General features: G+C 49.0%; 2 protein-coding genes, 1 long non-coding RNA gene and 1 pseudogene across 5 annotated transcripts in view; 2 read left to right on the top strand and 2 right to left on the bottom strand.

Annotated features, from left to right (window-relative positions):
- Positions 1-1920: 1920 nt before the first annotated feature.
- Positions 1921-28442, bottom strand: LOC136323046 (uncharacterized). Its single transcript, XR_010728907.1, has 3 exons — positions 28122-28442; positions 18882-18974; positions 1921-2101 (listed from the first exon to the last, which is right to left on the bottom strand). It is a non-coding gene; the product is annotated as an uncharacterized lncRNA (long non-coding RNA).
- A 220-nt stretch (positions 28443-28662) lies between these two features.
- Positions 28663-58861, top strand: ITGA5 (integrin subunit alpha 5). The gene is made up of 30 exons (XM_066258509.1): positions 28663-28957; positions 41818-41948; positions 43715-43827; positions 43974-44094; positions 44295-44356; positions 44443-44488; positions 44759-44884; positions 45116-45160; positions 45301-45344; positions 47727-47783; positions 47967-48019; positions 48308-48516; positions 48802-48993; positions 49218-49263; positions 49440-49541; positions 49736-49791; positions 49922-50076; positions 50389-50526; positions 50656-50723; positions 51095-51245; positions 51340-51432; positions 51573-51652; positions 51761-51841; positions 52143-52248; positions 52620-52772; positions 53982-54068; positions 54164-54277; positions 54877-54978; positions 56243-56365; positions 57371-58861. Exons 1-30 carry the CDS (start codon positions 28725-28727, stop codon positions 57452-57454), a joined length of 3171 nt encoding a protein of 1056 aa, XP_066114606.1. The 5' UTR covers positions 28663-28724; the 3' UTR covers positions 57455-58861.
- Positions 34073-35119, bottom strand: LOC136323047 (protein XRP2 pseudogene; annotated as a pseudogene).
- A 3232-nt stretch (positions 58862-62093) lies between the features above and the next one.
- ZNF385A (zinc finger protein 385A) overlaps positions 62094-70162 on the top strand; it is a 26507-nt gene continuing 18438 nt past the window's right edge. The window contains exons 1-2 of one of the 3 annotated variants that reach the window (XM_066258510.1): positions 62094-62158; positions 68692-68828. In XM_066258510.1, coding sequence (XP_066114607.1) covers positions 62149-62158; positions 68692-68828 — 147 coding nt within the window. In that variant the 5' untranslated portion in view covers positions 62094-62148. Of the gene's footprint in view, positions 62159-67493; positions 67614-68691; positions 68829-70162 lie in introns of those variants that run through there. The other 2 variants (XM_066258511.1, XM_066258513.1) reach the window with 2 other exon arrangements.

The following is a 70162-nucleotide window of genomic DNA, read 5'->3' on the forward strand; positions in this document are numbered from 1 at the left end:
TCAATTTTTGTTGTAACACCTTAGCTGTTCACTGATTGCTTTCTCATATGTGCCTTGACCCGGGGGCTATAGCAGACTGAATGACCCCTTGCTTAAGCCAGCAAGCTTGGGCTCAAGCTGGAGAGCCTTGCTCAAACCAGATGAGCTCGCGCTCAAGCCAGCGATCTCGGGGTCTCAAAACTGGGTCCTCCGCATCCCAGTCCAACACTATCCACTGCGTCACCGCCTGCTCAGGCCACCCTGAGGAATCTTAAATATCCTTGGGGAAGAAAAAATGGTCAGGATATTGTGACTGATTAACATCTTGGTTTTTCTCATCCAGGTATATTATGCTGAATTTCAAATGCAATGTAATTTCACCTCTCATGTTCCACCAGATGTTTAAATACGCTCTAATCTCCAAGGGCAGGGAGATGGTTAATGCAATAGCTTGAAGTAAGATAAGTACTGTATAAGATGAATCCTACTTTCAAGCAATTTATAATGTATGTTAATTATCTATCTATTGATGCATAACAAATTATCCCCAAAATTTAGTGACTTAAAACAACAATATTTTTTTTCTATCACACAGTTTCTATGGGTCAGGGAAGCAGCTTAGCTAGGTGTCTCTGGCTTGATGTCATGAGGTTGTAGTCAAGATGCCATTTAGGCCTGACCAGGCGGTGGCGCAGTGGATAGAGCGTCGAACTGGGATGCAGAGGACCCAGGTTCGAGACCCCGAGATCGCCAGCTTGAGTGTGGGCTCATCTGGTTTGAGCAAAAGCCCACCAGCTTGAACCCAAGGTCGCTGGCTCCAGCAAGGGGTTACTCTTTGAGAAAGCAATAAATGAACAACTAAGGAGTTGAAACGCGCAATGAAAAACTAATGATTGGCCTGACCTGTGGTGACGCAGTGAATAAAGTGTCGACCTGGAAACACTGAGGTCGCCGGTTCGAAATCCTGGGTTTGCCTGGTCAAGGCACATACGGGAGTTGACGCTTCCAGCTCCTCCCCCCTTCTCTCTCTGTCTCTCTCTCCTTTCTCTCCCCCTCTCTCTCTCCTTCTCTCTCTCTTCTCTAAAAATGGAAAGAAAAAAAAAAGATGCCATCTGGGACTGCAGTTATCTGGAAAACTGACTAGGGTTGGCCACCTTGTACTGCATGATGACTCTCATAAATGAACTCAAATTCTGGCAAGTTGGTTATGGCTTTTGGTGGCAGGCCTCAGTTCCTCCCCACCTGAGCCTCTCCGTAAGATTGCTGGAGTGTCCCTATGACATGGCAGCTGCCTTCCCTCAGAGCAAGTGATCCGAAAGAGAAACCAAAGTGGAAATAATATCTTTTCTGACTTAACCTGGTAAGTTATACATGTCACTTCCACAATATTGTGTTGATCACACAGGCTGGTCATGATTCAATGGAAGAAGGGAACACAGAAAGGGCATAAATACCAGGAGATGAGAATCATGGGGCCATCTTGGAGACTATCGTATTTCCCCATGTATAAGACACAATTTTTTTCGAAAAATTTGGGGTCTAAAAACTGGGTGTGTCTTATACAGTGGTTATAGATTTCTTTATTTGCATTTCCCACTTGAGGAGTTGTATGAATTTATGATGACTAAAACTTGAATTCAATAATTTTATCTAATACATTTTTTTCAAATTTCGGGCCCCAAAATTAAGGTGCATCTTATACATGGGCGTGTCTTGTACATGGGGAAATAGGGTAGCTATCACATAATCCACTTGGGATTTCAGAGTTATCATAGAAGAGGTAGGATGTTTATAAACCTGCAAGAAATTTGAATATGTTCGTGGTAGAACAAATGTTATCGTTTTCACTAGACTTCAACAGGTTCTATTTTCATTGAAATTTGCTTGTTTTATATTTGAGTTCCTTGAAACATTCTTCAGAGTAGACTAACAGATTTCATGAATTACATGATGATCTTCATCTTTATTCAAAGAATGTAGCCCATGTCACTATAACAGAGACCTACAAATAGAGTGGTTCAAATAAAGTGACAGTGCAGAAGTAGATGGGATAGTCCTTGACTGGTACAGAAGGCTTGCATCTCTTGGTCCAAAGTGGCTTGCTTAGTTTGTTACCATGTCCCTGAAAGCAGAAGGAAGAAAGAAGAAGTAGAGGCAATCAACTTTCCTTTTTTTTTTTTTTTTTTTGTATTTTTCTGAAGCTGGAAACGGGGAGAGACAGACAGACTCCCGCATGTGCCCGACCGGGATCCACCTGGCACGCCCACCAGGGGGCGATGCTCTGCCCATCCCGGGCATCGCTCTGTCATGACCAGAGCCACTCTAGCGCCTAGGGTAGAGGCCAAGGAGCCATCCCCAGCGGCCGGGCCATCTTTTGCTCCAATGGAGCTTCGGCTGCAGGAGGGGAAGAGAGAGACAGAGAGAAAGGAGAGGGGGAGAGGTGGAGAAGCAGGTGGGCGCCTCTCCTGCGTGTCCTGGCCAGGAATCAATCCCGGGACTTCCGCACGCCAGGCCGACACTCTACCGCTGAGCCAACCAGCCAGGGCCTCAATTTTTCTTTTTAAGACTATGACCCAGAAATTTCATCCACTGCTTCACTCCTAAGCCATTAACCTGAACTTAGTTGTCTGGCCACTCTCTACTTCAAGATCTAGCTGTCAGCCATGTAACTTGTGGGTGGCAGGGTGGAAGGGTCATATTACTAAAAGGAAGAAGAGGAGACTGGATGCTGGGAGACTGTGATCTCTGCCACACCTACAAAAAATAGTTCTGTGGGAACTGGTCAGGTGACAAAGGTTAATAAGTAATTGGACCACATCTCCACATATATTTTAAGAATTAGCCCTGACCCTGGCCGGATAACTTGGGTTGGTTAGAGCATTGTTCAGAAGCACAGAGATTGCCGGTTCTATCCCCAGTTAGGACACATACAGGAACAGATATAATGTTCCCTCTCTCTCTCTTTTCCTCTCTCCCTAAAAATAAATAAATTAAAAATAAATACATGCAAAAGAAGAAGAAGAAGAAGAAAAGATTTAATCCTGGCCAGATAGTTCAGTTAATTTGAGCATTGTCCCAATACACAAATACACACAAAAAAAAATTGACCAGGGTTCAATCCCTGGTCAGGGCACATATAGGAACATCAATATTTCTGTCTGTCTGTCTGTCTCTCCCTTCCTCTGTCTCTAAAATCAATAAATAAAGTTTCTTTTTTTAATTAATTTTACTGGGGTGACATTAATAAATCAGGGTACATATGTTCAGAGAAAACATCTCTAGGTTATTTTGACATTTGATTATGCTGTATTCCCATCACCCAAAGTCCAATTGTCTTCTGTCACCTTCTAACTGGTTTTCTTTGTGCCCCTCCCCTCCCCAAACCTCTCCCTCTCCTCCCCCCCCCCACCCCGTAACCTTCGCACTCTTGTCCATGTCTCTGAGTCTCATTTTTATGTCCCACCTATGTATGGAATCATATAGTTCTTAGTTTTTTCTGATTTACTTATTTCACTCAGTATAATGTTATCAAGGTCCATTCATGTTGTTGTAAATGATCCGATGTTATTATTTCTTATGGCTGAGTAGTATTCCATAGTATATATGTACTAAAGCTTTTTTATCCACTCGTCCACTGACGGACACTTGGGCTGTTTCCAGATCTTCGCTATTGTGAATAGTGCTGCTGAGTGTACATTAAAAGCACAATAACAAGAAGTGCTATCTTGCTAGAAAACTATCTTGTTATATAAAAAACTAAAATGTCTTGTCACACATTCAGATATCACTGTGCCATGTATACCATTGCTTTTTTTTTTTGAAAGGCTCAGTTTAGGCCTGACCTGTGGTGGGGCAGTGGATAAAATGTCTACCTGGAATGCTGAGGTTGCCGGTTCAAAACTCTGCACTTTCCTGGTCAAGGCACATATGGGAGTTGATGCTTTCTGCTCCTCCCCCTGTCCTCTCTATCTCTTCCTCCCCTCTCTCTCCTCGCTCTTTCTAATAAAAATGAATAAATAAATAAATAAATAAATAAATAAATAAAAATAAATAATGGTTAGCAAGTAACAGAAGGATTACAATTTATAAAAAAAATTAAAAGGCTCAATTTATTTAAATAATATTTACTGATGTAGGCAAAGGAAAAACAGAAGTTAACAAGATCCTTACCTCACAGAACTTAGTTTAGTGGGGAGGTACATTAAACAAGGAGATACAATTAAACAATGAGTGGGGTAAATGTTATGACCAGTGAAATCTGGGGTACTGGGTTGGGAGGAGATTAAGGAAGAGTTCTAAAGTCTGTGCTGAGGCCCTGGCTGGTTGGCTCGGTGGTGGAGCGTCGGCCTGGCGTGCAGAAGTCCTGGGTTCGATTCCCAGCCGGGGCACACAGGAGAGGCGCTCGTCTGCTTCTCCACCCCTCTCCCTCTCCTTCCTCTCTGTCTCTCTCTTCCCCTCCCACAGCCGCAGCCGAGGCTCCATTGGAGCAGAGATGGCTCGGGCGCTGGGGATGGCTCCTTGGCCTTTGCCCCGGGCGCTGGGGTGGCTCTGGTCCCGGCAGAGCGACGCCCCGGAGGGGCAGAGCATCGCCCCCCGGTGGGTTGCCGGGTGGATCCCGGTCGGGCACATGCGGGAGTCTGTCTGACTGTCTCTCCCCGTTTCCAGCTTCAGAAAAATTAAAAAATTATAAAAATAAATAAATAAATAAAAATAAAGTGTGTGCTGAGAAGCGACCTAAAAAGTAAATACATTACATTCAGAGCAGAGGCAGATTTAATGGCTGGTGCACCGGGCACGCACTCTGGGCCCTGACTTCTGAAGGGCCCCACAAAACCCCAACTTTACACTTTTTTCTAATGACACCAAGTTTGGTTTCATATGTGCAATTTTAACATTAATAGTACATGATATTTTTTATTTATTTAAAAATATAGTTGACATGTATTTTTATTTTCCCTGTCTCTTTTTTTTAAGGGGCTCAATAGTTTCTTCTGTGCCCAGGGCCTCATCTGACCTTAAATCTGCCTCTGTTTCAGAGAACACATCAGACTATTTGAATAGATTTCAGATTATCAGACAGACTGAAGGAGGCTTTAGTATTTGCAGTCAAGCACCATGGTAGGTAATGGTACATAGAGTATACTAGTTTAATTCTCCCAACAAATCTATGAGGAATGTACTATTTCCATTTTACAGATTAAAATACTGAGACACAGACAGGTTATGTAACTTGCCAAAGTCATGTATTTATCAAATGAAAGAGGCAGCATTTAAACCCAGGTTTTCTTTCCAGTATATATACCAGGGGTCCCCAAACTTTTTACACAGGGGCCAGTTCACTGTCCCTCAGACCATTGGAGGGCCGGACTATAAAAAAATACTTTGAACAAATCTCTATGCACACTGCACATATCTTATTTTAAAGAAAAAAAACAAAACAGGAACAAATACAATATTTAAAATAAAGAACAAGTAAATTTAAATCAACAAACTGACCAGTATTCCAATGGAAACTACGCTCCTCTCACTGACCACCAATGAAAGAGGTGCCCCTTCTGGAAGTGCGGCAGGGGGCCAGATAAATGGCCTCAGGGGGCTGCATGCGGCCCATGGGCCATAATTTGGGGACCCCTGATATATACCCTTTCTATGCAAATAAAAACACACATTAATAGCCTGACCAGGCAGTGGTGCAGTGAATAGAGCGTCCACCTGGGACTCTGAGGACGCAGGTTCAAAACCCCAGGTCACCAGCTTGAGCACGAGCTCATCCAGCTAGAGTGTGGGCTCACCACCTTGAGCACAGGGTCGCTGGCTTGAGTGTGGGATCATAGACATAACCCCATGGTCACTAGCATAGGCCAAGGTCGCTGGCTTGAGCAAGAAGTCACTGCCTCAGCTGTAGCCTACCCCCCCCCCCCCGTAAAGGCACATATGAGAAAGCAATCGATGAACAACTAAGGTGCCACAACAAAGAACTGATGCTTTTCATCTCTCTCCCTTCCTGTCTCTCTGTCCCTGTCTTTCTCTCTCTTTCTCTCTCGCTAAAAATAAATAGATAAATAAATAAATACACATTTACAAAAAGCAAATGTTAGCATTAAATCTGTAATGATTTTAATGAACTATGCTTTCATAAAATAGGGTTGTTCCTGTCATCTGTATATCCAAATGTATTAAATTTCTAAGTTGCATAAGGACTTTATAAATACCCTGTTATAATTAAGTGTTCGACTGTGTAGTCCAGACTGTTGGAATCCATGGGAGTCCGAAAGACCAGAGTAACAGGCTTTATTGAAAGGAAGAAAGGAACCCTGCTGGGCACTTCTCTTGGGGAGAAGAGCACCGGTTACAGACTAGGGGCGAGTTATACAGTGTTTGAGAGAGCCTGAGGGGATACTGAGGCAAAAGTCCTGGTATGTCCGGAGCCCCTCCTTGGGGTGGCTTCTCAGTTTTTTGGAATTCCTTTGTCTCAGGGGTGATAGTCCAGTAAGGGTGAGGTCTGACAGATAAGTGGAACATCAAGAGGGCAGTTTGGAATTTACATATCTATCACAGACTATGAGTGCAGGAATTTAGAAGAGCAAGACATTATTGAGAGTTAGAATGAGCTGGAGAAATTTATGCAGGGCTTGGGTGGGCCTTGATGAACAAAAACAGTGCATTCTGGATGCTGGAATCACAAGAACCAATCTAAACTGGGCATATCAATGAGACAATACTGAAACACTGAGACTCAGGGGACTGCAATAGAGGGTGTATTAAAAAGAAGCTTTTTCTGGTTCTCAGAGGTGTGAGGGTGGGGAGGACCTGATGTCAGTTTACACCCATTTCAGTGGCCCTATCCCTTCCTCTTTCCTTGGAAATAAAATATTTCAGCATTCTCAAGATATCCCCTCCTCCAGTATTATCACATTGTCACTTTCCAAATCAAGAAACATACAGGTTGGGCAAAAGTAGGTTTACTATTGTGAGTACGCAAAACACAGAGTTCATTTTTATATTATTATTTACTAATTATTGTATTATTTTCTTTTTAAAAAATATTACATTTGTTGCCTGACCACGCGGTGGTGCAGTGGATAGAGCATCGGACTGGGATGCAGAGGACCCAGGTTCGAGACCCTGAAGTCGCCAGCTTGAGCATGAGCTCATCCGGTTTGAGCAAAGCTCACCAGCTCGGACCCAAGGTTGCTGGCTTGAGCAAGGGGTTACTTAGTCTGCTGAAGGCCCACGGTCAAGGCACATATAAGAAAGCAATCAATGATCAACTAAGGTGTCACAATGAAAAACTGATGATTGATGCTTCTCATCTCTCTCCGTTCCTGTCTATCTGTCCCTACCTATCCCTCTCTGACTCTCTGTCTCTGTAAAAAAAAAAAAAAAAATTTGTTGATTTTACAGAGACAGGAAGGGGTGGGAAGTAAGAAGTATCAACTCATAGCTGCTTCACTTTAGTTGTTCATCGATTGCTTGCCGTATGTGCTTTGTCCGGGCAAACCCATTTCTTCAAACCTGGGACCTCAGTGTTCCAGGTCGACACTCTATCCATTGTGCCAACACAGGCCAGGCACATTATTTTCTTTTTTAATGGATGTATTGATTTTAGAGAGAGAAGGGAAGTGAAAGAATGAGAGAGATTTATTTGTTGTTTCATTTATTTATGTATTCATTTATTTATGTATTCATTTATTGTACGTGCTCTCACCCAGGATCAAACCCACAATCTTTGTGTATTGGGATGATGCTTTAACAAACTGAGCTACCCAGCCAGAGCTATTGTATTATTTTTCATGTGAACAACTATAAACCTACTTTTGCCTTACCCTGTATTATTTTCCTAATGCTGGTCAGGGAGCTGTACCAACTGACATACACACAATTCTTGCTCCATTATAGCTTCCATTCTAATGGGGATGTAAACAGACAATTCAGAGAACAGTATGGGGGAAACTTAGCCCAAAATAAAAGCATCATGGTTCCCATTAGATGTCAAAGTGATTATAGTTATACCACGATGGGGCTATGACAAATTCCTTTCCATGGAAGAGAACACATGGGATGGTCCCAGACTGGATAGGGTTATTTATGCCCCCAAGTCCCTGTAGTCCAGAACGGTGATCTGGAAAGGAGCGACAGAAGGGATACCTTTTCTTCAGAGGAACCCTGCCTCTCCAATCTTACCCCTCAAATTAGCATTGAATGGGAAGCTGACCAAAGACGGAAGTAGGAAGTGCTATTAGGGTCAGACAGGCCCCAGCAACCTGGATCCAAGCCAGTAGTAAACAGCATTGAGTAGCTTTCTCATCTTCCTGGCCTCAAACATTTACCCCTCTCAACATGCATACTCTATCTCATGCCTAAGCTCCAGCTCCTCCATCACTGTGGTTATGAGGTACTGCACCAGGGAGACAATAGACCACCGAGTTTCTCCTAAAGTGAGAGGAAAGATCATCCAGACCTGTCCCCAGTGGGGAAGGGCAAAAGAGATGACACAGGGCAGGCCTATGAGATCACTAGAGGAGGATGGTTCTTAATGAGAATCCGGGATACTCCTCCCTCTCAAGCCCTACTCTTTGTTCCCAGTGCAGCGTGCTGCTCCAGAAGATCTGGGGGTTTCTAGCAAAAGTGAACAGGAGTGGGATGAGGGAAGAGTAGGTAGTATATCTATCTATGTAAATGTCTGTCCCAGTGGTTGTATTTGTGGGAGAGGAGAATTTAGCAGACAGGGTGTGGCTATGGGTGTGTCTACAACGCAATTCTGTTAAGATCAGGCTCCCTGGCCTACCAGCCCTGCCCCGGGCCTATTTTATTAGCCAATGAGAACAGAACAGGTAATTCCCAGGTAATTCCTACCTATCCAGTTCCCAATCACTCTCTTCTAGGATCTTGGCCCCTCATTCACTCCTCTGGCAAAATAGCTGGGCTTTTTTTTTTTTTTTTTTTTTTTATAGCTGGGATTTTGGCTGGGAAGTGAGCTCAAAGAGGAAATGGACAGTTATTTGGAAGGTGTGATTTATGTCTCTGACATCATTCTAGGCTAGAGCCCTGTTGGGCAGATAAAATGTATTATGCTCACTTTGTTAAAGATAACACGAGGAGGCCATCGCCCAGGTGATATTAATGTGTGTTGGGGTGGGCTAAAGGCAGGCAGAATCCTTGTAGCCTGGGGCTTGGTTTTGGGATTAAGCCTTTCCTACCCTTTTTGCTGTGGGGCAGTACAATCCAATCATGCCTCAGAGAAGTGACTTTGTATTAGAGACTTCCCTATTTTGTATATTGGATTAGAGGTTGTGAAGCTACACTATAAAATAGGGGCAGAACAGGAGGTTGCCGCTCTTGGTTCCTGAGATTATCATTAGAAGAGAGAGCAGAGGAGAGCAGAGAAAGGCCACATGGAGGAGGCCAGGAGAAGCAGCCAAGATGGTGGAGTGCTGAGTGAGATGCCAGTTTGTGTAGAGTTTGTATCTGGGATAAGGAAGGAGATGGGGAACAGAGGTGAATAAGTCTGGTGAGCTAGAAACCTTTGATTCTAGGAAACTCGGATAAGTCAGTGGCTTTGTGAGCACTGAATGTGACTGGGTTTTGGAGCCCAGTGAGTGTTTTTACTTGCCCGCTGGGTGCAAGCTAGAATTAAAGACTATGGCCCATCAGTTTTTGGCTCCGCTGTTTCTTTACTGACTGTCCGAATCCAATGCGAACCTGCATAGGCCGGGCTGCCTTGATAGTAGTGGCCCTGGCCGTGGCCACTGGCTTTACAAGCCCAAACACATGGACCTTCCCTACAAGTGCCCTTTTGGCAAAATTCTTCCTCAAAAATCTCAGGCTCTTCTAGCTGTTCAGAGGTCAAACAGGGTCACCACCCCATCTACATTACCTTCCCCTGCACCACCACTAGCACTTGTACTTCCACCTCCTGCCTGGTGACTGGAAGAATGCATTAACTTTATGATCACAGGCCCTGGCCAGCTGGCTCAGTGGTAGGGCATCAGCCTGGTGTGTAGACGTCCTGGGTTTGGATTCAATTCCCGGTCAGGGCACACAGGAGAAGTGCCCATCTGCTTCTCCACATCTCCTCTCGCTTCTCACTTCTCTCTCTCTCTTTCTCTCTCCCTCTCCTGCAGCCATGGCTCAATTGGAGCAAGTTGGTCCTGGACTCTGAGGATGGCTCAATGGCCTCCGCCTCAGGTACTAAGAAGAGCTCAGTTGCTAAGCAACAAAAAGCAACAGCCCCAGATGGACAGAACATCGCACCCTAGTGGGCTTGCGGGTGGATCCTGGTCGGGGTGCATGTGGGAGTCTATCTCTCTGCCTCCCCTCCTCTCACTGAATAAAAAAAAGAAAACTTTATGATCACTGAAGGAGACAGGATTCCCTCTATCTTCCCCAAACAATAGGGAAGTCCCACTACTTATCTAATTTACTTATCTCCTGTTGTTGAGCCAGTAGTTGTGGAAACAAATGGTAACTAGTTCCATCAGAATTCTTCCTCTGGCCTTTCAAGATCCTTTTGCTGATTTAAGGTTTCTGCCCAAAGACTTCTCAAAAACATTCTCAAAGATATCAGATTGACTTTTTCTACTGATTTGTCCATCTCAGTGATGTAAGTGTATATCTTCATCTTCCATCTCTCAAAAGCCAAATAGCCAGAGCACCCACCCTCCCTTCAGTTAAGCCAATTCTGAACCCAGAGCCAAAAAAGATCTACCTAAGAACTGAGAGTCCCCTAACTCCTTCCAGGGTCTTCCACCTTTACCTGTCAGAGAAATGCTATTAGGAATATAATTTCCGAGCCTGACCTGTGGTGGCACAGTGGGATAAAGCGTCGACCTGGAACACTGAGGTTGCTGGTTCGAAACCTTGGGCTTGCCTGGTGTAAAGCCAGTGGCCAGCATCGGGGCCATTCACATGCAGGTTTGCATTGGATTCGGACAGTCGGTAAAGAAACAACGGAGCCAAGAACTGATGGGCTGTCATCTTTAATTCTAGCTTGCACCCGGCGGGCAAGTAAAAATACACACTGGGTTCTGTAAGGCCAGGAGCAGCCATCGTGGACATTCACATGCAGGTTCCCATTGGATTCGGGCAGACGATAAAGAAATGGCAGAGTCAGAGGATGGGGGGCCATCCTATTTATTGGTGTCTCACCAAGACAGGCAAACCACAAAAGAAGACAAGGGAAAAGCAGAAAACCAGCTCTTCCCATGAAGGGCAAGGGATCAGGGAAGCCCCTGCAATTGTGATAGCAGCAACTGTGTGTCCAAGCTCCTGGTCTGTCCCACTTTATAGTGTAGAAAACCAAAATCCCTTAATCCAATATACAAACAAGGAAGTCTCTGATACAAAGTCACTTATCCAAGGCATAATTGGATTCCTCATGAGAGTGCATCACCCAGATCATACAATCAGTCAAGGGTGTGGGGAAAAGCTTAGTCCCAAAACCAAACCTTAGACTACAACGACCTGGCCTGCTTATAGCCTGTCCCCCACACCCAATATAAGTCACAAGCGAGCAAACATATATATCATATTTACAAACTTATTTGACCAACAGGCTCCAAAACCCACTTACATTCAGTGCTCACAAAGCTACTGACTTATCCGAGTTTCCTAGAATCAAAGGTTTCTAGCTCATCAGACTTATTCACCTCTGTTCCCCATCTCCTTCCTTCTCCAGCGTCAAACTGCACAAACAGGCCTCTCACTCAGCACTCCGCCATCTTGGCTGCTTCTCCTGGCCTCCTCCACATGGCCTCTTTCTGCTCTCTGCTCTGCTCTCTCCTCTAATGATAATCTCAGGAACCAAGAGCGCAAGCTCCCGCTCTGTCCCCATTTTACAGTGTAGAAATCCAAACCCTTAATCCAATATACAAAATAGGGAAGTCTCTAATACAAAGTCACTTCTCTGAGGCATGATTGGATTGTACCACCATACATCAAAACGGGTGGGTAAGGCTTAATCCCAAAACCAAGCCCCAGGCTACAAACACATATATCACCTGGGCAACGGCCTCCACGTGGGCAGCTCCACTTTAACGAAGTGAGCATAATACATTTTATCTGCCCAACACCTGGTCAAGGCACACATGGGAGTTGATGCTTCCTGCTCCTCCCCCTCCTCTCTGTCTCTCTCTTTCTCTCTCACTCCTCTCTAAAAATCAATAAATAAAATATAAAAAAAAATCTTTAAAAAAAATATAATTTCCTGCTCTTTCAGATTTCTCATAATCAAAAATGACCTAAAAAATAAATAAATAAAAAATAAAAATAAATGACCTTATTAACTTTAGAGAGTTGTTGTAAAGATGAAAGAGGTAAATTGATGTGAATGATATATAAAATGCTGCTTCATAGAATTATTTTGATATTAAATGAGGTAATATATGTAAAATGCTTAGATCTGGACCTGGTACTTCTCAGGTAATATTGGCATGTATCTTCAAATGCTAGTTTTTCTCAAATGTTGGGCAGATAAAATATATTATGCTCACTTTGTTAAAGATGGCACTGACCACATGGAAGCCCGTCGCCCAGGTGATTTTTTTTTTGTTTTTTGTTTTTTTCTGAAGCTGGAAACGGGGAGAGATAGACTCCCGCATGCACCCGACCGGGATCCACCCAGCACGCCCACCAGGGGGTGACACTCTGCCCACCAGGGGGCGATGCTCTGCCCCTCCCGGGCGTCGCTCTTTTGTGACCAGAGCCACTCCAGCACCTGGGGCAGAGGCCAAGGAGCCATCCCCAGTGCCCGGGCCATCTTTGCTCCAATGGAGCCTCGGCTGCAGGAGGGGAAGAGAGAGACAGAGAGGAAGGAGAGGGGAAGGGGTGGAGAAGCAGATGGGCGCTTCTCCTGTGTGCCCTGGCCGGGAATCGAACCCGGGACTTCTGCACGCCAGGCCGACACTCTACCACTGAGCCCACTGGCCAGGGCCTCGCCCAGGTGATATTAATGTGTGTTGGGGGCAGGCTGTGGGCAGGCAAGATGCTTGTAGCCTGGGGCTTGGTTTTAGGACTAAGCCTTTCCCACCCTTTTTGATGAGGGGTGGTGCAATTCCGTCATGCCCCAGATAAGCGACTTTGTATTAGAGACTTCCCTATTTTGTATATTGGATTAAAGGTTTTGATTTCTATACTATAAAACGGGGGCAGAATGGGAGCTCACCCTCTCTTGGTTCCTGAGAAAGCATTAGAGGAGAGAGCAGAGACAGGCCACATGGAGGAGACCTGGAGAAGCAGCCAAGATGGCAGAGTGCTGAAGGAAAAGCCAGTTTGTGCAGAGTTTGTGCAGGGAGAAGGAAGGAGATGGGGAAGAGAGGTGAATAAGTCTGGTGAGCTAGAAACCTTTGATTCTAGGAAACTTGGATAAGTCAGTAGCTTTGTGAGCACTGAATGAGTGGGTTTTGGAGCCCAGTGAGTGTTTTTACTTGCCCACTGGGTGCAAGCTAGGATTAAAGATGATGGCCCACCAGTTTTTGGCTCTGTTGTTTCTTTACCGACTGTCCAAATCCAATGCGAACCTGCATGGGCCAGGCGGCGGTGATGGTGGCCGCAGCCACTGGCTTTACATCATAATACTTCAAAAATTGGGGAGAGAGCCTGACCAGGCGGTGGCGCAGTGGATAGAGCATTGGACTGGGATGCGGAAGGACCCAGGTTCGAGACCCCGGGGTTGCCAGCTTGAGCGCGGGCTCATCTGGCTTGAGCAAAAAGCTCACTAGCATGGACCCAAGGTCACTGGCTCAAGCAGGGGGTCACTCGGTCTGCTGAAGGCCCACGGTCATGGCACATATGAGAAAGCAATCAATGAACAACTAAGATGTCACAACGAAAAACTGATGATTGATGCTTCTCATCTCTCTCTCTCTGTTTCTGTCTGTCTGTCCCTATCTATCCTTCTATCTGACTCTCTCTCTGTCCCTGTAAAAAAATGAAAAATAAAATAAAGTGAAATAGGGAAAGTCAAAAAAAAATTGAGGAGAGACCTGTGAGTTTGCCATCCTAGACATCTAGAGCTCTGTAAAGCCAGTAGCCGCGGCCACCATCACAGCCGCATGGCCTATGCAGGTTCGCATTGGATTAGGACAGTCGGTAAAGAAACAACAGAGCCTGTGCCCTGGCCAGTTGGCTCAGTGGTAGAGCGTCAGCCTGGCGTGCAGGAGTCCCAGGTTCGATTCCCGGCCAGGGCACACAGGAGAGGCGCCCATCTGCTTCTCCACCCCTCCCCCTCTCCTTCCTCTCTGTCTCTCTCTTCCCCTCCCACAGCCAAGGCTCCATTGGAGCAGAGTTGGCCCGGGCGCTGAGGATGGCTCTGTGGCCTCTGCCTCAGGCGCTAGAATGGCTCTGGTTCCAACAGAGTGGTGCCCCAGATGGGCAGAGCATCGCCCCCGGGTGGGCATGCCGGGTGGATCCCAGTCGGGCGCATGCAGGAGTCTGTCTGACTGCCTCCGTTTCCAACTTCAGAAAAATACAAAAAAAAAAAAAAAGAAACAACAGAGCCAAAAACTGGTGGGCCATCATCTTTAATCCTAGCTTGCACCCAGTGGGCAAATAGAAACACTCACTGGGCTCCAAAACCCACTCGTTCAGTGCTCACAAAGCTACTGACTTATCCGAGTTTCCTAGAATAAAAGGTTTCTAGGCCCTGGCCGGTTGGCTCAGTGGTAGAGCATCGGCCTGGCGTGCAAGGGGTCCCGGGTTCGATTCCCGGCCAGGGCACACAGGAGAAGCGCCCATCTGCTTCTCCACCCCTCCCCCTCTCCTTCCTCTCTGTCTCTTTCTTCCCCTCCCGCAGCCGAGGCTCCATTGGAGCAAAGATGGCCCGGGCGCTGGGGATGGCTCCTTGGCCTCTGCCCCAGGCGCTAGAGTGGCTCTGGTCGCAACAGAGTGACGCCCCGGAGAGGCAGAGCATTGCCCCCTGGTGGGCAGAGTGTCGCCCCCTGGTGGGCGTGCCAGGTGGATCCCGGTCGGGCACATGCGGGAGTCTGTCTGACTGTCTCTCCCTGTTTCCAGCTTCGGTAAAATACTAAATAAATAAATAAATAAATAAATAAATGTTTCTAGCTCACCAGACTTATTCACCTCTGTTCCCCATCTCCTTCCTTCTCCCTGCACAAACTCTGCACAAACTGGCTTCTCCCTCAGCATTTCACCATCTGGCTGCTTCTCCTGGTCTCCTCCCCGTGGCCTTTTTCTGCTCTCCTCTTTAATGCTAAATTCAGGAACTGAGAGAGCAAGCTCCCAGTCTGCCCACTTTGTAGTATAGAAATCAAAATCTTTAAGCCAATATACAAACAAGGAAGTCTCTGATACAAAGTCACTTATCTGAGGCATGATGGGATTGCACCACCCACATCAAAAAGGGTGGGGAAGGGCCTGACCAGGCATTGGCACAGTGGATAGAGCGTCGGACTGGGATGCAGAAGGACCCAGGTTTGAGGCCCCGAGGTCGCCAGCTTGAGTGAGGGCTCGTCTGCTTTGAGCAAAAGCTCACCAGCTTGGACCCAAGGTCGCTGTCTCCAGCAAGGGGTTACTTGGTCTGAAGGCTCATGGTCAAGGCATAGATGAGAAAGCAATCAATGAACAACTAAGGTGTTGCAACGCGCAATGAAAAACTAATGATTGATGCTTCTCATCTCTCCATTACTGTCTGTCTGTCCCTGTCTATCTCTGACTCTCTCTTTCTCTGTAAAAAAGAAAAAAAAAAAAAAAAGGGTAGGAAAGGTTTAGTCCTAAAACCAAGCCCCAGGCTGCAAGGATCCTGCCTGCCCACACAGCCCGCCCCCAACACACATTAATATCACCTGGGTGACTGGCTTCCACGTGGGCAGCGGGCAGTGCTATCTTTAACAAAGTGAGCATAATATATTTTATCTGCCCAACAGTATATTTATACTGTCATTATAGCCTCTCATTATATCTTATAGGCCTGAATGGGAAGCTCAAGTTTCTAGGTTTTAATTTCTGAAGGAACAGTTGAATGAATGAATGAGTCTGTCCATTCACTTTTCTGGGGTTGAGCCTTGACTGGCCTGGCTTCCTTCCCATCACCCCCTGCAAAGCCTTTCCCCAGAGCCCTGAGCTCATCCTAGTTACCAAGTGTTTGTTTAGTCCGGGCCCCACACACAGACTCCAGCCCCCTCGCAAGTGTCCCCACTTTGTTCCTATGTAGGAATCTGAATGTGTTGGAGATGAACCCTTAGGCATCATCCAGTTTAATTCCTTCGGTTTAGAAAAGACAAAACTGAGAGCCAAAAAAAGGCAGTCTTGCTCAAACTGGAACTTACAAGTCAAGTACCTGGATCCATCCCAGGGGGTCCCTGTCTGCTGCAGGGCTAGAATTCTCTCTCTTCCTTTCTCCCCCTCACTGGGTAGAATAAATCACTATTTTTTTATTGAAAGTCAGCCCTCGACACAAGGGTTTGAAGAAATTTTTTTTTAATAAAAAGAAAAAAAAATCACTATTTTTAACTGCCTAGAATATAGAAAAAGCTGGAAAAGGGCCCAAGGAAGTCCCTCCACACACACCCTGTGGTTTTTTCTTCATTCTTCCAGCTCTTCCTTAACTCTTATTTTGGCCTTTTTTGCATCCCCCCCCCCCCCCATCCTTCCCCACCCATCACAATTATTTGGCTTCCGTGCTAACCTACATATTATTTGCATGTCACTCAACAAGAGATTTGTTTTACTGTGTATTTTGTTTGTTTGTTTTTAAAAACATGGGTCAATGGTTCTCTGGGAGTGTTTAGTCTGAAGCCATGCAAACACCCAAAAGTCCATAGTGGGTCACATTTCACTGGCAGCTCCTGTGAGCATCACCAGCCCACAAGCCACTTGGGCATTCCTATGCCTCTGACAGGGAGCCTCAAGTTCCCCACTGACAAAGCGAGTATGTTGATTTCTCCTAAAGTGAAGCCAGATTGCCTGGATTTGAATCCAGCTTTTCCACTTACTGTGGGCAAGTTACTTAACCTAGTCTCTGTGCCTCAGTTTCCTCGCCTTACCAGATAGGTCAACAATACCTCCCTCATAGAGTGGCAGTGCCAATTAAATGAGTTAATACATGTAAAGCTCTTAGAATATGTACTATGTGTTATAACATGTGTACCAACATGTATAACATATACATTAATATGTACACTAGTACCTCTATTAAAAACATAAGCTACCATTATTATGGGAAAGATAATAACTCCAGGGAGCCATGCTTCCATCCCCACCCCCATACATGCCTAGGTCATGTGACCTTATTCCCCTTTCTGAGATCCTATTACCCTTTTCCAAACCTGTCCATCTGTGCAGTCTTACCCTTACTCGGCCCCCTTTTTGCCCCTGGGACCCAAACCCAGGTGTGGGGGAGGAAAGGAACAAAAGAAGGAAAATGTGGCCATTTTAGGGCAGAAGAGCTGTTACAGGGGAGAGGGAGTGGGGCAGCAGGAGTGGGGCAGCAGGACCCAGAGTTGGGAGACTCCTTATTGGGAAAGCCCTTGTCTGATTCTGTGAGACAGAGGCCAGGCCTGGGCACTCAGCCAAGTCCAAAGAGCAGGCCCCAGGCCCTCATCCTGGCCCCAAAGGCAGCACCAGTGAGGAGACTAGATGCTCAGTTGTTTTGGGCCCTTTTCCACAGTCACAGCATAAAGTCCTCTACCCCAACCCCACCCCTTTTGCCTAAATCTCTGGCCATTAAAGTAGCTACAACCAGTATAGCCTCCTTGTGTATGCGTGTATTGGGGAGAGGGAGGGGTCCTGTGTGGCAGTCTCCAGAACGCTGCCCACCACCCACGGCCACCACTACCTCCCCACCCACACCCAACATTGTGGTCTCCTCCTACAGGAACTCAGCCAATTCTGAGGAAAGGACTGCTGGTGAGGGGGGCCCAAGGGTGAGTAACAATTCCCTTGGGAATCGGGGTGCTCATGACTAATCAATGAAAGAGTGAGAAAGGAAACTTACATTCCTTGACTTGTAGGGCAGTGGATGGAGGTGGGAGGTGGGGCAGGGGCAGACTGAGGCAAGGACAGCCAAGTAGGGATGCAGAGAGAAGTGAGGGTGGGGGTAGGGTGTCTCTCTAGCCTGCTGTCTCCACATTCCAGGCTGAAGGAGGAGCAGTCCCCAGGTGACCAAATTCCTGGGTCCCTGCTTTGTTTAGAGCACTTCCCATTTGCTGAGCCCCTGCATGGTCCATTCAAGCCTGGGCTACGGACCTTGAGTGGATTGGAGGGGCACACTGCCATCTCATTTGCTTCCTCAGCCTCTATTCCACTCATCTAGGGGTCCCCTTTCCTAGAAGAGCCAGCTTGGAAAAACTCCTCTGTGCCAGACTGAGCTATACTAAGGGGCATAAGAGTGGAAAAGAGCTTGGAGCCAAGGTGCCATAGGGAGGAAGGAAACCGGTCTGCTGCCACAAAGGAGTCAGGAAAGAGAGGGAACAAACAGTCAAGTGCTTCCTGCCCACCCTCTTCCCTGCCTCCCCCCACACCACTCCACCACCAACCCCCTCCAGCCTGTCTCAACATCTCACGGCTGGGAGGAAGGGAGGGAAGGGGTGCAGAGACCCACGCTGGAACCCTCTAAGGCTCCCAGCCCAGCAGCCTTTGAGACAGGGGGCCTTGACCTGTGGTGGCGCAGTGGATAAAGCATCGACCTGGAAATGCTGAGGTCGCTGGTTCGAAACCCTGGGCTTGCCTGGTCAAGGCACATATGGGAGTTGATGCTTCCAGCTCCTCCCCCCTTCTCTCTCTCTGTCTCTCTCTCTCCCTCTCTCTCTCCTCTCTAAAAATGAATAAATAAAATAACCCCCCCCCAAAAAAAAAAGAAAACTGAGACAGGGGGCCTCAAGCTACTCTCACTGCCGCCCACCCCTGCATCCACTCCTTGGGGGGGGGGGGGGGGCGGTGGCTCTTACCTCAGCCAGTCCAGGAAGCTCCTTGCCCCAATTTCTTCTGGAGAGGATAGTGACCCCTCCCTCTCTCTGTTCTGTGGCTTGCTTTCTCTGGCCCTACAGTTATATGTGGTGGAAAGAAGAGCATGGGTTAGAGAAGGGATAGAGTGGTGGGAGAGCAGGCAATCCTCATTCCCCAGGCGCTGTGCTGGGAGGAGAGCAAGGCAATCACACACAAACCCCAACTTTGACCTATTGACCACTCCAGACCCAGATGGCCCCACCCATTCATTTAGGCACATCGACAGAGAAACGTTCAGATATTCAGACCACATGCACACACACAGACACACACACACAGGTTTTCACCTCACATAAACATTCACATCACACAGTATCTTTTCCCAGCCTGGCCAGCACAGTGTTGAACATTCATGTGTAGTAATAGAGAAATCTGGGCCAACTTGGGCCCAAAATCTTTTCCAGCTTTGGCTCTTCTCCAAGCCTATGTCGCTTCTGCCCTTGCTCCTCTCCCAGGACTTTCCCTACGGAACACAGCAGAGGTGGGGTGACAGCACCTGAGGGTATTCTATCCTCAAGCCTGCTTGCTGTGAAACCCAGTCAGCTCTGTCTGAGTTTCTGGAACCCAGCCTCCTTCCCTGAGGTGATCACATGGAAAATGTCCAGCTGTGGTTGCTTGGAAAGATGAGCTCAGCCAGTCTGAGAGGGGCTGGGGTCTGGACTCAGCGTCAGATTTTCCACCTCAGACCTTACCCCTCCTCCCACCCTCAAACACCACCCCAGGGATTCAGGAGCAGGAAAGAGGCCAGAGGGACTGACACAAACATCTCAGCCCTGGACCAGTTTGGGGAAAGGTGGGGGGAGGGGCACTGAGTAGAGAGCAAACCAGAGTTGGACACACCTCCAGTCTGTCTCATCCCCATCCACCCACTACAGGGAAAGAACCCTAGAGAAGAGGGGCAAGGGAGGCTGGCCTGCAGCATGAGGAGGGGGGAGGAAGTTACTTCAGAAATCTGTACACAAGCCTGACCGGGCGGTGGCGCAGTGGATAGAGCGTCAGACTGGGATGCGGAGGACCCAGGTTCGAGACCCCGAGGTCGCCAGCTTGAGCGCAGGCTCATCTGGTTTGAGCAAAAAATGCTCACCAGCTTGGACCCAAGGTCGCTGGCTTGAGCAAGGGGTTACTTGGTCTGCTGAAGGCCCGCGGTCAAGGCACATATGAGAAAGCAATCAATGAACAACTAAGGCGTCGCAACAAAAAACTGATAATTGATGCTTCTCATTTCTCTTCGTTATTGTCTGTCTGTCCCTGTCTATCTTCTCTCTGACTCTGTCTCTGAAAAAAAAAAAAAAAGAAATCTGTACACAAGAGGTGAAGGTAGGGAGGGCAAGGAACCAGAGAAGGAAGAGCATCAACTGAAGGACCTAAAAATGGCAAAGGACATATAAAGCTGGGTCTTAAATGCGAAGGGGATAGGGAGCAAACCAGGTGGCCTGCAGGCTTCCTGTCCACCCCAAACCTCCCTCTCTCCACAGTCCTCTCCCTCTATCTCCACCTTTTCATTTCCTTCTGCTTTCCTTTCCATTTCCCTTTCTCCTACCGTCTTCCAAGGACCCTCCCTCCTGCTTCCTCCACCCCCTTCCTTTCACTCTCCACTCACCACTTCTGGCTCTCCCTTCCTAGTTACTCTGCCTTTTCTCTCTTTCTGAGGCCTCTCTCTGTCCACCTTTCGATCCTATTTATGTCTCCATCCTAACCCAGTTCACTCTCCTTCTCCCTTTGTATTCCCCCAGCACCGCCCTTTGAGCTTTACACAACTGGCACTCAGAAATGTACACTGAATTTGATCAATGGCACTGATTATGCATGTTGTGCAGTTCTAGGCAGTTTAGAGTAGACATATCTTTACTGGTTTGGTTAAAAGGCTGGAGCCATGGTTTTGAGCTGAGAAGTAACACCATCAAAGCCTTGGTTTAAGATGATTAATTTACCTGCAAGGAGTAGAGCGAATTACAAAGGAAATAAGACCTTCTTTTTCATTTCTTTTCTCCTTCCCCAACTGTTTTCCTTCCACTCTTCCTCATCTTCACAGTCTTGCCCACCTGACCACAATTTCTCCTCTTTCTCTTCCATGAATCTTCCCCCTCCTTCCTTCAGTTTTTCTTCCCTGCACCCCCTGTCTTCCCTTTCCCTTTTCAACCTCCACCCTTTTCCTAGAACATCTGTAAGCAATAGGCTTTTTTGGGTGGAGAGGGCAGAGGTTAGTTTGAGATCTCTTCCCAGCCAGCTGCGGGGGTGTGGCCAGCCAATGCAGGCTGGGTGTGAGGGTGTGGCCAGTAGGAAGGGCTGATCTCCTGGAAGTAAAAGCTTAGAACTCCATCTCACCTACTCCCCCAACCACTCAGCTCTCTACCCAAACCCCAAACTTTCCAGGCCAATCTCTATTACACATCCCTCCTCTATCTTAAAGACCTGTAGGACTCTGGCTGGTTGGCTCAGTGGTAGAGCATCGGCCTGGTGTGCAGAAGTCCTGGGTTCGATTCCCGGCCAGGGCACACAGGAGAAGCGCCCATCTGCTTCTCCACCCCTCCCCCTCTCTTTCCTCTCTGTCTCTCTCTTCCCCTCCCGCAGCCGAGGCTCCATTGGAGCAAAGATGGCCCGGGCGCTGGGGATGGCTCCTTGGCCTCTGCCCCAGGCGCTAGAGTGGCTCTGGTGGCAACAGAGTGATGCCCTGGAGGGGCAGAGCGTTGCCCCCTGGTGGGCGTGCCAGGTGGATCCCGGTCGGGCGCATGCGGGAGGGAGTCTGTCTGACTGTCTCTCCCCGTTTCCAGCTTCAGAAAAATAAAAAAAATAAAAAAATTAAAAAATTTAAAAAAAAAAGACCTGTAGGCCCTAGCCCTACAATTCTGTCAACTGGGACTCTCTAGCCAAGCCTATATCGGAGACTGGGACAGAGGTCTCTGGCCTGGAGCTGCTGGAGAGCTATTGAAAAGGCTCTAAGCCAAAAGGTCAAGAAGCTCCTCCCCTTGGCTTCTTCCCTGTGGCTTTGAAGTAAAATCAAGGTTGAGTCAAGAGGTGATAAGAGATGGAGGCTCAGCTTGTCCGGACAGCTCTGTTGGCTGGAGCATTCATTGTCTTGACACACAGGCATTGTGGGTTTGACCCCCAGTCAGGGCCCATGCAGGAGCAGATCGATGTTTCTCTCTGTCTCTCTGTCTCTTTCTTCTTCCTCTCTCTTTAAAATCAATATATAGGCCCTGGCCAGTTGGCTCAGTGGTAGAACGTCGGCCTGGCATGCAGGAGTCCCGAGTTCGATTCCCGGCCAGGGCACACAGGAGAAGCGCCCATCTGCTTCTCCACCCCTCTCCCTCTCCTTCCTCTCTGTCTCTCTCTCCCCCTCCCACAGCCGAGGCTCCACTGGAGCAAAAGTTGGCCCGGGCGCTGAGGATGGCTCTATGGCCTCTGCCTCAGGCGCTAGAATGGCTCTGGTTGCAACAGAGCAACGCCCCAGATGGGCAGAGCATCACCCCCTGGTGGGCGTGCCGGGTGGATCCCAGTCGGGCACATGCGGGAGTCTGTTTGACTGCCTCCCCATTTCCAACTTCAGAAAAATACAAAAAAAAATAAAATAAAATCAATATATAAATTTTTTTTAATTAAAATAATAAAAAAATGTAAAACAGACATGGAGGCTCAAAGGTCCTAGCCATTCAACTTTTGCTGCAGGTAAGGCAGGAAGCCCAATTTTTATAAATTAGACCCAGAAATAAACCACTTGTAAATTTTATACAACATTAGCTTCTATTATATTATTGTCACAATTCATTATATCACAACTTTGGAGTCCAGGAGTTGTTTACAACTCTTTTAAACCTAACCAGTGGTGGTGCAGTGCATAGAGCATAGACCTGGAACACTGAGATCCCTGGTTCAAAACTCCAAGGTTGCCAGCTTGAGCATAGGGTTGCCAGATTGAGCGTGGGATCATAGATATGATCCCAAGGTCGCTGTCTTGAAGCCCAAAGTTGCTGGTTTGAGCCCAAAGTCACTGGCTTAAGCAAGGGGTCACTGGCTCGGCTTGAGCCCCCCTACCCCAGTCAAGGCACATATGAGAAAGCAATCCATGAATAACTAAAGTGATACAACGTTGAGTTGATGCTTCTCATCTCCCTCCTCCTTCTCTCCCTTCCTGTCACTACATAAATAAGTACAAAGAATCTTTTAAGGCTCAGTTCCTCAAGATATAGCTGTGGAAGAAGGAGAGAGCTCTGCTCCTCAGGAGTGCTCCACGTCACTAAGCCTGAATCTGAGCCCCAGACACTTTCCCTTTTACCTGGAGCAGCTGGCAGCTGGGGACACTAGGATCCCTTGCATGAATCACTGAATACCTATTTACCCCTTAATTCAGTACCCCAAAAGGTTAGATCCCCCTGAGGGGAATGGCAAGTGGATAGACCTATTCTTAGCCTTGTATGTGACCCCTGGAAAACAAATATGCTCATTAGAAGGTGATGATGGACAGGGAGGAATTTGTAGCCAAGGAAGGAGTGTGTGTTTGTTTGAAGGTAGGAGGGTGAGAAGTGCCAGAGGTCCAAAGAACTCATGAAAAACTCATGGGGAGGACTCATACTTTTTCATGAAAAGCAAGGAGGGGGACATGCTGATCCCCATCCCCACTGATGTCATAACAAATGTAATACTGTGTTAAGGACAGATGGCTTAATTATGCTACACACACACACACACACACACACACACTGATTTCTACCAGAGCAGAGATTCTGTCACCTCTATAGAGCCAGAAAGAGACAAAGCTACTGGAAAAGTAAGTCTGGGTTTGGTGCAAGCCTTGGACCTCCACCTGGCCCTTTCCAATGCCTTAACTTCCTGTCTGGGATAGGTAATCTTTCCCAAGAGAGGCCTAGAAATGGCAGGCAAACTTGTGGGGGTGGGAGGGAACCTTGGCTCATCCTCAGTGCCTCACAGCCTCAATCAGATGTGTATTGAGAATCCTGATGCTCCAGGTCCCTCCCTGATGGGCTCCAGATGTGCCTACATCTGTGAAGGCCATCCTAAGAAACTGATGCTCCCACCCCGGAAGGATCTCTCCTCCACTTTCCAGGCCCTTAAGCCCAGAAGCTTCAGGCACTCCTTTCCTCTCCAGAAGTAGGTACATGTAGCAAAGTGGAGGAAAAGAACAGAAAGTAATGGGCATGAGGTGGATAGCCAATTAAATGAGGTCAATGTTGAAGGCACCACCAGAGAATCTAATTTTGCTTTTAACTTCCTACCTGGGGTTGTTACATTTTGTTGTAGAAATATATATATATATATATATATATATATATATATATATATATATATATATATATATATATAAACTGAAGAGGTTTTGGAAGAGAGGGCACTACTAGCTAGGGTAGAGAAAATTCCTTTTCATTGATCTTCCTTTTTTGGACTACTCAGTCTTATACGGTTTGTTTGTTTTTTTTTTTACCCCAGTGTCCCCTTAGCCCTGCCCCTCTCCAGTCAGTGCCTTTCCCCCAATCCCTGTCTTTTTGTCCCTCCCCAACCTAGCCCAGCCTAGAAAAACTCCCAGTTTAGTCCTTACAGAGATATCTGATCCCAGTCTCAATCCCTAGGTTCAGAGTCCTAGAGCACCAGTGAACCCCCCCATCATATCCCCATGCCTGATCTTGTCACCCTAGCAAACATCCCTCATCCCTTCTTCCTGTGCTCTGAGCAAAGTGAGGGTGAAAAGGGGAGGGAATTTTGGGTTTATTTTAGGTCCAGGACATGAGGGAGGGGTTTCTCCTGGGTCAGACAGGAAATACAGATAGTGGGGTGGTGATTCACAAATGATGGAGCCATCAGTTTTCTTAGACTGAGACCTTGAGTCAGGGCAGTGACAGAGCCTCAGGGTTCAGATGACCTGCTCCCGTACTTTCCAATTTCTCTTAGACACACACACACAATGATGCCCCAACTTTAGCTGGCTCTAGACACAGATTCTTGGGATAACTAAGCTCCTGTTCTGCCTCCAGAGATCCACTTGCAGTTCTATAATCTTCATTAGTATCCATTCTTCCTTCCTTCTTCCCATTCATCACATGGCAGAAGTGGGACTTCAAGGCCAAAGCCAGGAGCCACAGGCCGACAAGCTCCTCTGGCTCCTTTGTCTAAGAAACTCTTCCCAATCTTTTTGGCATCATATCACGTTGATCTTATATTTGTACAATCCCCTAGAGTAAGCAAGAGAGGTCGTTCTAGCCAGAATCCACCAGCCTTTGGAAGGCTGCGAATACTGAAGGGATTGGTATGATCTCAGCATACACTGTTTGCATGTGCTACCACACACTAGTTGGAAAGTTTAATTTCATGAAAACTTTGCTCAGCTAAAGCCACCCAACCAGGCTCTTCACAGGCTCAGCAAGGCTCATGGCTGTTCCTTGAAATTAGAACATCCAAAAAAAAAACAGAACATCCTGCCTTAGTGCTTTCAGAATTTCCAGGCATTTGGTAATCCAAAAGAAGCAACTGAGTCTCACCCCAGAGAAATCACATACATACACACAAAAACTTCCATCCAGTTTCACAAGATTAGTGGATTGTGCACCAATCTTCCTTCCATCCCACCCTGGAAACAATGGACCTCAGTTAAAGACCCCTGCTCCAGAAACCCAGCCCAAATAAGAAGACTAAACTAACAGTGCAGAGGGAAAAGCAACATGCTTTGCAATCAACTGGGATTGAATTTGGATTCCACCTCTGACCCTTTATGTCTGTTGATATTGGTTTAGTCACTTCACTCTCTGGACCTCAGTTTCCTCACAGTAAGATAAGGGTCATATCTTTAGTGCTGGCTAGTTGGGAAGATTAAATGGGATAAAGGCAGGTTAAATGTCAAGCCCAGGACCAGGCATATAGCACATGCTAAATAAACCATTATTAATACTCCCTTACCCATCTCCCACCCTGTTGAAATTCAGCATGTCTCCTGGCTTTAGAACTTGCACCTTTATCCATCCATTTCTACAGAAATTCACTCTTCTGGTTCTAAAACTCCTGCCTTCTGGGCAGGCAGGCTGGTGACAGCAGGAGCCTGGTGAGTGTCCCGCCCTTGCCCTTCACCCCTTCTGCTCCTCTGTGAAGCAGCCCATGATTAATAATAGTTCATCATCACAGCAAATTATTCCTACTGACAGATGAAAGGACAGAGGGTACATGAGAGGTCATATCAGAGAGAAAACAGAGACACTTGGAGATACATAGACTGGGTCAGAGACAAGTTGAGAGATACAGAAGACAGAAAAAGCTGAGAGGAGAGGGAGTATTTCAAGGGCAATAAGCTGAGAGAAGGCATTGGGTTTAGAGTTAAAACACTAACTGGCTATCCAAGTGACCTTGGATAAGTCACTTAAACTCTCTCCACCCATTTCCTCTTCTAAAGAGGTTTGGGCTGATGACCTCCAGGGACCCTTCTTGGCTGAAATTTCCTTTTTTTTTCTTTTTTTTCTTTTAAGATTTTTAAAATTTATTTTAGAGAGATGAGAGAGAGGGGGGCTAGAAGCATGAAACATCAACTCCCATATGTGCCCTGACTGGGCAACCCCAGGGCTTCAAACTGGAGACCTCAGCATTCCAGGTGGAGGCTTTATCCACTGCACCACCACAGGTCAGGCTTGGCTGACCTTTCTAGGGCAGCTTCAGACATGGAGGGCTATGCTGAAGGAGCTCCAACTAAGAGGGAACCCCAAATTCACGCCTGACCTGGAGCAGGCATGGTGAGAGGGTTGGGGCCACTGGGAGAAGACTTATAAGGGCAGAGAGAACCAAGAGAGGAAGGAGATTAGAGAGAGTAGGAAAGCCAGCCAGACAATGACTAAGGGACTCCCCATGTAAACAGGAGCAAGGAATGGACAGGGAGGGGGCCTGTTTGAGTTGGCCAAGCCTGGTGGGGGGGGGGGTGGAGTTGGGAAGAGGGCCGGAATAGGACACTATGTCCACAATCCCCTACCAAGGCTCCTGGGAGGAGCTGAGTCACACCTCCCTCTCTGTACCCCTCCCTCCTCCACCCCAAGCTCCTAAATCCTGGGAAAATCTAAAGACCTTGTGCCTGGGTTGATAGAGAAGAGAGCTGGGGTCACACACCTGTGCTTTGCTGATTTATATAGCAGTCAGGCTTCAGCCCCTCTCCCTTCAAAGGGGGTTCTCAGCCCTTGGCTTGAGTAGTTTTTGCCTAGAAGTTAGCTTTGTGGCAGTGCTGTGCTTAAGATCCTGACCCAGAGCCTGACCTGTGGTGGCACAGTGGAGAGAGCATCAACCTGGAACGCTGAGGTGGCTGGTTCGAAACCCTGAGCTTGCCTGGTCAAGGCACATATTGGGAGTCGATGCTTCCTGCTCCTCCCTCCCTTCTCTCTCTCTCTCTCTCTCTCTCTCTCTCTCTCTCTTTCTCTCTCTCCTCTTTATAATGAATAAATAAAATCTTTAAAAAAAAAAAAAGGGAAAAACAGCTAGGTGATATGAAACAAAAAGTAGAGTAGCAGAAATAAACTCATAGCGAAAGAAAAAGCATTGATTCTGGGCACTTTTATTTTGAGTCCCTGAGGCCAGAGTGTGTCAGGGGACTGGGGAACAGAGGGAGCGGGATTTGATTGGAGCAATTATTATTCTGAAAGAAAAGGAGTCCTGGAGGATAAAGGCAGGAAGGGCTCTGGAAAGGAAAGGTTAGGAGAGAATCTAGTCCCCTAAATCCCCCACCCCCAGACTAAGATAAAGACTGGAATCCTGAAAGGTGATCTCATTACACAGAGCAAGGGTTGGAGGAGGGAGTGGGCTGGGGGTCACTGCCTTCCCTTGCTACAGAGTTCCTCCCTTTACATCCCCAGGGGAATCTGGGGAGAATCGGGTAGTCCCTTTGCAAGATACCATCACTACCACCCCACCCCGTGCTACAATTCTCCACGTTTATAGGAATCAGGTTGGTTTGATCAAGAAGCCACTGAGGGGCCAAAGCACCACCCTCCTACCACCCCCAGTCTCTTGGTCAACTGCCAGATTCTAAGAAGAACCTCAACAGAGCTTTCCATACCCTACAACCAAGAAGGGGGTGACATGGAGCACAATCCTCCTGGTGAATAACTCCAAACTCCTGGGTTTTCCATTCTAGCATCTTGGGGTGAGGGGCAGCAGGACTCAAGGAGCCTGTGGAGGTCCTCCGTCAGATCTGGAGAGCTCTGTACCTCAACTCCTGAGTCCCAAATTCAGCTGGCAGGAACACAGGCACCCGGTGGCCCCGGAAGGCAAGGAGGAATCCCAGCTGGCTAGATGCCAGAGGTGTCTCCTGTCTCTTTCGACCCAAAAGTCTCCTTCCTGAAAAAGTGAGGGAGATCCCACACTCATGCACAGGCTCCCTCCGCCCTCCAGAGGTGATTCCTTTCCTCATTAGGAAATTCTCAGCTCCCTTTTTCCGACTCCTTTTCCGAGCGTTCACTTTGTACATCTGGAAAGGAAAGGGGAGGAAGGAGGGGGAAGCAGAAGAGGAGGAGGAAGAGCCCAGACGCGCCCAGTCTGACCCAGTACAAACGACCGGCCTCCAACCGGGGCTGGGAGAAGGGGTGGAGAGGTGCACCCCCCCACACACCCCTTCGGGGTCGGGGGCGTGGGCTCAGCGTTCCGAGGACCCAGGAATACCCCCCCCCCCAGCCCAACCGCCTCCCCCGGCCGTTGGGAGGAGGGCTCAGCCGGGAGTTTGGCAAACTCCTCCCCGCGTTGAGTCATTCGCCTCTGGGAGGTTAGGAAGCGGCTCCGGGTCGGCGGCCCCGGGACAGGGAAGAGCAGGCGCTATGGGGAGCCGGACACCGGGTTCCTCTCTCCACGCCGTGCAGCCACGCTGGGGGCCCCCGCACCGACCCTGGCTGCTGCTGCCCCCGCTGTCCTTGCTGCTACTGCTGCTGCTGCTACCGACACCCAGGGTCGGGGGCTTCAACTTAGACTCGGAGGCCCCAGCTGTGCTCTCTGGGTCCCCGGGCTCCTTCTTCGGCTTCTCGGTGGAGTTTTACCGGCCGGGGACAGACGGGTGAGTGAGGAGAGTTGGCGGCAGGATGGAGGGGGGGGGGGGGGAGATGCCTGGAAGGTGGGGGCGCGGCTGAAGTCTGGAGGGGACCAAAGCTTGAGTTTGAGAGGCGGAGTTTGGAAGGACCAGGGCTGGAGTTAGGGGCCCACGCTAGAGTTGGGGGCCCGCGCAGGAGTAGGGAGGGGACAGTGTCCGGCGTGGAGGGATGCCTGGAGTTTGAGATCGGTGGGGAAACATGTATGGGGTGGGGAGAGGACACGAAGTTGGAACCTGGAGAAGTCTGGGCAGGGGTCTCGGGGCCAAGGGAGAGGTGCGTGAATAGAGGGCAGAGGGTCTCGGGCTGAGAACTGTGAGCTGCCGGGAACCAGGCGGATGGGGACGAAGAGGGGTCGCGGAGGCCGGGAAGGGTTTTTGGAGCACAGGGAAACCTCAGGTCCCCAAGGGCCATTGTGCAGACAGAGAACTGTTCGAAGCAGAATGAACTGTGTGTAGTAAGAGGGAAGTCGGAGGCTGAGGGGGCCTAGAGGTTAAATGGGGGCCAGCCTCATCCTCCCCTCCCCCCTCAACTCAGACTGTGCAAGACCGGGGGGGGGGGGGAGACGGCGGCTCCCCTTCCTTTCTCCTTGGTTTCCTATTCTGCCCTCCACCCCCAATCTGTTCAAATGAGGGGATCCGGGAACTTGGGGAGAGTCTCTGGACCCTGGCACTGGGGGAGCCGGGACTGGGGGTGGGCTCAGTCAAGGGCGGGTGCTCGGATGTGTCGGGAGGGGTGTGTGTGCGCGCTTGAAGCGGGGTGGGCGGCTTCCCTCTTCCTCCGGCTCTGGGAGGAAGAGAAAAGCTGGTTTCCTGTAGCTTGTGGGCTGGAGCTGAACTGAGACCGGGAATTCTGGGGCTGGGGTCGGAAGCTGGGAGACGCGGGCTTGCTGGGCCCAGAAGCGCCAGAACACAGGACAGGAGAGATTGGGAGGCTCAAAGAAGGATCCTCAATCCCAGCTCAACAGGGTGACCGTCAGACTGGACCCTAGGCGCCCGGAAAATGAGGAGCCTGCAGGCATAGGAAAACCGAAGTTGGAGCTGAGACATTAGAACTGGGGTTTTTATTTAAATATGGGGGTTGGGGGATTGGGAAGAGGGAAAGGTAGCTAGCTGCTCCTGGGCTGGGATGGGGACCCCTAGATGCCAGATTTTTTTTTTTTTTTAGTGTTAAGCCATTTTCCTTTTAATGACATTTATTATAAATCCAATTTTATAAACACTAGGTAAATTACATACAAAAGCTATACATAAATATACAGAAGCAAAAACAGTACTAAAACTTAAGCAGTACTTTCAACACAAGAGAAATAAACTAATATAATGCTTATACATGTAAAACTTAAAAATTACTAATTCATGAGTTCAAAAGCTATTCAGAAATGAAATGTAGTATATTATAACTACTATCAAAGTTTTAGAATTATAGAAACAACAACAGCACTACTTATTTTTTTAAAATATTTTCAAACATTTGGAAGACTAATGCTAGCGTTAAAGACAAATTAGACTTGGGCAAAAGCTCTTATTTAACTGAAGAATATAAATTTTTTTTTTTACAGAGACAGAGAGAGAGAGTCAAAGAGAGGGATAGACAGGGACAGACAGACAAGAATGGAGAGATGAGAAGCATCAATCATTAGTTTTTCGTTGCGCATTGCTACACCTTAGTTGTTCATTGATTGCCTTCTCATACATGCCTTGACCGCGGGCCTTCAGCAGACAGAGTAACCCCTTGCTCAAGCCAGCAACCTTGGGCTCAAGCTGGTGAGCTTTTGCTCAAACCAGATGAGCCCTCGCTCAAGCTGGAGACCTCTGGGCCTCGAACCTGGGTTCTCTGCATCCCAGTCCGACACTCTATCCACTGTGCCACCGCCCAGTCAGGCAAAGAAGAATATAACATTTTAAGCTTTGGTTAATAGATGCTAAATTTAGTGGAAATTTAAAATTAACATATTCCTTATATGTTATATTTCTGAGTTTTTTGCTAAGATACCATGGATAAAATAAAGAACTCAATTTACAGCTTTGCATACCATTGTATTATTTTGGGGGGAAAACAAAAAGTACTGTAATTAAGTGTGAATAATGTAGTTTAATAATGTAATCATGACTAAAAGGAACATGTTTAGTTTAGCTTAACTATGAGGGAAATTTTAAAAGTTTTTTTATTTTTCTACTTTAGAGAGAGACAAGGGGGAGAGAGAGGTAGAAACATCAATTTGTTTCTGTATGTGTGTGCCCTGACTGGGAATCGAACCTGCAACCTTTAGATAACAGGATGATGTTCTAACTAAGCAAGCTATCTTGGCCCGGGCAACTATGGGAAAAATTAATAACCTGTGACCATTACTTGCAATGCTCATTTGTAAATTATGATCAAAATTATATTAAACCTGTCACCAATTTTTATTTGAATCTTATGAAACTATATGGTTTAAAGGAGAGGTTGATTAGTATATATAGACTGCTCTATAAAAAGACTGAAATGATGCAATGCTAATGGTTAGCACAAGGCTAGGCACAGGGTAAGTGGCAAATATTACTAATTTAAAGTGAAAAGTCCTTTAATATATTATTTCTGGACATCAGCACACAATTTGATGTATTATTTATAAATTAATATGAAAATAACAAAAAAAAAACAGTTTAAACACAAAATTATATTTTTAGTAGCAATCATCAGAGAATTTTTTTTACAAGTAGCCAGTCTTAGTTTTATCAAAATAGAAGTAAAATTAAGGTTCCTTTTAAAAATAGACCTATTGCTACATGCAATGTAGATGGCAGGTTCAGTCACTTCACACAAGAACAGCCTCTCAACATCTTCTGAACTGATGACTTCAGAGTACAACAAGCCTCTTAAACACAATTTTCCCTGGTGACTGAATCAGTGCATCTAGGGACTGGGTCCAAGAATTGGACTTTTAAGCAAGTATGTGTCCCCTGCCTCCTGGTAAATTATTATGGTAGACTAATTTGGAAAACAATACTTGAAAGCAACCAAAATAATGTTATCATGCTTGAACATTACTTGAAATGAGTGGCATATCTAATGAAAGTCAATTTTTTTTTTCTAATGAAAGTCAAATTTTCTACCTTTTTAATCTGCATAGCTTATTATTATGCCTAAGTATTTCTTACCTAAATATAACAAGGGGGGAGGTTGTGTGTTTTTTAAGAACTTTTTTTTTTTTTTTTTTGTATTTTTCTGAAGTTGGAAACAGGGAGGCAGTCAGACAGACTCCTGCATGCGCCCGACCGGGATCCACCTGGCACGCCCACCAGAGGGCGCTGCTCTGTTGCGACTGGAGCCATTCTAGCGCTGGAGGCAGAGGCCACAGAGCCATCCCTAGTGCCAGGGCCAGTTTTGCTCCAATGGAGCCCTGGCTGCGGGAGGGCAAGAAAGAAACAAAGAGGAAGGAAAGGGGAAGGGGTGGAGAAGCAGATGGGTGCTTCTCCTGTGTGCCCTGGCCGGGAATCGAACCCGGGACCCCTGCATGCCAGGCCGACGCTCCACCATTGAGCCAACCGGCCAGGGCTTAATATAACAAGGTTTTGTTCTGATTCTCTTAACATCCCTCAGGAGCTGATAAAACAGTAATCACCTTTTTGAAAACTGCAGGTGTTTTGGCTTCTACAGTTTTAGTGTTACATATACTTTCTCTTATCAGAAAGCAGAAGAGTCATTTAGCAGTTGTATTCAAAAACTAAACAGGGGCCCTGGCCGGTTGGCTCAGCGGTAGAGCGCGTTGGCCTGGCGTGCGGGGGACCTGGGTTCGATTCCCGGCCAGGGCACATAGGAGAGGCGCTCATTTGCTTCTCCACCCCCCACCTCCTTCCTCTCTATCTCTCTCTTCCCCTCCCGCAGCCAAGGCTCTATAGGAACAAAGATGGCCCGGCCGCTGGGGATGGCTCCTTGGCCTCTGCCCCAGGCGCTAGAGTGGCTCTGGTCTCGGCAGAGCGACGCCCCGGAGGGGCAGAGCATCGCCCCTGGTGGGCATGCCGGGTGGATCCCCGTCGGGCGCATGCGGGAGTCTGTCTGACTGTCTCTCCCCATTTCCAGCTTCAGAAAAATACAAAAAAAAACAAACAAAAAAAAAATTAAACAGGGTGAAAGTTATTCAAATAATTATATTACAGAGTCTTCAAACAGCTATACTACATCAGTTAGTTGAGTTACTTGAAAACCAATTATCAAACACCAATTAATTTAAAAATTCAGTTTATGAAGTTTTTTGGGTTTTTTTACAGAGACAGAGAGAGGGATAGATAGGGACAGACAGGAACAGAGAGAGATGAGAAGCATCAATCATCAGTTTTTCGTTGTGACACCTTAGTTGTTCATTGATTGCTTTCTCATATGTGCCTTGACCATGGGCTTTCAGCAGACCTAGTGACCCCTTGCTCGAGCCAGCAACCTTGGGTCCAAGCTGATAAGCTTTTGCTCAAACCAGATGAGCCCGCGCTCAAAACTGGCAACCTCGGGGTCTTGAACCTGGGTCTTTCCGCATCCCAGTCCAACGCTCTATCCACTGCGCCACCGCCTGGTCAGGCTCAGTTTATGAAATATTATTATGTCAAGTCCATGTACAAAATCTCATTTGCCATATTATACAACTAGAAAGCAATTCTTTGACTGGATATGTGTACATGAAAAAATGCACATAGGCTCATTCTAACTAATAAACTAGTAACAAATCCATCTAAATTTTAAAAAATAAGTAATGGAATGTATTCTCAAACAAATAGCATGAAGCACTGAGGAAAGTTTAAATTATCAGAGATTTGAAAGAATGTTTAGTTAGAATTAAAATTATGAACTGTTAGCCACTTCTATTTTCTAATGACAGTATCATATGCAGAGAATCAAAACTGCAAGCTTATTGAAGTGGGTTAAATAGTTTTTAAGCTAATTAAAACTGCTTAATTTAAAATGAACTATTTTTGAACCTCAAGTAAATGATGCAGTATTCAACAATTTACTGAAGAATCAGCTTTAACAATTTTAGCCTTAGTAAAAGCTATTTCTATACAGAAATTGAAAAAGGGTTTAATACCAAGCCCCTGCTTCCACAATGCACTTCACATTCTCATCTGTATATCAGCAAAATTGTAGAAGTTTTCTATATCTTTAGATGCTGCATCCTGGTTTGCTGATATATATGTCTTGATCCCCCTGAATATTTCATTGACAATTATTTGACATGCTTCTACAATGACACCTCCATTAAATTCTAAGGCAATAACAGGACCTCTGTTCACATAACGAATGAATTCAGGTGCTCTTCCTCGAAAAACCCTTTTAGCATCCTCAAGTTTCAATGGCATTTCCCTTGTGTGAACCAGGAGAAAGCCTTCTTTAACCAGCTCATCAACTAGTCTCCTGGCATTTGCAGTAGTAAAATCACTAGCAAATAATACCACTAAGCATGATTCGTTACTAGACTTCCGTCTGTGACCGTGAGTTACAGGAACAACACTTTCAGTTGCTTCTGTGGAAATATGGACAGTTTTGAATTTTTTGGTAGTAGGTGGAGGAACACGGTGGCAAATAACAGCATTTTCTGGAAGAATGCCCCAGTTGAGTTCTCCTGGCACAGGTGTACGGTCATGGATGTTACTCCAGTTATTATTGAAGACATTTAGCCCTGCTTCTTTGAACTGCAAAGCTAATTCAGGGTAGTACCACTGAAAACAGGCAAACTTGATATTTGTGGAAAACTCAATAATGGGTTGAGTATTGCAAAACAAAAAGAATTCCATCTTTCTACAATCTCGCACACAAAACCCTTGACAGGCTAGCGCGGAATGGCAATCTCTGCAATTCCGAAAGAACACGCTGCCTTTCACAGGTCCCAGAAAAATGATGCAGTTAATACAGTCATCAACTGTAATTGTAGCAGAGTGATCAAAAATATAGATGTTACAGTTCTCACAGTCTTGAATGATAAATTGTTGTCCTGAAACCTTCCCAGGTAAGCGACCCACTGTTTCATTCTTCAGTCTACTGAACATGTAGTTTTTCGGGTCAACCTTCCCGCACTGATCCCAGCTGTACTGCTTCGATGTCTCCCCGCCCTGGCGCTGTGAGTCTTTACCATTCTGTCTTCTGGAGAAAGAGCAGCCCATTTTCCCGGCCCGTGAGTCTCCCGACCGCTACTCTTTGCAGGCCCGCTGGCTCAGCTGGCTCCTGTAGTGTGACATGAACCCCGGGCGCCTGGATACCGCGGCTCCCCGGATACCGCCTCCCAGAGCCTCCCAGCAACTCTCAGCCTCAGTTCGCCCGCGAGGCCTAACACCCCTTCTCTTTTTCCCCACTCAGTTGCCCCGACGACCCTCCCTGATGCCAGATTCTTGATCCTCCATGCTAATCCCCTTTCTCCTACATCTCTGGGCTCTGAGCTTCCCACTGCTCCCCTCACCCACCACCACCCTCCCAATCCCTAGTCTTATGGTTTGATAGGACCTCTATCAGAGGTGAGCTGTTTTTACACTTGATACAGTTAACTGATCTATACTCATTTTATTTAATTTTTGGAGAAAAGGATTAATCTAGCTAATTCAGTTGGGGTGGAAGTGGGTTAAATTTCTCCATTGTCAGAGGACCTGGGGTTGGGAAAATAAGAAAGATAGTTAGGCCCTAGCTACTCAAGGTCCCCACCCAACCCCCTGGCCTCTTGCCAAAACCCCATTGCATCACCCTGGCTTGGAACCTCTCTGCCAGGCCTGCTGTCCCCAAAGCCCCCTCAAACTGCTTACCACCCTAATGGAGTAGAGAAGAGGAAAGGAGGGAGGGAGAGGTGGGATCTTCCCCCATATCTGGGTAACCTTCCTCTCACCCCACCCCACACGTAAAGAGTGTCATCCCCCACCCTTTTTTTTTAAGACTTTATTTATTCATTTTAGAGAGGGGAGAGAGAGGGAGAGAGAGAAGGGGGAGGAGAAGGAAGCATCAACTCCCATATGTGCCTTGACCAGGCAAGCCCAGGGTTTTGAACCGGCAACCTCAGCATTCCAGGTTGATGCTTTATCCACTGCGCCACCACAGGTCAGGCAAGTGTCATCCCCTTTTAAAACACTCCTCTAAAACATCTGGGCTTTCACACATTTCTGGTTCCCTCAGTGTCTATCTGGCCCCTGGCCATTATGATCCCAAAGTCCCTAAAGCTCTCCTAAAACAGAACCCAACATTTTCATCTCTTCCCCTGCCCCTTCTCACCTCTCCTTCTAAGAGAACCCAGGTGTCCAGCTTGCACTCCTCCCTCTTTCATTTTCTCTTTACAATACAGTTTTAGAATAAGACTAAACCTTCCACCTCCCCAGTGACCTCCCTTCCACCACAGCTGAGCTGTCAACCCCCTTCTACATACAGGGGGCAAACATAGCCCTTCACTTGGGGCCATTACTGGAGAGGGAAGGCCTCAGTGTTCTTGGTCCTTCTGCATCACCTTTCATACTGGACATCAAAACAGCATCAAAGGGCAAAGGGAGCACAAAAGAGTTTGCATGGTAGGCAAGAGCCAAGCCTTAAATCAGGCAGAACCGGGCGTGCACCCTGGCCCTACCCTTTATTTGTTCATTGTGTGACCTGGGGCCAGTTACTTAAGCTCTTAGAGCCTGATGGTCTTATGAAAATCAGACACCTAACTTATGAAGCCATCCTGAGAACTAAATGAGACAATATATAGAAGAAGCAACTTGGTCCATAGAGGGTGATCAATTCATGGGAGGCATGATTTTTATGAGGTAGCTAGTTTCTGTCTCTGCTTCTCTTCTTAGCTACCACTTAGTTCTTTTTCTTTTTTTAATGTTTATTTTATTGATTTAGAGAGAGGACAGGAGACAAGAACATCTATCTGTTCCTGTATGTGCCCTGACCAGGGATCAAACCAGCAATCTTTGTGCTTCAGGATGATGCTCTAACCCACTGAGCTATGCGGCCAGGGCCCACCTAGTTCTTTTTCTAAGTTTTCCCCATTTCTTACTTGCTTTTAATATTTGCTTGTAGCAGTGACAGTAATAATCTCTCACATTCCTTAGCACTTTTATATCAATTTTTGCATTGCATCATCACAAAAAATCCCTGCATTAAGCAGAGGAAGTATTATTGCTCCATTTTGTTTTTTATATATACTGAAGCTTAAGGAGTCATGGAAGTTTAGAACTAGAATTTGTTTTAGGGACCATTCAAGGTCCTATCATTTTATTTATTTTAATTTTTTTTTAATTTTTTTTATTTTTTTTATTTTTTATTTTTGTATTTTTCTGAAACTGGAAACGGGGAGAGACAGTCAGACAGACTCCCACATGTGCCCGACCAGGATCCACCCGGCACGCCCACCAGGGGCACGGCTCTGCCCACCAGGGGGCGATGCTCTGCCCCTCTGGAGCGTCGCTCTGCCGCGACCAGAGCCACTCTAGCGCCTGGGGCAGAGGCCAAGAAGCCATCCCCAGCGCCCAGGCCATCTTTGCTCCAATGGAGCCTTGGCTGCGGGAGGGGAAGAGAGAGACAGAGAGGAAGGAGGAGGGGGGGTGGAGAAGCAAATGGGCGCTTCTCCTATGTGCCCTGGCCGGGAATCGAACCCGGGTCCCCCGCACGCCAGGCCGACGCTCTACCGCTGAGCCAACCGGCCAGGGCCAAGGTCCTATCATTTTATAGGTGGAGAATCCCAGACTTGGAGAGAGAAAGTGACTTGGTCTAGGACATGAACTTAAAAGGTGCACCAGCCTTAACTCACCTCTTTACTCCCTTCTGGAACTTAGTTGCTTGCCATCGGTAGAGGCACCTCCCTCCCCAGTCAGCCAGCTATTTCCTCTGAGAAGACCCTGGGGACCCAGAACTAGGTGTCCTCCTCTGGCCTGGCCAGGGCTACTACAGAGCCTGCAGGAACTAACTGGTCCACTTGCTTCTCTCTACCCCCAACCTTGTCAGGCCAACAGAGTCAAACAGTAACCATGTATTGAACAAGATCTTGGTTAATCAGAAGCCTGGCTAGGGAGATAATGAAGAGGTGAGGAGAGGAGGGGATAAATTGGCAACAGGATAGACTAGAAAACTGCTCTAGGAATCAGGATTGCTGGCTTTTTGTTCTTATGTTGGGGAGTCTGAGTGACCTTGGACATTTTACTTCACTTTTCTGGGACTTAGTTTTCCTGTCTGTAAATAAAGGACATAGAATTCAGTCAACGGGGTTTTATAATTAATTTTTTTCTATATTTCCTTTTTTTTTTATTTAAATGATATCTTACCAGTACATTCTATATAAAATGAGGAAAAGAGGTTGTTCTAAAAGAAGATGAGGAGGAGGCCTGAACTGTGGTGGTGCAGTGGATAAAGCGTTGACCTGGAACACTGAGGCCGCTGGTTCAAAACCCTGGGCTTGCCTGGTCAAAGCACATATGGGAGTTAGTGCTTCCTGCTCCTCCCCCCTTCTGTCTCTCTCTCCTCTCTCTCTAAAAATGAATAAATTAAAAAATCTAAAAATATATGCATTTAAAAAAAGAAGAAGATGAGGAGTATCAAGACCAAACTAGCCTCTTCTCACTCCATGTGGCAGCCCTGAGACATCTACCAGGGGGTTTTTAAGTCAGTGGATGCCCTCTATAGTGCCTTCCAGCTGTGGCAGCCTGGATCTTTAGAATTTTAAGGTTCTGAAGCTTCAGAATAAATCCCTTAGACTCTATATTTTAGAAGAGTTTATCTGCCAAACCTCATTTAGCAAGAAATAATAAATTCTTTTTTTATTATTATTATTATTTTTATTATTTATTCATTTTAGAGAGGAGAGAGAGGGAGTCAGAGAGAGAGAGAGATAGAGACAGGGGGGAGGAGCTGGAAGCATCAACTCCCATATGTGCCTTGACCAGGCAAGCCCAGGGTTTTGAACCGGCGACCTCAGCATTTCCAGGTCGATGCTTTATCCACTGCACCACCACAGGTCAGGCAATAAATTCTTTTTTCCCATTTTTTATCAACTAGAACAGGGGTCGGAAACCATTTTGGCTGAGAGAGCCATGAACACCACATATTTTAAAATGTAATTCCGTGAGAGCCATACAATGACCCGTGTACGTTACTCATTATCAAATAAAAATTTGGTGTTGTCTCAGGGGACAGCTATGATTGGCTCCTGCCACCTGCAACCGTGAACATGAGTGGTAGGAAATGAATGGATTGTAATACATGAGAATGTTTTATATTTTTAACATTTTTTTATTATTAAAGATTTGTCTGCAAGCCTGATGCAGCCATCAAAAGAGCCACATCTGGCTCGTGAGCCATAGGTTCCCGACCCCTGAACTAGAAGGTAGAACAAGAAGACTTCTGTAGCTGCCAATTAGAGCTTGTGACCAATATGAGATAGCCAGGTTCTTTACATAAGCTGATATAATTTCAGCCAAAGGCACATCTACTTGAGGTTTTAGTTAGACTGTGCTGCCTTATCAGGTAAATGCATATTTTCCGGTAGACTTTGAAAAATTGAAAATATCCCAAGGGCTCTCCATTTTTACCTTCTTGGACCCCTTAGAGGACCCAGCTGCTCCAGGATTTAAGAAGCCGGAACTAAGAGTGGGAAAATAAGGATAAGCTATGTCACATGCCATCCCTGACACCAAGTTCTTCACTTGGCACATAGGGAAGGGCACTAGTTATTAGATGGTTTGGGAAAGGTGGGCTAAAAGAGCCAGTGACCCATCGGGTATAAGCCATGGGTGGGGGTGCATGTCTGAATCAGGGTCGGTGTCCCTTGACTGCACGCCAGATTTGCTAAACCTTCACACAGCCACAAGGCACAGGCCCCTGGCCTCTGAGCTTAAGGGCTTTGCAAGCTTGGTAAGTTCTCTCACCTTTCAACCCTGTCAAAACAAACTCTAGGCTTCTTCCTCCGGCCATCCCAGGACAACTCAGGCCGAGCATCTCCTCAAGAGCTAAAGGTGTTGGAAAAATTGGGAGTGGAAACCAGGTCCCTTGGCTACAGCCCTGTGTTCTGGAAGTAGGCTATCAGAGCTCCAGAGACTTTGAGATAACTTGTTCAACCTTTTCTCCCAGAGAAAGAGGGAAAGGCACTGAGGTAGTGCCTGACCCTCATGCAGTGCTCTTTCCACTGCCTCCTGTAGCACAGCTCCTCTGGGGCTGCCCTGCTAAGGGAGGCTCACAGCCCTCTCTCCTCACCCAGCCCTGGGCCAGTGCAACCTCTCCCCTGCCACCAACCTTACCTACTGGGCTGGGTAACTGACCAGGTCACCATGCCATCACCCACACCCCAACTAGATGTACTGCCTGAGTGAAAAGGGTGGGGCCCAGCGGGTGGGAGACAAACAGAGAAGTGAGAGGTTGGAAAACAGACAGGAAGCCACAGGCAGTAAACATTTCCTGTCCCCTGGGTAACCAAGCCTGGCACCCCACCCCCAACACTCCAGGAACTCTCATAATCAGCCCCCCTCCCAATTCCCCTCTCCCCTACCTTCTCCCTCCTCCAATCTCATTCTCTGGCCCTCCTGGACTTCTCTTCAGTCCTCAATCCTGTCCCTTGAAGCTGTTTCCCTCTGTTGTTCCCATCCCCTATTCCTCTTGGACCCCCAACCCCTTTGAATTCTTCCCCACTGATTCCTCTTCAAGACAACCCCAGCTTTTGTGACCTCTATCCTAATCCCCCACTTTACAGCTTTTCCTGATGAGAAAGGCTGAAGCAGGCATCCTAATATCAAGGACGGGTGGGTGTTGGAAATGCTGAAGCTGAAAGGGGCAGGAAATAAAGATGAAGAAGCCCAAGACCTGAGGTCAAGAGAGAGGACTCAAAAACTACTAAGACCAAGAGAGCAAGCAGCCACAGGGGAAGAAGAGCAGGCTGAGGAGCAGTGCCAGAGGCAGGTCTGGGAGGAGAGCAGAGGCCGAGGCTTGCGGGACACTGGCCCAGGTTACCAGAAGCAGTCCTCATGGGAGAGCCTAGAGGAGATTCCAGGAGGGCTGACTGCTGTGCAGAAGCCTCGGAGGCAAAGGGCCGAAGAATGGTAGAGACCAAGACAAAGACAGGAAGATTGTCGGGATGTTACCTGTGACCACCCCATTACACAGGACTCTCAGCAAAAGCAACCTCTCCTCATTTCAGAGGGGACTAAAAAAGTGTGTCCAGAACTCAGATTCCAGTAGAGCAGGAGCTGAATTCAGACTCCTCACAATGGTGTGTGGAAAAGGGGCTCCTGGGCCGAGACAGAGACCCAGGCAGAATGGGGGAAGTCCACACCAGAGCCCAGGGTGAAGGCAGGCTCAGGCCCCAGGGAATGATCTGTTTCACCATCTTCCAGCTCCCCTCTCCACTTCTACTGCCTGATTTCCAAGACTCACATTTTCCTCCTACACACTCCAGGGGCTGGGCGGCCGGACGCCTGGGTCTCGGCCCAGAGAAAGGCTTTGGCTTGGGACAGGAGGGTACAGGCTAGGCAAGAGGACCCTGGGTTCCAGGGGCTGCACACTAATCTTGGCAGGAGAGAAATGGAGAGGCTGAGTTCAGAACCTTTAGCCTCTTTCCCGTTCCAGAACTGACTCTGGCTCTGTCTCTCTGTAATAACAGGGAAAGGTAGGAGCGGAAAGAGAGTGGTGGGAGGAGGGGAGGAGCCTGTATTAGTGACAGCGGCACATGGGGACCGCCTGACTCCAGCCTGTGCCTCTGGCATCTGTGGTATCTTCTGAGATATAAATACAGCACAGAGGGCATCTACCCCACCCCCAGCCAGACCCCGGTCCAGAGGCCTGGGTCCTTCCTGCCTTGGGAGACCGGAGAAGAGTTAGGAGCCACCCTGAACTGCCTCTCTTTTCCCCTCCACAGGGTCAGCGTGCTGGTGGGAGCACCGAAGGCTAACACCAGCCAGCCAGGAGTGCTGCAGGGTGGTGCCGTCTACCTCTGTCCTTGGGGCACCAACTTGGCACAGTGCACCCCTATTGAGTTTGACAGCAAAGGTAACCAGCCCTCTTGTTAGGCCTGGGAATTTCAGAGAGGGGCTAGGGGTGGGCCTGGGTGGGGCCTGGAGTGAACGGCAGAGCCTATACAGTTCTTTGGCTGCCAGGCCTGCCAGCGCTCTGATTCCCTGGTGGGGCTTCAGCTCTGTGCAGCCGTGCAGTGGCTCCCTGTGGCGCTCAGACCGTGTTCCCAGTTCAGCTCAGCCCAAGGAGGGTGGGCATGATTCAGAAACATGTGGCTCTCATTTCCCCTGAATCATCCACAACTCAAGGAGGCCAGGGCAGTAACACAGACAAAGACAGGGAGAGTCACACGGATTATTTGATTCATTTAGCTAAGCACTGACTAAGCGATAGTGCATGCCAGGCACTGTACTGGGGCTGTGGGGGATTGAAACAGGATTTAGCCACTGCCTTTGAGGAGCTCAAGGTCCAGAGTAGATGCAGAGATTGAGGGAGACAGAGACAAGGAATAAATAGTAATAACAGCTAACCCTCAAAAGCACTTGCTCTGTGCCCAGCACTGTTGTAAGCACTTCATACATACACTGATCACAAAAATTAGGGAATATTTAAAAATGAATATGAAGCTATAAAATATCCCCTTATTTCTGTGAGCAGTATATTAACTCACTTAGTCCTTTCAACAACTGTATGAGGTATTATTATCCCCATTTTATAGGTGAGAAAATAGAAGTTAAGTAAATTGTTCAAGGTTACATTGCTAGTAAATGGTAGAGCAAGACATGAACTTGTACAGTCTGGCTGCAGAGATAAAGACTGGGGTGAGGAGACAAGGAGGAGTGCATAAAATGATGAAGACAATGAAGGGTGGGAGATAAGATTATGAAATAGACTGATTTTTTTTTACATGAAAAACATGTAAGACTCAAAGGAACAAAAAATATGTCCTATAGAGAGCAGAGCTGGGATTTAGAAAAAGACAGATGCATGCACACAGAGAAAAAGAGAGACATAAGGGAACAGCAATCCAGAGATGTTAGAAAGATCAAAAAAATGGCCCTGGCCAGTTGGCTCCATGGTAGAGTGTTGGCCCAGCATGTGGAAGTCCTGAGTTCGATTCCTGGTCAGGGCACACAGGAGAAGCAACCATCTGCTTCTCCATCCCTTCCCCTCCCTCTCCCCTGTCTCTCTCTCTCTCTCTCTCTCTCTCTCTCTCTCTCTCTCTCTTCCCATCCCGTAGCCATGGCTCTATTGGTTCAAGCACATCGGCCCCGGGCCCTGAGGATGGCTCCATGGAGCCTCTGCCTCAGGTGCTAAAAATAGTTTGGCTGCGAGCATGGCCCCAGATGTGCAGAACATCGGCCCTAGACAGGAGTTTATGGGCAGGTCTCTGTCGGGGTCTCTATCTCCCCTCCTCTTACTTGGAAAAAAACAAAAATGGAAAAAAAGAAAATCTAGAAAAGAACAAGGTACTTAGATACACGGCCCAGGTACAAACAGAAGTGCAGCCAGAGGGTTACCCTCTGGGAAAACAGCCATTCTTCCCCCGCTACCCTCCTGCCCCCACCTCACTGCAAGCATCATTGGCTGGACCAGGGGAAGGCAACTCTAAAAACCCCAGGTGTGTGTTTGTGTAGAAGAGGGGTGAGTAGGCTACACAAAGCAGAATCTACAGACCCTTCCCCACTCCCTCTCCCTGTGAGTCAGTCATGGGCTTCAGGTTTGCAAATGCTTTGGCAGCCCCAGGCTGAGAATGGGGGCTGAGTTAGGGCTGCATGACTCCCCTTTCTCACTTCCCCAAGGCTCTCGGATCTGGGAGTCCTCACTCCCCATTCCAGAGGGAGAAGAACCTGTGGAGTACAAGTCCTTACAGTGGTTTGGAGCAACAGTTCGAGCCCATGGCTCCTCCATCTTGGTGAGGGGCTGCAGGCTCAGGGAGTAGGGGTGGCGTGGAGAGGCTAGGGGATGGGCTGCGGTGGGGTATAGTGGAGCACAGGCCTGAGGGAGGGAGGAGGGATCCTGTTGGTCTAAATCTGAAGCTCCCTTCCCGGGCCCCCCCAGGCCTGTGCTCCATTATACAGCTGGCGCACAGAGAAGGAGCCACAGAGCGATCCCGTGGGCACCTGCTACCTTTCCACAGACAACTTCACCCGAATTCTGGAGTATGCACCTTGCCGCTCAGGTAGTGCAAGAGTGGGCATGTGCCTGTGTCTGCCTTTTCTCCCTATGTCCCTATAAGTCCCCCGCCCCATTAGTCTTATGCTTACTGTCTGGGTCAGGGAGGTCCTCCCTCAGGTTTCCTCTCCCACCTCCTTTCCCAATCTTTCTTTTCCTGCATGTCCTGTCTGCGGGCCTCCTTCCCACCACCTTCTCCCCTCACAGATCACAGTGGGGCGGCAGGACAGGGTTACTGCCAAGGGGGCTTCAGTGCCGAGTTCACCAAGGTGAGAGGGTGATCTGGGAGAGAAGTGTGGGTGGAGGACACAGGAGGATCAGGACCAGATGGAGACTCACCTCCTTGCCTCCACAGACAGGGCGTGTGGTCCTGGGTGGACCAGGGAGCTATTTCTGGCAAGGTAAGTCCTTTCTGTGCTGACCCCTAGTCCCCTGACACAAGACTTCTCATCCCCGCTCCCAGCCTGATATCACTGTTCCTCCCTCCTCTGCCAGCCATCCCAATTCTCCTCTCCCTTTCTTGAGACTTATGTGTCCTCTTCCTCCACCCTCCACAAGCATCCTGTCCTTGAACCAGACTTCTGAAATCCTGCCCAGTCACCCCCTACCCACAGGGTCTCCCTCCCTGCCCCTTCCTACTCTGTCCAGCTCTTCCTCATCCCCTTCCCCAGGCCAGATCCTGTCGGCCACTCAGGAGCAGATTGCAGAGTCCTATTACCCTGAGTACCTGATCAATGTGGTTCAGGAACAGCTGCAGACTCGCCAGGCCAGTTCCATCTATGATGACAGCTATCTGGGTGAGTGAGCAAGTGGGAGAGAACTGCAGGGGGAGCCTCAGGTGCTCCTGTCCTCACACATCTCCTCTCCTCTTTGTCCCCGACTCAGGCATCCCCAGCCCCTCTCTCATACTTGTCCTGTGCAAGCTAGCTGTGCAATCCCAGTAGGAGTGGGGGAGGGATTGGAGGATGAGCCAGGGCAGATGGGGTCCCAAGGCAACAATACTAATACCCACCTACTCTGTTTCCAAGGTTACTCTGTTGCTGTGGGTGAATTCAGTGGTGATGACACAGAAGGTGAGTATGCCCTTAGGCTAGAGGCAAGGGAGGGGGTTGATGGAGACCCAGGGCCTGGGGCTACGGGGACTGAGACACTTACCATTTTGTGACTCCCTTTTTCACCATGCTTAGTCCACAACTTTATCTTCTTTTTGCAGACTTTGTTGCTGGAGTACCCAAAGGGAACCTCACCTATGGTTATGTAAGACTCTGCCTGGCTCTCCCTTTCCACCCCTCTTCTCCCTTGGCTAATCACACACACACACAAAAACCATGCATAGCAGTTTGTGAGGATTCAAAAAGTGGACCAGAGCACGGGCTCTGGGGCCAGACCAGGATTCAAATTCTGGCACCTACTGTAGATAAATCATTCTATTATTTGTTCATATCCTACTTCATTCCATAAAATCCTTGAGCCTGCTTATCCTCTCTGAGTTTTGTTCTCTGTATAATAGGATAACAATAGTTCTGACCTCACATGGCTCTTGTGAGGATGAAATGAGATAATGAATGTAAAAGTACTTAGTGAACTGTTAAGCAGTGTACAGCTGGTAGCTATTATTATTCTACTGTGACAAGTGCTTTAAAAAGGATGCAGATAAGAATGCCATAAGAGCCTGACCAGGCGGTGGCGCAGTGGATAGAGCGTCGGACTGGGATGCGGAAGACCCAGGTTCGAGACCCCGAGTTCGCCAGCTTGAGCGCGAACTCATCTGGTTTGAGCAAAGCTCACCAGCTTGGACCCAAGGTTGCTGGCTCGAACAAGGGGTTACTCAGTCTGCTGAAGGCCCACGGTCAAGGCACATATTAGAAAGCAATCAATGAACAACTAAGGAACCACAAAAAAAAACTGATGATTGATGCTTCTCATCTCTCTCCGTTCCTGTCTGTCTGTCCCTATCTATCCCTCTGTCTTTGTACATAAATAAATTAATTAATTTAAAAAAAGAATGCCATAAGAGTTTGTTCAATTAACATTTATTAAGGCAAGGTAAGAGATAAGACATACTCCATTTCATAAGGTGCTTGTAAAGAGAATGCCTGACTGGTGGTGGCACAATAGATAGTGTCAACCTGGGACACTGAGGACCCAGGTTTCAAACCCCGAGGTCACCAGCTTGAACACAGGCTCGCCAGCTCGAGTATGGGATTGCCGGCTTGAGCATGGGGTCGCCAGCTTGAGCATGGGGTCATATTGAGTGTGGCCACTGGCTTGAAGCTTGAATAAAGGGCAACGTATGAGAAGCAATCAATGAACAACTAAAGCGACACAACTACGAGTTGATGCTTCTTATCTCTCTCCCTTCCTCTCTGTCTCTGTCTCTCTCTCAAGAAAATCAAAAAAGTATGTAAGACAAGACACATATAACCTAAGGTATAGCTACTATTCAGGCACCCCTCAGTGAGTCAAGTACTGTCCATTCATGATTTCTATTCTTCACAACAAGCTGATGGGGGTAGATATTACCATGTGTATTTGAGATGAGAGAGCTGAGGCTCTAAGACCAAATAAATATCACTGTTAGTAAGCGGCTGGATAGAGATTTAAAACCAGGTCTCTCTTGTTCCAAAGTCAGCATTCTTTTTGCACTATGATAAATTTCAGAAAAATAGTTAAGATGGTATAAGAGTTCAGGGGAAGGAATAACCTTTCCAGAGCAAGGATGGATCAGAGTAAGTTCTATGAAGGATCAATGGAGATGAGGCAAGAGAGCAACCTAAGCAGGAGCATGAAAAAAAAAAGGCATGGACGGAAAGGGAAACAATTCAAGCCTGTCTGGCTGACTGAGGATGAGGAGAATAAGGAATGGTTGAACGAAAGCAGACAGATTGGGGCCAGTTATCCAGGGCCTCAGGGGGCCAGCCAAGAAGTCAAGACTTTGGGCAGTGGCTACAGGGAACCACTGGGGGTTTCCAAGCTGGAGGTCTCCCTCCTCTACCTGCTTGAGGCCAATCATTCTGTGGCGGCAAGGGAAGGATGCTAAGAGGAAGGGAAAGCTTGAGGCAGGGAGGGGGCCAAAAGGCTCTCTCGCAGTCGTTTGAGAGGGCTCTCACCAGAGTAACAGCAGCAAGAGTGGGGAAGAGAGCAAGGAGGCAAAAGACGGGGACTGGTAAGGCCATCCACTCAGGGGGAACATGGGGAAGACACAAGTGTTCGTGGTTTGGGGGGCTGGCAGATGAGAGATGCCTGAGGCCTCCATGGGCATTCAGTCATTCAGCTAAAAATTATCGAGTGTTGACTGCTGGCCAAGAACTACTTTCAGCTCTGGGGAGAAAGGCAAGAGCAACACCAAGCACCTGCCTGCACTGATCTTCCATTCTAGTGGGTAGAGATGGACAGTAAGACGAATAAACATGAAGTCTGATAGTAGTTTACAAGTGATATGGAGCAAAATAATAACGTAGCTGTGGGACTGAGCTACTGGCATAGAGGTGAGAATATATAAGGGCAGAGCTCAAGAGGGATTTAGGGGACAAGTAGTCTGTGTCTCCAAGGAACGCCTGCCCTTGGGTAGCCTGTACATATCTGCCCTCTGGATGGTCAGGGAGTCTGGGGCCAATAGTTGTATCTCCTCATCCCCAGGTCACCATCCTTAATGGCTCAGACATTCGATCCCTCTACAACTTCTCAGGGGAACAGGTAAGGACACCCCCACTTCCACCTCAGCTTGGCCGTCTCTCAGCCAAGCCCCAGCTGTGACCTAATAAGCTCAGCCCAATTTCTCAGACTCCCTGGAATCTCTGATCTCCCCCAATAGCCCCTATTGATTTTGTTGATTAAACCCCTGGTTCTGACCCAGCGCTGCCCCTCTGTCGTCCCCAGATGGCTTCCTACTATGGCTATGCAGTGACCGCAACAGACATCAATGGAGATGGGTGAGTAGAGGGAGAAGGCACACCACGATGCCCTTCCCAGGAAGGAAGAGTGGGGTGGGAAAGAAAAATGCAGGGAGAGTTTTTCTGCAGGCTTTCCCCCTGGATTCTCCTCACTTGTGCCTGCATCCCCTTTGCTTAGGGGCATGAAGAGAGCTGAGAGCTCAGACAGAAAGACCTCAGCTCTTCTCACTTGGGTGGGAGGATACCTGGAATGTCCTGGCACTAGAATTGGGAAGGGGAGGTAGCAAGTCAGGTTGTCAGGATGCCTAGATTTTCCCCTACCCCCAGGCTGGATGACTTGCTGGTGGGAGCACCCCTGCTCATGGAGCGGACAGCCCATGGGCGACCTAAGGAGGTAGGCAGGGTCTACATCTACCTGCAGCAGCCAGCCGGCATGGAGCCCACACCCACCCTTACCCTTACTGGCCATGATGAGTTTGGCCGATTTGGAAGTTCCTTGACCCCCCTGGGGGACCTGGACCAAGATGGCTACAATGGTAAGTATAAGGAGCTGAGGAGGAGACAGGGACCTGAGTCAGATGGGATTTAGAGAAAGGGTAGCTACCATACCCAGATCAACTAAGATAGCTAGACCCCCAGTGACTTTCTAAGGAGGTGTGTAGACTTTGATCCCAATTGTCTAGACCTTGAAGCTTTGAAGAAATTAGAATACTGGGAATGACAGATGGGAAAATAGAATCCTGGGTCCTGGGGTTCGGTGGTAAAGACTTGTACTCCTGGATTTGGGGCCTGATGACTGGTGTGTGTTGTGTTTCTTACAGATGTGGCCATTGGAGCTCCGTTTGGTGGGGAAACCCAGCAAGGAATGGTGTTTGTATTCCCTGGGAGCCCTGTGGGGCTGGGCTCTAAGCCTTCCCAGGTTCTGTTGCCCCTGTGGGCAGCTGGCCACTCTCCAGACTTCTTTGGCTCTGCCCTTCGAGGAGGGCAAGACCTGGATGGCAATGGCTACCCTGGTGAGTTGTGCTTTAGGGCCTATTCATCTTAGAATTCCCTGGTTACTGGCCCCTAACCCTTCTTTGCACTTTCCAAAGGTCCTTGGTGCAGTTTTGGGTTAGTGCCACTAGATGGCGATTTCCCCTCATTCCACCTCCTTGTGTAGTGAAACCAGAAGGGTGTTAGGAAGGAAGGACCTTGATTTGGAGCTTCCTGTAAAGGGTAGTTTCTTGACTTCTTGCAGATCTGATTGTGGGGTCATTTGGTGTGGCCAAGGCTGTGGTATACAGGTATGAATTCCAGGGTGGGCCACCTGGGAGAAGTGGGAACTGGGGAACTCCTCCATAGGGCTGAGATTGGAAAAGTGTACAAAAGACACCGGTATCCTGGGGATTGAGCTTCAGCCTCCTGTGCCCGGATTCCAGAGGAATCTTTACTCTATTGACCCCACATGCACTCTTTACAGGGGTCGCCCTATCGTGTCTGCCAGTGCCTCTCTCACCATCTTCCCTGCCATGTTCAACCCAGAGGAGCGCAGCTGCAGCTTGGAGGGGAACCCTGTGGCTTGGTGAGCAGGGGCCTTGGAGGTTGCAAGGGCCAGACTGGGTTACCTGAGTCTGTGCTTTGGAGTGGGCAGGGAGGCCAGGTCTGCAGAAGGGCACCGTGGGGGTGTCCGAGTCTAGGTCTGTCTGGGAGATAGGTGGAGGATGGGTTGCCTGTTCCAGTTGGAGTACATCAGCTTTCCTCTTGGTCTTCCTCCAGCATCAACCTTAGCTTCTGCCTCAATGCTTCTGGAAAACACGTTCCTGATTCCATCGGTAAAGGAGACTCCCTAAACCTCTCAAGCACTGGGACAGGGGTGGGACTGGGGACATAGGTACATCCCTTCTCTCTGAATAGACTAAAATGGACAGGCAGATTCTCCTTAATGTACATCCCTGGCTGCAGGCTTCACTGTGGAGCTTCAGTTGGACTGGCAGAAGCAGAAGGGAGGAGCCCGGCGAGCGCTGTTCCTGGCCTCCAGACAGGCAATGCTGACCCAGACCCTGCTCATTGAGAACGGAGCTCGGGAGGATTGCAGAGAAATGAAGATTTACCTGAAGGTATGGCCTCAGGGGCAGGGTACGGACTGGCCTGGGGAGGGTGGCCATAGGGACTAGGGGCCGCTCCTCAAGGGAAAGAGATTGGGAGATTCCAGTGAAAGGTTTGGGATCTTAAGGGGCTGAGGATGGGGCCCTTCTGTCAAAGGAGTTGGGAACCAGGCTGTCAGGGCCTCTCAAGCAGTGAGGGTGGTCAGGTTTGGACACCTGAATTCTTGAAGACCCTAAGTGGGCAAAAGGAGACACAAGAAGCTGAGGATCAGGGCCATCAAATCCCCAGCGTCCCCTGACTCTGAACCCTCTCCCCTGCTCCAGAACGAGTCAGAGTTCCGAGACAAACTCTCCCCAATTCACATTGCACTCAACTTCTCCCTGGACCCCCAAGCCCCTGTGGACAGCCGTGGCCTTCGGCCAGTCTTACATTACCAGAGCAAGAGCCGCATGGAGGACAAGGTGAGTACAGGGTGGGGAGAAGCCGGGAGGAGAGTTGCCTGAGCATCTGGGGGCAGAGCCCTGGGGGAGGAACCTACTACAGCCCAGGAAGGGTTCTAAATTCCCTCTGAAGGCTGTCCTATTTCCCAGGCTCAGATCCTGCTAGACTGTGGAGAAGACAACATCTGTGTGCCAGACCTACAGCTAGAAGTTTTTGGGTAAGTGAAGGCTAACATCAAGCTGGGAGGTTCCTAATGTCAAGGTCTTGAAATAGGACACATGAAACTTGAAAATACTTGACACCTGAAAAAGTATAATAGGAGCATACTGGCTAGCTGTGTGACCTTGAGTTATTCAGCTTGTTTGAGTTTCAGCTTCTTCATCTGTATAGTAGGGATAATAGCATCTATTTCTCTAGCCTTGTGGAAGAATTAAATGAAATTATTTACATGAAGCATCTAGCCCAGTGCCTGCCATAGAGTTGGAACTCAGTAAATGGTGTCTACTATTATTATATTACTGTTATTACGGCCCATTGTCCTGGTTTGGAGATTAATTCCAGTGTCCCTTGTGTGCCCCCCCCCAACAGTGAGCAGAACCGCGTGTACCTGGGTGACAAGAACTCTCTGAACCTAACTTTCCATGCCCAGAATGTGGGTGAGGGTGGCGCCTATGAAGCTGAGCTTCGGGTCACAGCTCCTCCAGAGGCCGAGTACTCAGGACTCGTCAGACACCCAGGGGTATGAGCAGACTCTCAGGGAGCACTCTCAGGTGGGGCTTGGGAGGCAGCCCTGGCAGAGAGGCATCAAACCTTACCTGTGCACCCACCTCCAGAACTTCTCCAGCCTGAGCTGTGACTACTTTGCAGTGAACCAGAGCCGCCTACTGGTGTGTGACCTGGGCAACCCCATGAAGGCTGGAGCCAGTGTAAGTCGGGGACAGTGAGAGGACCTGAGAGGACAGTGACCGGCCCTTTCAGAGCAGTGCTGTGGGATAGGGAAGAAGGGCTGCAGTTGGGATAAGGAAAACACACAATCTAACAGCCCCCCTGACCCTCTGTCTCGCAGCTCTGGGGTGGTCTCCGGTTCACAGTTCCTCACCTCCGGGACATGAAGAAAACAATCAAGTTTGACTTCCAGATCCTCAGGTAGAAAGTGGGTGGGGCCAGGCTGCAGCTGAGTTGGGGGCAGGGCCTGTGCCAATGGAGTCCTCCCTGGCTGGACTCCAGCACCACCTCAGTCTCTCCATCCCACAGCAAGAATCTCAACAACTCGCAAAGCGAAGTGGTTTCCTTCTGGCTCTCGGTGGAGGCTCAAACCCAGGTCTCCCTTAATGGGTCAGTGCCCATGGGGTCTGAGGAATGGGGGATTCCCTGGGAGGGGAGACAAACTCCTAGGATAGGATACATATGGGGTACCTTCCACTGTCTTCTAAAACCACCCTTCCCCTGCCCTGACTAGATGGCTCAGTTAGTTAGACCGCCCTCCTGAAGCACAGAGGTTATGGGTTTGATCCCCGGTCAGGGCACATACAGGGACAGATGAGTGTTCCTGTCTCTCTCTCTATTCCTCTCTCACTAAAATCAGCAAATAAACATTTTTAAAATAATAACAAAATAAAACCACCCTTCTCCTTAGTGTCTCCAAGCCTGAAGCAGTGCTATTCCCAGTGAGTGACTGGCATCCCCCAGACAAGCCTCAGAAGGAAGGCGACCTGGGCCCTGCTGTCCACCATGTTTATGAGGTGAGAAAGGATAGGATCCACAAGACTAGGTCCAGGGCAGGCAGCTGAGAGTGGAGGGGTAGGGCCACAATGAATGATGGAGAAGGAGGAGCTAGTGTGAGTGACAGGTGGCTAGGAGCAGAATGAGGGACTGATATGCAAAGGCCCAGGCAGGGTCAGAGAGACAGGCCAGTGAAGTGACTGGAAGAAAAGATGGAGCCACCTCCAAGAGTATTGGTTAGGGAGAATTTCATCTCTGCCTGTTGATTTCCTCTTTAACTCCTGAGATAGGTGACTTACAGCAGGGTACAGGGGGCCATGGTGATCCAGGATGTCAAGGGGGCAGAATCGTTCCCTTTCTTCTCAAGATGACTGTGCTTTTCTCTCCTCAGCTCATCAATCTGGGCCCCAGCTCCATTAGCCGGGGTGTGCTAGAGCTCAGCTGTCCCCAGACCCTGGACGGCCAGCAGCTCCTCTACCTGACCAGATTTACAGGACTCAGCAACTGTACCTCCAGTCACCTCCCCAATTCAGAGCACCTGGAGGTGAGAGGCCTGAAGACTGACATGTGGGCAGGGCCAAGGCAGAGAGGTTTGGAGAAGGTCACTGGGGACCTGGGAGAGCCAATGAGGATGTGCCTGAAGCTAGGACTCAGGCCATTGGCAGGGGGTCAGAAGGCCCACAGACATCTCGAGGCCCCAAAAAGGAAACAGATTCTTTTATGCACTACACTTATACTGTTCTGCCTGAAATATTCTTCCTTCATTTCTTTCTTTTTTTTTCCTTCCCTATTTCTTGCCCTGGCATACTCTAGGAGCCCAGCTCTGCACCACCATCTCTGGAAAGACTCTTCTGGAAAGCCTTCAGTTCTATCTCTCTGGGCCCCAATACCTGTTTAGTCATTAACAATATTTAATTAACTGCCTGCCTGCACTGAACCCTATTATAGGTTCAGGAATTATCACACCGTACAAAACTAACAAGGTCCCCACTCTCATGAAGCTTATATTTTAGTGGAGGATAATAGACAATAAAAATTAAAAAGAGGCTCTGACTAGTTGGCTGAGGAGTAGAGTATCAGTCCGGCGTATGGAAGCCCCCGTCAGGGGACACAGGAGAAGCAACCATTTGCTTCTCCCCCCCATCTCTTCTCTCTCCCCTTCCTGCAGCCATGGCTCAAATGGTTTGAGCAAGTTGGCCTCGGGTGCTGAGGATGGTTCCATAGCCTAGCCTCAGGTACTAAAATAGATCAGTTGCCGAGCAGTGGAGCAGCAGCCCCAGATGGGTAGAGCATCACAGGGTAGGGGGCTTGCCCGGTGGATCCTGGTTGGGGCGCATGCAAGAGTCTGTCTCTGCCTCACCACTTTTAAATTAAAAAAATAAAATAAAAAGAGAGAGATTGACAGGTATTGAAAAGTGGGGTGGGGAATGGTAGGCTGGGGACTGGAGACTGAGCCATCTGGAAAAACCTCTTGAAGCCTAAAAGATAAGGATAAATCTGCTTGTGAAGACTTGGGGAAGAGCATTCCAAAAAGAAGGAACAGCCAATTCAAAGGCCCTAACTCAGGGATGGGGGCCTAATTATTTACACATCTCTTCTTGTAAACTTCAAGGACCAAGTCTTACTCACTGGAGGTGGTTGGTTGAATGGATTAAAAAGAACAAGTTGAAGCTGTTCTGGAACCCAGGTGCAGGCTGACTTAAACACTGTAATGAGGTGGGAAAGGCAGCTAACAGTCTCTTTCCTCTTCCAGTTGGATCCCGAGGATTCCCAGGGCCACAGGTTGCAAAGACGGGAAGCTCCGGGTCAGAGCCCCGCCTCCTCAGAGCCCCAGATCCTTGTAAGTCGTCCTGGGAATGAAGGCCCAAGTGTTGAGTACCTGCTTGAGTTCTCAAAGGGCAGGATGCCAGGTTCAAGCTTCCTCTTTCTTCCCAGAAATGCCCAGAGGTGGAGTGTTTCAGGCTGCGCTGTGAGCTTGGGCCACTCCACCGGCAAGAGAGCCGTAGTCTGCAACTGCATTTCCGAGTTGGGGCCAAGACCTTCCTGCAGGTGAGGGAGCTTTACCTTAACCCTGATGCCCTGACCGTCAGGCTTGCCTGGACTGACCTTCCCTTTCCCCACTGCCTTAGCCACATCCTTTGGGGAATGGGACCCAGGCACTCCAGCTGCCCTCCTCCCCCTGTTTAGACAGGGCTATGTCCTTGGTGCCACCTCGTGGCCACAGTGGGAAGAGTGACAGCCTTCTTTTCCTGGCCCATTCAAAGAAAGTGGAAAGGCTGGAGGGAAACCAGTGTGCAGAAAATGACAGAAAAACAGAAATGGAAGATTAATCCATAGTGGAGAGACAAGATAGGAATAGTAAAGATCAGTCATTTATGAAGTGCACACTATGGACCAGACATTGTCCTGGGTACTTCACCCACTTTAATGATTCCAAAAAAGTTCTTTTGAACATAGTCATCTCATTGTGCATGATTTAGTTATAAGTATTCAATTACATATTTATTATCTCATATAAGGAATGTAGAGATTCAGGAGAGAATGAGCTCAAAATAGAGAAAGATGAGACCCTGAACCAGACCATGGGGAGCCTATGTCCTCTAGATGCCAAAGTGGGGCTTCCCTGAACACCGATTCTCCACCCACAGCAAAAGCACCACCCATTTAGCCTGCAGTGTGAAGCTGTATACGAAGCCCTGAAGATGCCCTACCGAATCCTGCCTCGGCAGCTGCCCCGGAAAGAACTTCTGGTGGGTCCTGAGCCCGAGGTCTGGGCCAAGGAAGATAGAGCTCAGAGTGCTGGGCCTGGCACTAGGACTGGGACATAGATGGGGCTGGCCTTGTTATTATAACATATTTGCTGAGCATCTACTATGTCCTGTGCTAGGACTATAATGATAAGCCAGATGGACAGGATATCTTCACTCCTGGAGATCATGGTCTAGTGGTAATAAGAACACAGTGTGACAAGTGCCAGGATAGTTATGTGAACATACCATGGGGACACTGGAACATAGTCTTGCAGGGTCAGGAAAGGCTACATGAAAGAAGTGATGTTTAAGCTGAGACCTGAACTACCAGGCTAACCACTCAGGAAAAAAATATTCTCTGGGAAGAAGAAATTAGCAAGTGTGAAGGCCCAAGAGTAAGAGACAATAATGCACATTTTAAGAATTTAAATCTTTCCCTAGTCAGGGCACATGCAGGAACAGATCAATGTTTCTGTCTCTCTCTTTCTCTCCCTCCCTCCCTTCCTCCCTCCCTTCCTCTGTCACTGAATTCAATAGTTTAAAAATTGGGGGCCTGACCAGGTGGTGGCACAGTGGATAAAGCGTCAGCGTGGGACACGGAGGATCCAAGTTCAAAACCCTGAGGTCACTGGCTTGAGCACAGGCTCATCTGGCTTGAGCACGGGATCACCAGCTTGAGTGTGGGATCACAGACATAACCCCATGGTCGCTGGCTTGAGCCCAAGGTTGCTGGCTTGAGCAAGGGGTCACTGGCTCAGCTGGAGTCCCCCGGTCAAGGCACATTTGAGAAAGCAATCAATGAACAACTAAGGTGCCACAACTATGAGTTGATGCTGTCATCTCTCTCCCTTTCTCTCTCTCAGTCTCACTTAAAAAAAAAAAATGGGGGAAAAAGAATTTAAGTTTTGCCCTGGCTGGGTAACTCAGTTAAGTAGAGCATCGACCTGTTACACAAACAGGAATATACAGGAACAAACTAATGTTTCTGTCTGTCTATCTCTCTTTTCCTTTCTCTCTCTCTAAAATCAATAAATACATTTTTCAAAAAGAATCAACCAATAACTGCATCAATAAGTGAAACAACAAGCTGATGCTTCTCTCTCTCCCTCTCTAGTATCAATCAAAAAAAATTTTTTAATTTTGAAGTTCAGAATTCTGTTAGCCCAAGATGGAAGGTAAGAAGGGGTCCAATGGCAAATAGGAGCCAAGTGTAGGTAGGAAGAACTAATGACTTTTCAGTGACATCTCCTGACTTGCTCCCTAGGTGGCCACAGCTGTGCAATGGACCAAGGCAGAAGGCGGCCATGGTGTCCCACTGTGGATTATTATCCTAGCCATCCTCATTGGCCTCCTCCTCCTAGGTCTGCTCATCTACATCCTCTATAAGGTCAGCACTTTCTATTGCTGACTTGGCCACCCTCTCATCAGGTTCTGCCCTTGACCCAACGTAATCCCAAGCATCTACCTCCAGAGCAATTCTCTAGCCACATGCCCCTGTCTATGCCCTGGCCACATGCATCCCATACTGACCCTACCTATAGGACCCTTCCTTTCATTCTATAGCCCTTATCTTTTTTAAATTCAGTGAGAGGAGGGGAGGCAGAAACAGACTCCTGCATGCAACGCAATGGGGATGCAACCAGCAAGTCCACTAGAGGGCCATGCTCTGCCCATCTGGGGCTATTACTCCATTGCTCTAACTGAGCTTTTCTTAGCACCTGAGATGGAGGCCATGGAGCCATCCTCAATGACCGGAGCCAACTCGCTCCAATTGAGCCATGGCTATGGGGGGGGGGGGGTAGCAAAAGGGGAAGGGTGGAGAAGCCAATGGTCACTTCTCCTGTGTGCCCTGATCAGGAATCAAACCCGGGACTTCCACACACCAGGCTGACACTCTACCACTGAACCAGTAGACAGGGCCTACATACAGCCCTTATCTTAGATAGAGTCTCTTGAATCAAGCTGATAAGTTTATCTATACTTGCAAAATCAGTGTTACAGGTGGCAAATATGTGGCATTTGTGCTGTCATTTCCTCCGAAGACCCATGGCAGTTATCACTAACTGATCGCTCCCTAGCAGTGGCCTCAGAATCCTCAAGAGGAAGCCAGTACTAGAAAATAAGACTTGGACCTTGAGTTCAAATCTATTTGCTATCCCTATCTTAACTGGGGGCATTTTTATGGCACTGATAAAAGATCCCTTTATACCAAAGCACCCCCAGCTTTAGCTCTCCTAGCTCATTAGACCTTTATGGAGAGGCTGAATTTAGGCCACTTTTGCAAGATGGGGAGATAGGAAGCACTAGAGTCCTCTCTAGTCCTTCTTGGAATAAGGTCTGGGGAGAAATGGGAACCAGAGCATCTAAACTCTCCCTTCTTCCCCTTCATTAGCTTGGATTCTTCAAACGCTCCCTCCCCTACGGCACCGCCATGGAGAAAGCTCAGCTCAAGCCTCCAGCCACCTCTGATGCCTGACTCCTCCTAATCCCCGACTCCATCCTGAAGGCTCAGTCTCCCCAACAGTCTACTGACAGGGAGGGGCTGCGTGTTTTCTGAAGGTGCTGAGGGTCAGGGAGAAACTCCTCTCCCCACCCCAGAGACATACTTGAAGGGCCAGAGCAGGCAGGTGAGGAGATGGGGATCCCCACTGCCCATGCACTGTGAAGGACCCTTGTTTACACACACCCTCCTCATGAGTGGGGGAACTCAGGTCCAAGGACTGAGGCCCCAGACTTCCTAAAGCCTTTGCATTTTGGAGGGCATTTCTTGAAAACAACTTGGAACCAGAACTGGGGGATCCAATCCCAGTTCTCTGGGTCAGACTTGCCACCAGGACTTTCTGTCTAGCTCCAGCCTGCAAAGATCTGTCCTCAGCTTTGCCAGAGATCCACAGGAAGCCCCAGCAAAGAACCTGGAACCTGTGGGATGAGACCTGACCTCGGGACAGCACCCATCCTGGTGGGCGAATAAGGAACACTAGCCGTGGCCAATGCCCAGGACCAGCTCAGGACAGATCTCAAACAAGGACCGATGCTGGCCCAGAACCAGCTCCAAGGAGAACCAGAACTCTAATGGGGCCAGATTGAACCTGGGGCCTGGGATTTATCTGGGACCCGGACTCAGACGTTGGTAACCTAACCAGGCAGATCCAGGACAACAGTTGAGCCTGCTCCAGACACCTGGACCTGGAGGTCTGTTCCACCTCTGACTTGGGAGAAGTCAGGAATTGCCCAGGACTCTGAAGGGGCCATGATGGCAACAGGTCTGGAACCTCAGCCTGGCCAAAGGCAGACCAGACCCTCCCAGTCCCCCAGAGAAAGGGGAGCCCACTGTCCTGGGCCTTTGGGCTTTGGGTTCTGCCCACCAGCTGCACTGATGCTGCCCTCCCTCCCCCCTGCCGCCCAACCCTCCCTTCTCCTCCCCTCGGCTCGGGACACCGGGACTTATTTAAACTCTGTTGCAGTGCAATAAACCCAGCCTGGTGCCCCCACTGACCAGAGCTGAAATCTCTTTTACACTCTTTCCAAACCCATCCTAGAAGCAGACAGCTTGGTGGGTAGCTATGTTTCTAGCATCTTCTTTCCACTGGGAGCCACAACTAAAACCCCCAGGAACTGTGGAACTTGTTTTGGGGTTCCCTTCTCTTCGGAGAAAGAAAAGATGGAAGGGGTGAGAGTGAAAGGAAAGCTAACTCTTCTGCCCGTCTTTCAGTCCCACCAGACCTGGTCCCTAACACCTCCAAGAGAGAAGGGAAAGAAGTCCCTTCTCTATAAGGATTAGGGAAGAATGCAAAGAGGAAGGTCCAGGTAGAAGGTGGGGGAGGGCGGTACAGAAGACTCACCTGGACTTCCACAAATCAGAATAATGAAATGGGTTGAGAGAAAAAGCCACATAACTAAATCAGAAGAAATCAGTGAAGGTTTTATTTTGTTTTTATTGCTTATTGTATGCATGTGTGTGTATGGGGGTGGAGGGGTGTTAAATAGTATACATACATTAACTCCTTTCATTTCTATAAGTAATTCTGTAAAGAAGGTACAATTAATTCTATTTACACAAGGGGGAATACAGTAGGTCCACAGAGGTTATGTAACTTGCCCAAGGTCACACAGTGAGTGCCAGAGCAGAGTCAAATTCATCTTTGTCTGACGTGAAAGTCCTCCTTCTTAACCAATATACTGTAAGGCTTAGGTCTTTGAAGAGAAATGAAAGTGAGGGAGCCCCTCAGGGTCCTCTGTCTCCTCAATACCTGTCCTAACTGCACTAAGAGAAAGGAGAAGGGTGCTAAAATCTAATGGGAGAGTTGGATGCAAAGACGTTTATGTCATGCTAGACCTGAATTCAGCCACTGGAGGGCAGCATAGCTACAAATTTATAGAAATTTGGGGCAGGAAGGCTATAAGGTCCATCTTCCCCTCTTCCTCCCGTCACCAGGACTCTTCTTGTTAACTTGGACTGGTGTCATGGGTGTGTCTGTGTAGTGCCTGTACCTTTGAATCTCAGAGTGAATTGGTCTCTCACGATATAAGAAAGGAATTCCTTAGGCTCAAAAACACTGCAGATGTAATCTAGCACCAGCTCTCTGTCCCTGAACTGTAATTCAGGAGTCTGTTTCCCCTTCCCAATCTCCCAACCCCTCGAAAGCATGTCTGCCTCCCACCTTTGAGACTTGAGTGATCCAAGGGGACATGTGAGTAGGGGGCTAGGAGGCATGAGCCTTTTCCTTGTTGGTGGTCATGGAAAGGAGGTCCTGAGAAAGGAACAGAGCAGCTGGGGGTACAGGGATGGGGAGGGGCTCAGGAGAGGCAGCTGACAGGTGGAAGCTGACCTAGGGGGTCTCAAGTTTCTTGACATCAATTAGAGCAGCCGGTCTAGGCTCATTAGTAGCCTGGGGTGCAGGGCTCATCAATAATGAATTCACCCCACACACTAGCTTCCCCCACCCCAGCTGCCTGCAAGGTCACCCTCCCTTCAGCCAGCTGCCTCCCCTTGGTAAACTAAGCTGAAACCTCCCTAACTCAGAGTCCCCAGGGCAGTGTGGGAGGGTGGACAAGGCTGAGGGCAAAGGGACTCTATCACCAATCAACCATGCCTGGTTTGTTCTAGGAGTTTACCCAGGAGGAGAAAAAAATGGGAAGAAGCGAGGAGGAATGTGTGTGGGGACTGGATAACAAGGTTTGGGAAGATAGATGCAGGCTTTGTGATGTTAGGGTTGGATGGCATGGTTGTAAGTCAAATCTGGAGCAAGAAGACCTCTTCTGATGGGCTCAAACACCTTGCATTCTCCCCCAAGGCCAGACCTAAAACAGCAAGGCCACAGTGCCCTAAGATCTCTAGGCCTCTGGACCAGAACAAGACCAAAGCACTGGCAACCCCAACATTCTCTTGCCCTTGATCTGGACCATCTTGGCAGGTGCAGAAACATTTTTTCCTCAAACCAACCAGGTCAGGGGTGAGTGCAAGAGACTGCTGAGGCCTGACCAGGTGGTGGCGCAGTGGATAGAGCATCGGACTGGGATGCGGAAGGACCCAGGTTCGAGACCCCGAGGTCGCCAGCTTGAGCGCGGGTTCATCTGGCTTGAGCAAAGAGCTCACCAGCTTGGACCCAAGGTCCCTGGCTCCAGCAGGGGGCTACTCGGTCTGCTGAAGGCCCGTGGTCAAGGCACATGTGAGAAAGCAATCAATGAACAACTAAGAAGTCACAACGCGCAACGAGAAACTGATGATTGATGCTTCTCATCTCTCTTCGTTCCTGTCTGTCTGTCCCTGTCTATCTCTGCCTCTGTAAAAAAAAAAAAAAAGAAAAAAAAGAGACTGCTGAGGCCCAGAGAGAGGAACTTAGCTTCCTATACAGGTACCTAATAGCCATCTAGTCGATTGCAGCTTCTCCCCAGAACCCATAGATGCTAGGGGACCCAGTACCCTTCCCTTCCAAGAGTGTTCAACAATTCCAGTCCTGCTATCACCTTCCTTAAATCCTAAGTGTTCTGCTTCTCAGTCACCTCCTTTCCCTCTGTCTGGGGTTGGCCTAATGCTGGCTGCTTGGCATTCTGGGAAGGCCTCCTGCTGCCCTCCCTCTTGGGGCAGGTACAGGCAGGTCCAGCTACAGCAGCTGCATCTTCCCCAGACACCTAGACTCCGACTCCAGCCTTATACTGGTGTCCTAGTTTCTGCCTCTAGCCCGGTCCCTTTGTTGGTCCTTAAAATATATCCAATGTCCTGTACTCTGCCTCCCCAGACATTCTCCACAACCCATACATTCTCTGCTATCCTCTACCCTACCCTCCACCTCACCAAAACCTCCCATCAGTCCTCTTCAATCCAAGTTCGCCTTAGTGGGGAGGGCCTTGGGTTCAGGCCCTGGGTAGATATGCCTTTCCCCACCCCAATCCAGGTCATCTCTACAAGGCTGAACCTCTGTTCTGGATCTTATGTCATCTGTTGGTTGCCCTGATGATCTCAGTTGCAAGCTTCTATTTCCACCTTTTTGGATCCACTGATTACAGTCTCTTCATTCAGATCTTCCCTAAGGACTAGGCGTTTGGACCCCAGTCATAGATCAACCTGTCAACCATCTTCAACCCCACATTTCACCTGAGACCCAGCCCACAGGCATCCTGCTCTAAAACGAGAGAAACAAAATATATCCAGTGTCCTGTACTCTGCCTCCCCAAACATTCTCCCCACCCCCACCTAGCCCACCACTTTGGAAAGGATCAAGGTGACCTACCCAAACCAGGGTCCATCCCTCCCCAGAGTACTTGACTTAGGCATCCTCTGCCCCATATAAGCCCAGGACCAGACTTCCTGCCCTCAGACAGCCCTTCCCAGGAACCCAGGCGTTTCAGTTTTCAGCTTCCTCCATCACCTCACACTGTCTTCAAGATGTCTCGTTCCCCAGCCCTGGCCACAGCGACACCGTAAATCCAGGAGACTCAGGGGCAGCAAGCGGGAGGGAGCGAGGAGCCGCCAGGACGCCCCCTCACAGAACCCTTGGTGCCCGGGTGCCTCCTCCTCGGGTCTTCACCTGCTGCGGGCTCCACCCCCGCTCCGCCTAGACCAACCTCTGCTCCTCCTCCGACTCCTCCCCCCCCCCCCCGTACCCCCAGCCGGGTCAGAACGGACCCGGGACAGAGCGACGCGGAATCCCGGGCGCCTGGGTCCCCAGCATGATCCTCGGTGAGTGGGCTCTGCAGCTCCAGACTCTAGGCCCCTGGGTCCCCTTCAGTAGGTCACCCCCCCACACCCCCTTGCACCGCGGTGACTGCGGTCGCCCGTCAGCGACCAGCTCCCCCTCCCCCTTCATCTGGCTCCACATCTGGGGTCCCCTCTTACCCTCTTCTCCAAACTGCCGCTTCTCTCGATAATCTAGGGAGTGGTAAAGGAGCAGACTGAGCTGAGGGAGACCCCCTCCCCATAATGAGAACATTGCGTATTCATGAGGCTCATGAATACTATATTACTGTCTACAGGAAGCTGGGGGAAGGGGCTGGCTGGTCTCGGCCTGGTGGAGTTGAGGGAAAGGCTTTGACCTGTCTTCCCCCACCCTTAGCTCTGGCGCTCCGATGTCCTTCTGGGCCCAGGATAAGAGGGAAAGGAGGAAACTGTCCATCCCAGGGCCCCTGCGGTTCAGGTCCTGTCTCCGCAGCCATCCTGCCCCAACACGCCAGAACCTGCCCCTATCTCCCTGCTCTGCTGCCTGGGCCCTTCCTTCCCGGCTTCCTTCTTCTTCCTTCTTTCCCCACCTCACCCCCATCTCTGCCTGGTTTGGGGGGTGGGGGCGGGCAATGGAGAGAGTAAGAATGGGGGCGGGGAACTCCCGCGGGCTCTGACAGCCCTTCAGCCACAGCCACCCCATCCTCATGACCTACATCAGAAGAGAACCCCAGGATGGGGGAGGAGAGGGACAGATGAGCTGTGTACTGGACTCCTCATCATCTGAGCTCCAGGCCCCTGCCTCCGAATAGTCTGCAGGCTGCTCTGTCCTCTGACTTCTGACGTTTGCCCTGGGTAGGTCAGTTCCTGGGGCCCGTTTATGGCGGGAGCCCCACCAACCAGACCCAGACACCTGTGGTCTTCCCACCACCACACACTAGGGACATCTGGCTCTATGTTGGTGCCCTAGGCTTTGCCTAGCTGCTGCTTCATCCCTCTGCTCTTTGAGTCCTTGGCTCTTTTGCTTTCTTCTTTCATTTGACTCCTGTTGACTTCCCATTAGCTGTCTTTATCCCTTCTTCGCATCTTCCTCCATCTCTTTCACTCCCCCCTCCTGAATCTCCTTACTCTCTCACCACTTTATGTCTGCCCTTTCCACCTGGCACTTCGTAACTATTAAATGAATGAGGGAACAAAGTCATGACTGACTGGTTGCCTGCCTCCTTCCCAAGGGTATCTCTAGCAGAGAAGATTCCCACCCATTTATGAGGACTACTCTAGAGTGACCCTCGCAGACATGACTTGGACTCAGGTTCCCAAAGACAGGCTCCACATTCCTCCAACCTGTGCAACTAACTCATGCCTCACCCTCGGCGTGAGGCCCAGAAGCAGCATCATGTTTGTTCAGAACAGGCCAGCATGAGCCATACTTCCCCTGGTCAATAGGCCCCAAAGAGGACCTCAGAGACCTACTCACCTCAACCAAGATCCCCCCACAGGAAGAATGCCTGGATCCAGCAATTAGGCCCCCACCACATCTCCCTGGAAGACACTGCAATTAACTGCCTCCTTGTGCCCAACCCACAGAAGGGGTGGGAAGCCTGTTGGCCCAAGCCCACACAGCTTAGTCCTCTTTTTTTTTTTTTTTTTGTATTTTTCTGAAGCTGGAAACGGGGAGAGACAGTCAGACAGACTCCCGCATGCGCCTGACCGGGATCCACCCAGCACGCCCACCAGGGGCGACACTCTGCCCACCAGGGGGCGATGCTCTGCCCCTCCGGGGCGTCGCTCTGCGGCGACCAGAGCCACTCTAGCGCCTGGGGCAGAGGCCAAGGAGCCATCCCCAGCACCCGGGCCATCTTTGCTCCAATGGAGCCTTGGCTGCGGGAGGGGAAGAGAGAGACAGGGAGGAAGGAGAGGGGGAGGGGTGGAGAAGCAAATGGGCGCTTCTCCTATGTGCCCTGGCCGGGAATCGAACCCGGGTCCCCCGCACGCCAGGCCGACGCTCTACCGCTGAGCCAACCGGCCAGGGCCAGCTTAGTCCTCTTTGAGAAAGAAGGGGAAAGGGAGGAAACTGCCAGCTTGTGCTCAGGCCCCACCCTCAGGGCCTATATACTAAGGTTTTCAAGCTCTGAATGCTGAGGTCTACTGTGTCTATGTGCCTATGTGCCTGGTGGCCCTGGCCAGCAGGGAAGGTCCAGCCTGCTTGCTTAAGCTCTAGACTGTGGGCCCAGGTTTAAGGAGGTGGTTCTGGGCTCAGGTTCCCTGTTCCAGGTTGTTCTTACTGTCCTCTCCAACTGGGCCCCTAGTATGGTGAAGGGAAAGTCATTGGGAGAGACCCATTCCTGTCAGATTGGGAAGATATCCCAGAGGCTTTGTTTCTCTCTTCCCTTCCTGCTACCTTCTCCCTTTGGCCCTGCCTCCACTCACATCTACCCCAGGGTTATTAGGGATGATGTTTTGAGTAGTTATTTATAATCATCCCCTTGTTGCTTTCATCTTTGACTTCAAAGTCTTTCCAGCCCTCAGCCTGCCTCTTGCCAAGATGGGGGAAATTGAGGCAGAAGGAGACATTTACATGGGACTTGCTCAAAAAGGCAAGACCCAGGGTTTCAAGCTTCTCCTCTCAACCCCCAATGTTGGGCATTTCTGGAGAAGGAGAAGAGGCCAAAAGGCCTGGAGAGAAAAAGAGATGGATTAGAGAAGAGATCCCAGTCCAGATTCCAATCCAATTTCTCCCTTGGCCCCAGAGTCTAATTCCTCATGTTTTTTACTACCTTGAGCCCTAACACAATTTACAGCACTAACGCTGATATCTCTGCTTAATCTGAATCTCATCCTAGCCCATTCTCTAGCGACCAACATTAACCCACAACCCTACCCTAACACCTTTCCTGGCTCCTGTTTCTACCTGTACTCAGCCACTCCCTGAGCCAGCTCATGGTAGACACTCCCAATCTTTACCACAAGGGCTTGAAGCCCCAAGCCCAACCTAAAATTTCCAAGGGGCCGGGACTCCAACCAGACTAGAATTTCTGGGGAAGAAAGGAAAGACCAGACCTCAGTGGGCTGGAAGGAGTTGGCTGTGGCTTGATGCTGGAGAGGAAACCTGAGCAGGATCAAAGTGCCTAGGGGAAGGTAGGGCACAGAAATGGACAAATGGACATCCATCCAAGTGGCTGAGTTCACCCCTCTAAATTTATTGGGAGCTGTTTTAAATAAAGCATTTGGCAGTTCCCCACAGAGCTGGGTGGGGCTTTATCTGCTGGAGGTAATTACTCTAATGAGCTACCCTCTGAAGTGGCCTGCCCTGCCCGACTTGTGTCTCTCTGTCTCTCTGTCTCTGTCTCTCTCTCTCTCTCTCTCTCTCTCACACACACACACACACACACACACACTCCAGTTTGCTCTCCACCTCCTCCTCCAAACCCGACTGAAGCCTTCACCTGGCCAAATAACAGGAGTCTTGAATATCCTACCTCATTTCCTGCTTCCTAGGTCCTTACTATATACTCCTGCCTCCCCCTCCCATGCCTAGTCTACCCAGAAATGTGTAGTGCTTGAAAGTCCTGTGTCTGGAGCCAGAAACACAGGTTCAATTCTCTCACTAGCTGTGTGACTTTAATCAAGTAACTCCTCCTTTCTGAGCTGATTCTCCTCATCTACAAAACAAGGATTAATTTATTCAGTAAACATTTATTCATTAAGCTCCCTTGTGGCATGCCACATAGATTTGTTCAATCTTCTCAACATGAGGCAAGTACTTTTGTTCTCATTTGAAAAATGTGAAATGAGACCAAGAGAATCCAAGAAACTAGCCAGTCAACTAGCTAGTGAGCAGTGCCTCCATCAGCAGGGAGACTATGTATGTAAATTGCCTGGAATATAGTAGCAACTATATCCCTCAAAAAGTGGCAACTATTATTCTCAGAAAAGGAATGGAAGAGGGAACTGAGTCTTGGACTACCTGAAAGCAAGAGTCCTGCTTCCACCCATTTATCCTACAAGCTGCATCTCCATCCTCATTTCATCCCTTCCCCCCACTTCCCCTTCCCCCCACCCCTCCCTCCAGGGTTTGTGTCAGTGGAAAAAGTGAGTTGTTGGCTGTAGGAAATGGAGTGGCTGCTACCTGTTTTCCTTCATTCCCAGGAAGTGCATGGAACTTGCTCTCCCCTTCCTCTCTTTGAACAAGATGGAAGCCTCTGCTCAGAACTTTGCTTCAGAGTTAGAGTAGAGTCCTTTTGGAGTTATGTAGCACAGAGAGAATTTGCTATAGAGTGCAACAGATCTTGATTTAAATCCCAGCTCTGATACATATAATCAGTCAAGTTTTCAACTCCTCTGATCCTCAGGTCTCCTCACATGTCAAATGGAAAAGAGAATATCAGCTACCCCCATTGAATCATCACTACCTTCAGAGATTCAATGTGATAATACTCAACCCGGGAAAGAGTGAAAGAACTGGGCTGCTGTCTCTGGTGCTCTGGGCAGGGCAAGTGCCAGCCCCAAACCAGCTGCTAAGGGTGGCTGCTGGGTGCCCAGGACTCCAGGAGTGCTCAGGTTTCCCTCACCATTCCTGATGCCACCCAGGGCTCGTTAAGGCTGCCCTGGTCTTGTGTGCCAGGCAGGAGGGGGCAGGGTGCAGAGAAGAGAAGCTATGAGCAGACAGACCAGGAAGAAGAGATGGTTAAACTACCCCGTCAGTCTGTCTGTACCTGTCTGTTTCTTCCTGTCTTGCTCTACTTTCTGTCCTTTGGGCTTTCTACCCTAGTCTGTAGCTCCAGGTCCAGATTTTCAGCAGTGTCCCTGTTTTTCTGTCTAGTTTCACTCTTTTCCACCTCTCCATTGTTCTCTATCCTTTTCTCTGCGTCCCCTTTCTTAGTCACTTATTCCTGCTGTTAGTCTTTCCCATTCCCTTTTACTCACCCTTGTCTGTCTGTCTGTCTGTCTGTCTCTCCCTCCTTTCCTCCTACCCCATACCAACTCCAAAGGCATGCACACAAGTGTACAGAAAGAAAGGGAATGGCCACACGGTGTACAGACCCCTATATGCCCAAGGGCCAAAGCCAAGCATCCTGCCCCTCAACATTCAGATGCCTGGAACCCGAGCTTCCTGCAGTCTTGACCCCTCACTGACTCAGGCGCCCTGACTACCCAGTCATAGCAGTGGTTAGAAGAGACAGACCCCTCTAGACCTTTCTGGACCAGCTCCCTGCTCCCAGCTGTGCCTGAGTCCTCCCCCCCCTCTTGCCTCTGATTCCCCTAATCCCTGCTCCCCTGCCCTCCCCTCTGCCCCACTTTTGCAGAACTCTGATTGGCTGATTCTACTGACTGGACTGGGGGAGGGGGTGCTGGCAAGGGAGAGGGCAGGGGGCAAAACCAAGGGAAGGGGACACTGTCAGGCCCAGGCCCCGGGCCCTGAGGGGCCGGGGCCAGGGCCAGACCACTGCCTGAGAGCGGCAGGCACCATAAACTGAAGGTATGAAAAGGGCAGTCTCTGTGGAGGGAGCAAGAAAGGATCTGGGAAACCTTCTGCCCCAGTAAAGTCAAGGGAGGACGGGGCCAAGCTTGCAGCCTCCTGGGTTTGCCTTTGTTCTTGGGAAGCTCTGTTGCTGACAGGGGCTTGCTAGAATAATGAAGGACAGCCAGAGTTTCCAACCCATGGACAGGGAGGTCGAAGAAGGGAGCTGGGCCAGCAGAGGGGTCCTGAGGGCCTTTGGGCCACTCCTTTGGAGCCTGGTGGGGTTCCTCCCATGGCTCTGGAGACAAGAAAAGAGGTTTGAGGGCAGGGTAGTGAAGTGGCAGCCTGGACTTTCATTTCCCCTCTGGGTGAGACCAAGGCATTCCCCTCCCAGAGAGCAGGTCAGGTCTTAGTTCCTCCTGCTGAGCTGGAGCTGAGCACTCCTGGTTGCACAGGAGGGCATGGGGAAAGACAGGAAGGTTGGGAGAAGTGCCCTGAGAAGGGCCCCGGGGCAGTCCGCCCCCCCCCCAAGCAAATGCCATTCACCTACTACCCACCCCAGAGGTGTCAACAGTTAATTAAGAATTACAATTACGACAACATCATAACTCTTTGGAGAGCCTAAAAGATTCAATAGCCCTCATCCAAATCTAGGCCTCAATATTACCCTCTCTGGACAGTGGGGTGAAGCACCCACCTGACTGTTCTCCCTGGGGTGAAACCTAGCTTTGGGGGTTCCCTGGGGGAAAGCAAAACCAGGAGAAGGGAGTGGGCAGGGGCTCAGGGTTCCCAAGTCCTGCTGGTCCAACATGCAGCGGGCAGAGGTCTGTGCTCTTCCTGAGTGTTTAATGCCTAATTAGTGGTCGTGGAGGATGAAGGCTAGAGAAAGGAGAAGTGAAAATGACCCAAAAGGGAAGGACTGATCTGCACCCTCCCCAGACCCACAGGGCACCGTGCTCCATTGCTCCAGAGCCAGCGAGCAGGGGAAGTGTGTGTGCATGGGGGTCATACTTCTGAGTGTGGGGGCCCCAGCTGGGGAGCGGGGCTGATAGGCTTCAATCTTCCTGCCTCAAATAATGTTTTCTCTGCCTTTCAGGCAGCCTGAGCCGGGCAGGGCCCCTCCCTCTGCTACGGCAGACGTCCATCATGCAGCCCCCACTGGACCTCAAGCAAATCCTGCCTTTCCCACTGGAGCCAGCCCCCACCCTGGGCCTCTTTAGCAACTACAGCACTGTGAGTAGCAGGCGGTCTGCCTGCCCCACTCTCTTGTAACCTCAGCTCTCCCTCAGACCCACCCTTGCCTTCTTCTCCTCTTCCCCTTGTATCTAATTCCTTATCTCTTTTTAGAATCCAATCTCCCTTACTAGTCAATTACAAGTATAGTTGGCTATCTGGTGTATTATTATCATTTTTTTTAATCTGGTGTATTACTAATAACAATAACAATAATAGTTAATATTTGCTGAGGCCTTGCCATGGGCTAGACACTCTGCTAGGTGTTTTTATTTACTTATTTATTTATTTATTTATTTACAGAGACACAGAGAGAGAGTCAGAGAGAGGGATAGACCGGAACGGAGAGATGAGAAGCATCAATCATTAGTTTTTCGTTGCGCATTGCGACACCTTAGTTGTTCATTGATTGCTTTCTCATATGTGCCTTGACCGCGGGCCTTCAGCAGACCGAGTAACCCCTTGCTTGAGCCAGCGACCTTGGGCTCAAGCTGGTGAGCTTTTGCTCAAACCAGATGAGCCTGCGCTCAAGCTGGTGACCTTGGGGGTCTTGAACCTGGTTCCTCGGCATCCCAGTCTGATGCTCTATCCACTGCGCCACCGCCTGGTCAGGCTGCTAGGTGTTTTACATAACTCATCTAGTCCACCATCTAGAGAAATATCCAGACCTAGTGGGTGATAGAGTCTGTAGGGAGGTGGGAGGGCTGATAGGATATCCAGAAAGCAGTGATGTCAAGAAAGAGGGAATCAGCAGGGGCATAAACATGCCTTTTTGTAAGTTCCAGCTCTCTGATGTCCACCCTGGGTGGATAGGGTCAGTGGGGTAGGTCGTGGAGGGTGGTAAAATTGTCTAGATTTAATACAACATGAAGTGGAGAGCCATTATCCATTCTTTTTTTTTTTTTTTTACAGAGACAGAGCATGAGTCAGAGAGAGGGATAGACAGGGACAGACAGACAGGAACGGAGAGAGATGAGAAGCCTCAATCATTAGTTTTTCATTGCGTGTTGCAACACCTTAGTTGTTCGTTGATTGCTTTCTCACATGTGCCTTGACCGCGGGCCTTCAGCAGACCGAGCAACCCCTTGCTGGAGCCAGCGACCTTGGGTCCAAGCTGGTGAGCCTTGCTTAAATCAGATGAGCCTGCGCTCAAGCTGGTGACCTTGGGGTCTCGAACCTGGGTCCTCTGCATCCCAGTCCGACGCTCTATCCACTGCGCCACCGCCTGGTCAGGCAAGCAAATGGACGCTTCTCCTATGTGCCCTGGCCGGGAATCGAACCCGGGTCCCCCGCACGCCAGGCTGACGCTCTACCGCTGAGCCAACCTGCCAGGC

The sequence above is a fragment of the Saccopteryx bilineata genome, chromosome 2, assembly GCF_036850765.1.
Source record: "Saccopteryx bilineata isolate mSacBil1 chromosome 2, mSacBil1_pri_phased_curated, whole genome shotgun sequence".
Lineage (NCBI taxonomy): Eukaryota > Metazoa > Chordata > Mammalia > Chiroptera > Emballonuridae > Saccopteryx > Saccopteryx bilineata.

Excerpts from the sequence above, each read along its gene's own strand:
- ITGA5 (XM_066258509.1), top strand. The coding sequence starts at position 28,725 with ATGGGGAGCCGGACACCGGGTTCCTCTCTCCACGCCGTGCAGCCACGC. Across the intron at positions 44,489-44,758 it reads AGGGAGCTATTTCTGGCAAG|GCCAGATCCTGTCGGCCACT; the intron begins GTAAGTCCTTTC and ends CCCCTTCCCCAG. Across the intron at positions 51,653-51,760 it reads TTTGACTTCCAGATCCTCAG|CAAGAATCTCAACAACTCGC; the intron begins GTAGAAAGTGGG and ends TCCATCCCACAG.